This window comes from Lepus europaeus, chromosome 14, assembly GCF_033115175.1.
Source record: "Lepus europaeus isolate LE1 chromosome 14, mLepTim1.pri, whole genome shotgun sequence".
In the NCBI taxonomy this organism is placed as follows: Eukaryota; Metazoa; Chordata; class Mammalia; order Lagomorpha; family Leporidae; genus Lepus; species Lepus europaeus.
In genome coordinates this window covers 848,590-916,521 of record NC_084840.1, presented here as the reverse complement: position 1 = coordinate 916,521, position 67,932 = coordinate 848,590, and the positions used below count along the sequence as shown (strand labels likewise).

The following is a 67,932-nucleotide window of genomic DNA, read 5'->3' as shown; positions in this document are numbered from 1 at the left end:
CATGCACAGGTACACACATGCACGTGCAAGGCACACACATGCACAGTACACACATGCACGTGCACAGGCGCACACACGCGCACAGCACACACACATGCACAGGTACACACATGCACGTACACAGGCACACACATGCACAGGTACACACATGCACACACAGGAACACACACATGCACAGGCACACACATGTACGTGCACAGGCACACACACGTGCACATGCACAGGTACACACACATGCACAGGTACGCACATGCACGCGCACAGGTACACACACACAGGCACACACATGCACACGCACAGGCACACACATGCACGCGCACAGACGCACACACGTGCACATGCACACACACGCACAGGTACACACATGCACGCACACAGGAACACACACATGCACAGGCACACACATGTACGTGCACAGGCACACACACGTGCACAGGCACATACATGCACATGTACACACATGCATGCGTGCACGGGCATACACACGCACAGGTACACACATGCATGCACACAGGCACACACACGCACAGGTACACACATGCACGCACACAGGCACACACACATGCACAGGTACACACACTCTTACCTCCTTCCGGGGATTTGATGAAACTGATGAGCTCCTGGCAGAGAATGTAATGGAAGCACAAGTTCGTTTTACAGAAGAAAGGTAACCGGTATTTCTCCAACCAGGTCAAGAGTCCTTTGTACTTGGCAATCTGGAGTTCAGACAGAACAGCAACAGAATAGGTGCATGGAGCTGAACTGCCAGGACGTGGCGCTCGGCTGGGGCAGTTAGGGAATTCCCATCTGTGGGATCTGGCTGGAAGGAGCCGGGTGGGTGCTGATTAAAACAGCACCCAGGGGACAGCAGACGAAGCTGGAGGACGGGAAGGGAAAAGCCTGGTCGCTCCTCAGAGCTCCCTGCCTCCCAGGGGAAGCTGTCTGAGTGAAGCGCTAAGCCTTGCCTGGCACAGGCAGCAGAAAAAGTCTTGTTCCGGGGTGTGGGGTCACGGCACTCCCGCTCACCTCTTGGTGGGCGCACTTGTAATTTCTCACATATACCCAGCCTGTATCAATCACACAGCATGTGCACAAACACACCGAGGCTCATGCGTGACAGTGTTTGGGGTCCAGGACGGGTGCCCGTGGGTCCAAGCTACCAGAAAGGGCAGAGAAACGTGGGAAATGTGAGTGTCAGATTCTCTTAGGGAAGCCATGTGTGCAACCAGGGTTGGCGTCTCTTCTTGGCTCTGCACGACTCAGAGACACTGCGACCCTGGTGTGGGCAGGGCCTGGAGGGGAAGTGCAGGTGGCAGGTGTCACACCTACACAGTGGAAAAGCACGGCAGGAAGGGGAAAGCAGAGACGAGAAAGCAGACAGGGAAAGGAAAAACCATGTCATCCGGAAGGAAGGTTAGAGAAAGTCGTGTCCCTGGAGGAGAGTGAACAGGGGTCCGAGAACTGCGCTGGCGTCTCACCGTGATCCGCCTCGGAAACACCCCCACCCCAGTCCCGACCTCACGGCCCCGGGGACGCACTCCCCGTCTCACACCAGGTAAGCCCCGTCCATCAACCCCCACGCTTTCCCGCTTCCGAGTGGCCTCAAAGGTCACCTTGGCACAGAGCTCCACGCACTCCCGCCCAACAGTCGTACACTAGTACGTAGTGGACACGAGAGAAGGGAGCCTGGCCAGGCACTGCTTGCCTGAGGGGCAGTGGCGCTCAAAGCAGAGCCGCCTGCCTCGTCGGTGCCCGCGGCTCTGCCCCTGCCTCACGGTTCATTCCAGGGCCACCCTTGGGCCCCTCCACCTCCCCTCCCTCTCCCGATTCACCCTCCAATGCAGCTCCCCTTGCCCTGCCCCGACCGCCCAACGTTCATGGCTGACTCACCAGGTCGTAAGGTATGTCTGGCCACAGGCTCCACTGTGAATTCTCCACGGTATAGAATGGCGTCTGCCCAAAGACCTGCACAAGGAGACAGGAGACAGGCATGGGGCTGCTGTGCCTGCTCGGAGCACCGCCCCCGCGGTCACGGCCCCCAGGTCAGCGGACGCCACATCTGAAGTTCATTCCACTGAGTCGAGTTGCACAAAGTCTCCCGCCCGGCTGAGCTGCCCCGCGTTGTGGTCCTGGGAGCCACCCGCTGTGGGCAAGGACAAGACGCTGATGTTCCGGCTGCTCCCCTGTGCAGAGCGGGGATCCAGAATTAGACCAGGGTCCGAGGCCTCCCCAGGTGAGGAACGGCTTTGGAGTCACCCAGATCCCGGGCTGGAGACAGCAGAGGACTGAGCTGTGAAGATCAGGGCTGTGAACTCGGGGTGGGGGCATGCTCCCAGAGTGTCCCCCCGGGAGAGGCTGAGGCACGGAGCGGGGACTGCCACGGAGGCAGCCGGCTCTGAAACCGAGGGACGGCTTCTTCGTGTGTCCGACTGAGCGTAAGCCGAGCCACCGCGGTGTGTCCGATTGAGGGTAAGCCGAGCCACTGCGGTGTGTCCGATTGAGCGTAAGCCGAGCCACCGCGGTGTGTCCGATTGAGCGTAAGCCGAGCCACCGCGGTGTGTCCGACTGAGCGTAAGCCGAGCCACCGCGGTGTGTCCGATTGAGGGTAAGCCGAGCCACCGTGGCACCTGCTGTCTCGAAGTGCCCATGGGGGCTGGGCTTGAGCTGCAGTCACGGCAGCCTGACCGTCCTCCCAGACTGAGCTCAGAACTCTATTGGTCAGTGTCCGGCCCCTCCCTCGGCCCTTTAGGAAAGTGGCAGGGCTACCCACATTGTACAACAGGCCCCTGAGGCGTCCCAGTCCTGGGGTGCACACACAGGTCTGAGGACCGCTTGTTACTGGTAGGGGGTGTGTGGCAGGAGGTGAGGTCCAGAGGTGAGGTTATGGAGGATTGGAAGGGGTTTTGCTGACTGCTGTCGGCTGGCTTGAGCCAGAGGCCTTGGGCCCCTCTCAGAGCAGCCCAGAGTCACTGTGCTGTCAGGGGGCCAGCCGTGGGACAGGAATCCATGGGCAGGGTGTGAGCTGGCAGGGTGTGAGCAGGCAGGGTGTGAGCTGGTAGGGTGTGAGCTGGCAGGGTGTGAGCTGGTAGGGTGTGAACTGAAGGGTGTGAGCAGGCAGGGTGTGAACTGGCAGGGTGTGAACAGGCAGAGTGTGAGCTGGTAGGGTGTGAACTGAAGGGTGTGAGCTGGCAGAGGTGTGAACAGGCAGGGTGTGAGTTGGCAGGGTGTGAGCTGGTAGGGTGTGAACTGAAGGGTGTGAGCTGGCAGAGGTGTGAGCAGGCAGGGTGTGAACTGGCAGGGTGTGAGCTGGCAGGGTGTGAACAGGCAGGGTGTAAACAGGCAGAGTGTGAGCAGGCAGGATGTGAACTGGCAGGGTGTGAGCTGGCAGGGTGTGAGCAGGCAGGATGTGAGCTGGTAGGGTGTGAGCTGGTAGGGTGTGAACTGAAGGGTGTGAGCTGGCAGAGGTGTGAGCAGGCAGGGTGTGAGCAGGCAGGGTGTAAACAGGCAGGGTGTGAACTGGCAGGGTGTGAACAGGCAGAGTGTGAGCTGGTAGGGTGTGAACTGAAGGGTGTGAGCTGGCAGGGTGTGAGCTGGCAGAGGTGTGAGCAGGCAGGGTGTGAGCAGGCAGGGTGTGAACTGGCAGGGTGTGAACAGGCAGAGTGTGAGCTGGTAGGGTGTGAACTGAAGGGTGTGAGCTGGCAGGGTGTGAGCTGGCAGAGGTGTGAGCAGGCAGGGTGTGAGCAGGCAGGGTGTGAGCAGGCAGGGTGTGAACTGGCAGGGTGTAAACAGGCAGGGTGTGAACTGGCAGGGTGTGAACTGGCAGAGTGTGAGTTGGCAGGGTGTGAACTGGCAGGGTGTGAGCAGGCAGGGTGTGAACTGGCAGGGTGTGAGCAGGCAGGGTGTGAACTGGCAGGTGTAAGCAGGCAGGGTGTGAGTTGGCAGGGTGTGAACTGAAGGGTGTGAGCTGGTAGGAGATTCAGCACAGTGCAGCTGTGTCCCACTGACTGCAGTGGCCTTAGTGCCCAGGATGGCCTCGTGCCTTTCCCCGTCACTGTGCTTCTGGAAGGTTCTGTGAGCCTGAGCCGGTGCCTGTTTGCCCCAATGTCCCCGGGGGTCTCTGGTCACCCTAGGGATGCCATCGAGACTCCCAGGCAGGGCCTGTCTGACCCAGAGCCAGTGTGGCTGCCTGAGCGCCTGGCTGCTCTCTGGATCTCTCCCTGGGCACCTAGGGCTGAGCACTGCACAGCCGTCTGTCTGTCTGTCTGCGCTGTGCAAGGCCTTTGTTCCCTGCTGGGTGGTCCCTGCTCTGCCTCTGCGGCTTCCAGATCCTCGTCTCCACTCCTCCTCCTCTCCTCTCCTCTCCTCACCTCCTCCTCATCTCCTCACCTCCTCCTCTCCTCCTCACCTCCTCCTCTCCTCTCCTCTCCTCACCTCCTCCTCTCCTCTCCTCTCCATCTCACCTCCTCCTCTCCTCTCCTCTCCATCTCACCTCCTCCTCTCCTCCTCATCTCCTCACCTCCTCCTCATCTCCTCACCTCCTCACCTCACCTCCTCCTCTCCTCTCCTCACCTCCTCCTCTCCTCCTCACCTCCTCTTCTCCTCCTCTCCTCACCTCCTCTTCTCCTCACTTCCTCCTCTCCTCACCTCCTCCTCCCCTCCTCCTCCCTTCACCTCCTCCTCTCCTCACCTCCTCACCTCTTCCTCTCCTCCTCTCCTCACCTCCTCCTCTCCTCACCTCCTCTCCTCACCTCCTGCTCTCCTCTCCTCCTCCTCTCCTCTTCCCCACTACCTCCTCCTCCTCTCCTCTCCTCTCCTCACCTCCTCTCCTCACCTCCTCTTCTCCTCACTTCCTCCTCTCCTCACCTCCTCCTCTCCTCTTCTCCTCACCTCCTCTCCTCACATCCTCTCTCTCAGTGTGTGGGTGCATTTGGGAATGGGTGGGGTGTGGGTGCCAGGTGCACTCTTTGTAGGGGTTGGAATGCGGTGCCAGATGCACTCTGGGTAGGGTGTGGGGTGTGCGTGCCAGGGTGCACTCTGGGTAGGGTGTGGGTGCCAGGTGCACTCTGGGTAGGGGTGGACTGGGTGCCAGGTGCACTCTGGGTAGGGTGTGGGTGCCAGGTGCACTCTGGGTAGGGGTGTGGGGTGTGGGTGCCAGGTGCACTCTGGGTAGGGTGTGGGTGCCAGGTGCACTTCTGGGTAGGGGTGGACTGGGTGCCAGGTGCACTCTGGGTAGGGGTGGACTGGGTGCCAGGTGCACTCTGGGTAGGGTGTGGGTGCCAGGTGCACTCTGGGTAGGGGTGTGGGGTGTGGGTGCCAGGTGCACTCTGGGTAGGGTGTGGGTGCCAGGTGCACTCTGGGTAGGGGTGTGGGGTGTGGGTGCCAGGTGCACTCTGGGTAGGGTGTGGGTGCCAGGTGCACTCTGGGTAGGGGTGTGGAGTGTGGGTGCCAGGTGCACTCTGGGTAGGGGTGTGGAGTGTGGGTGCCAGGTGCACTCTGGGTAGGGGTGGACTGGGTGCCAGGTGCACTCTGGGTAGGGTGTGGGTGCCAGGTGCACTCTGGGTAGGGGTGTGGGGTGTGGGTGCCAGGTGCACTCTGGGTAGGGTGTGGGTGCCAGGTGCACTCTGGGTAGGGGTGGACTGGGTGCCAGGTGCACTCTGGGTAGGGTGTGGGCTGTGGGTGTCAGGTGCAGTCAGTGAGGGTGGAACTACTGCCTTCCAGGCCGTGCTCTCGGAGCCAGCATTGTGAGGGGAATGACTTCCGGGTAGGCAGTGGAGGAGGCTGGGGAGTTAGGATTCCACGTTGGACAGCGGGAGTCCTGGGCGTATCAGTGGCATTCTGGGTCACGTTTATTTGCTGAGATTGGAAGAGTTTTTCATATGGAATTTCATGAAAATAAAATAACTGCTAAGCCAGAAGTGAGTGCCAGGTCCGTGGGTTTGCGTGTTCGGCGGTTACACGAATGTCTGGATGAAGCCACGAGCTCACCGGCAGGGAAAGGAACGTGTTGAAAAAATCGGCAAACATCTCGTCCTCCAGCAGAATGATAAGGTTTGTAGACCCGATGAGCTCTGTGTGGGGAGAAGGCAAAGGGGGCTGGTGGCTCCGCCCTGCCCGGCTCACCACCCCCTCTCCTGTGCCCCGCCCTCAGCCCACCTGGCCCGCCCTTCAGGAGCAGGATGGTCCCCCGGGCCAGGGCCTCTGAAAGGGGCCGAGCTCCTGGCGTTTGCAGTCTGGCAGGTCCTCACACAGCCGCACTTCTGCAGTGGGGCCAGTGGGGCCACTCCCCCAGCCCAGGCTCGCAGGGTCAGCAGCCTGCAGGGGCGTGGCTCGGGGGCTCTCCTGGACACCCCGCTTGAACTACGCAGTCACTTTTCTGAAGCCGAGGACAGGCGTTGGCAGGATTCCCGCTGGACTTCAGTGTGGGCTGGGGTTGCTGCCTGGGCCGTGGAACAAGCTCACTCCAGTCTGACCAGCAGCGGATGGAAGGGCTGGGGTGCCGCGGGGCAGGGGCAGGGGGTCCACCATAGAAGGAAGCGAAGCAATGGCTCCATCACCCTTCCAGGCAACACCAGGTGTGCCGTCTGGACTGGCGGAAACGTCGGGCTGTGTGCCGTTGCCACGTGGGACATCCACAGGATGCTTCCGGAACTGTGTTTCAGGGCAGACAGCCCCCTGGCTCTGGGTGTAGAGGCCATTGGCTCTGGGTATGGGCACCATGGCCGGCCGTCTGTCTCCCTGACACAGCCCTCGGCCTTGCTGTACCCACGCGCTCACCACGCCAGGCCTCCCACATGCTCCTGCTCCTGCGTCCCCAGCTCTGTCACTGGAACCAGCGCTCGCTCATCACACCAACCAGAAAACCAAGCCTCTGCCTCTGTTTCTCTCCCTCCCCTCTCTCCTCCCCCTTCCCTCTCCCTGCCTCCGTGCCCTCCACGGAGCCCCCACTGCGCGCCGCCCGCTCTGTCGCCTCATCTCTGCAGCCCAGCTCTCCCCCAGCCGCTGCTCCTGTCCTTAAGCAGCGTCCCTGGCTGCACCCCCCGTCCTCGCAGTCCGTCAGGTCACTGTGGTTAAAGTCCTCAGGACCCGGTCTCCTAGCGTCCGAGGCTCCGTGTGCTCTGGCTCCCGCACTGCCTACTTCACAAATTCCTGGGCGTCCAGCAAGAACTGGTCGACCAATGCGCGTGGCGAGCTCAGGGTGCTCGAGTTGGCCCGCGCGGGGTGAGTGGTTAATGCACCTGTGACGCCGACTCCCCCGCTGGGCCCGGCTCTGAGTCCCCTCCAGGGACGGCCAGCGGCCCCGTGGGCACTCGCCGCTCAGTTGCTCATGAAGCCCGGCCGGGGCCAGCTCGTCTCTCACGAGACCACTGAGTGTGGGAAGGCTCCCCAGTGGCTGCGGGCCCTGCTTGGCCCCTTCCCCACCACCCCACGCCTCGCTCCTGCTCCGTCTTCACACAGCACTCACTCCACACCAGAACAGCACAGACTGGGCCCTCGACCCCACCAGCGTTGTCCTGCGGGTCGTTTGGCCCACGGGACCCGAGGCCCCCTCTGACCGGGCCGTCTCCTCAGTGAGGCCGTCCCATGCTGAGGGCAGGGGGCAGCGGTCGGGAGGAGGGAGTGTGAGGAGGGAGCGTGAGGGAAGACACTCACCCGCGTTGCTCATGGTGAGGCCCCCGGCACTGATTGGCCAGGGCCACGGAGCCCCGGCTCACAGAACCCGGCCCTTGTGACCACACAGCCACGCCTCGAGGGTCCAGATTCCGCCACATGGCCCGTCCACTTCTGGGGCGGCCCCTGCCAAGGGGAAGTGGCCCATGTGGCTCCCGGGCCCCTGAACTGCTGGCTCCTCTGCTCCTAGGTGGTGCCCATGGAAATCCGGCCCCAGTCTCCTTGCTCTCTGCCCAAGGCAGCTTCTGCACGGCTTCACGCAGCTCCCGCGGGGCCTGTGAACAAGCAGGTCCGCACTCGTGGGGCCACCAGAACCCTCAGCCCAAGAGCCCGGAACTGCGTGCTCTGAAGGGCACGTGGCTTCTCAGACCCCAGGGTCCTCTCTGCTCATCCTGGGGGAAGCTCCGAGGATGAAGGCCACGCCCTGTGCACCTGTCACTTAGCCAGCGAGGCTCCCGGCTGTGGAGAGGGGCAGCATGGCCTGTGGGGGATGGGGGGGTGGGCTTCCGGGCTGTGGGGAGGGGCAGCATGGCCTGTGGGAGGGGTGTGCTCCCGGGCTGAGGGGAGGGGCAGCATGGCCTGTGGGGGACAGGGAGGTGGGCTCCCGGGCTGTGGGGAGGGGCAGTGTGGCCTGTAGGGGCCAGGGGGTGGGATCCTGGGCTGTGAGCAGGGGGCAGTATGGCCTGTGGCGGGGGGAGTGGACATGAGCGGCCTGGCACGTGGGGAAGGTGTCGGGGAGGAGCAGCTGTGGCCGTGGAGCTCCCGTCACGCCGCGTGCGTGGTGAGGCCAGGGCTGTGTGAAAGCTGAGGCCAGCGCGGGAGGCTGTCCATGCCTGCAGGCTTAGTGCGCCCTGGGGAGCCGTGGCCATGGCGCCTCTCCCTCCAGCTCTTACAGTTACCATGCTCATCTGCCAACGTGGGCCACACACTTCCTGAGAGTTCCGGATGGTTCTAGAACGGCCCTGCCTCTTCGGGAAGGGCTGTCCACACCGAGCCAGGGAGACAGAGCCGCAACCCCTGCTGAAGAAGGCCACGCTGGGTGCTGGTCCGAGGGCTACCCGGCCGCCGAGGTCAGAGAGGAGGCGCCCACTTGGTGTGAGAGGGAAAACCACGGCCCGACAGCTGCCACCTGCAGGTGGACGCGGGCGGCGCTGGTTCTTGAGTTGGACCTGTGTGCCCACCTCGGCCCTGGTGTCTGCCGGCTGTGGGCTGTGGTTAGACCAGGCCGGGCACAGCGACCAGGCACTGGCTTCTCCGGAGGTGGGACCGTTCCCAGGAAGAACGTGCAAGAACGCGGCCTCTGCTCCCTGAGGAGGAGCCTCTAGTGTGCCTCGGGGCTGCCGGTGCCACCGGGGCCTGGCCCTTCCCCGGGAAACGCGAATCAGGCCCCTGCTCAGGAGCCCTGCACTGGGCCACGGGGTCCCACCCCGCAGACGCCGCCCCAGACGTCTGCGACACCCCCCCCACACACACACACAGACACACACACAGGCCTGTCCACACAGTCAAGCAGCTGAGGGCCCAGCCCTCCCGACGTCCACACTGGCAGAGCCGCCGTCTCCGTGACTACACCCACCGGCTGCAGCGCCTGTGGCTGCCCCACTGTGCCCTCCTCCCCTGCCAGGCAGGACCAGGGCCAGCGTCCGTCCTGCGCTGCCACGGTGGGACGCAGCCCACCCTGCCCCGTCCTGCCCCAGGCTCCCACGCGGCTTCTACCACAAATGGAAAGGGTGGCAGACAGAGGGGCCGAGAGGTTTCTGAGACATGTTATACTCCGGTTTCTCTTCAGATCGTATGAATCTTTCGCCTTTTACTGAGACACGCACGTCTCTGTCTCATCGACTGGAGCCTGCTCGCTCGAGACCACACGTCCAAGTTCCACGGAAACAGGCCCACCTGACACTGGACCACGCTCCATTTGCCGTTCCCCCACCCTCTCGGTGGTGCTTCCCTCTCTTGGGAACCGAGGACTCCACACCCAGCAGACACTGCCTTCTGCAGGGTAATGGGGAGATGTTGCCCCCTGGTGGACGAGATGAAGATAACAGCTTTCTCCCCCAAATTGGCTCTCAATTTTCCCCCGGAAATCTGTCTGTGGTTGATTTCGCTTCCCAGAGTGGCTAAGATTGCATTGCGTGGTTGCACCGGCTGTAAGCTGGGGCCTTGGCGCCCCCAGCAGGCCCCCCCCCCCAGCATTCAACAGGCCCCTTGGTCATGTTATGCTTTTGCCCAGCGAAGTCGCGTTGTAAGACACAGTACTTGCGACAAAAGGCGAGTTCGCCGTCCTCAGCAGACTTCAAAAGTGCTCCCGACGGCGCAGGCCTGAGGGCCCGTGCGGGGCTGGGAGCGCTGTCGGCGCTCGGATCTGCAGGGGAGGGTGTCTTGATGCACTGACGAGTTTTGTTCTCAACCCTCACACATGGCTTCCTTCTCTTGTCTGGCCAGAGATTTGCCTTGCGATGAGGTCTGATTGTAATAGCAAAAATAAAAATCAACTTTCAGGCCTACGAATTGCACATGACGCAGCTTAACATCCAGAGAGGAGAGCGGAGGGAACCACGCATGGCTGTGCTTTGTCCACGGACAGAGTGCAGCGGGGAGCAGGATGCTCGCGTCCACTGGGCCAGAGGAGGGGTGAGCTGCAGGGCTGTGTGGAGGAAACAGGTGACACCCGAGACTACAGCTGGGAATACCCCAGGGCTAGGCAGAAGCGTGGATGCTGGACTGTGCCCAAGGCTCAGCTCACCTCCATGCCAGGGGCCTCGGCCTCCTCCAGCGGACAGCATTGCTGCTGCAGGCCCCACGTCCCCACCGAGGCAGGGGCCACAGGAGCCGGAAACACGGCACAGGCACCCTGCACGCTGGCCCTGCCTGGGCCCCGTCTAAATGCCAGGCAAGCACCTGCCCTCTGCAGGACCCGAGACTGCCTGAGCCCCAGGTGCAGAGGCCACAGCCCTGGGCAGCGGCAACTCGCCTGCCACCCTGAACTTGCAACAGAACACAGGCCAGGACGGCCTCTCACACCCCACCCAGTAGAGGGTGAAAGGAAGCGAGAGGGTGATAATGGCCCAGGCCCCTCCCGGCTCTGTCCCGGCGTCTGAGCCAGGCCTGGGCGAGGGAAGCTGGACAGGGCTTGGTGCCTGCTCCAGTGCTCCCAGTTCCCCCCGTGGACCCTCGGCTATGGCTACGCGTCCAGCCACCCCCTGGTTTGCGATCACTCACCCATCGCCCTCCCTGCCTCCCTGGCCCAGTGTGGGGAAGAAGCAGGCCACACGGGGTCCAGATGAGCTGCTGCTCTGTGCGCTGGGTGGGGGTGGCTGTCAGGCGGACAGAGCAGGGTGCAGCTGTTTATTCCAACATTTGGGGCGGGGCGGGGGTGTGGAGGTGAAGGCGCAGGCCTGCGAGGCTGCGGGGGGAGGGCAAGGCCTGGGGCCGACGCCACTCTGATTCCTTCAGGGTCTTCCGCACGCTGCTCACAGATGGAACCGGGAAGAGCCACAGGGGCCCCCAGTGGGGCACTCGGGGAAGGCAGCTGACCCACCCGGAGCCGCAGGGGCCCTGGGGCGCCGGGCGCTGGCGGAGACGTGGCTGTACCACACCCAAGAGCAGCCGTGGATCCAGATCATGAGGATGGCCGCCAAGACCATGTGGCCGCAGAAGGAGGTGGTGACGAACGCGAGGTCACTCTGGTCGTCGTCCATCCACTTGTAGCCCGAGATGGGCCTGTACAGCATGAAGCCCATCTGTATCAGCCAGGAGCCCGTGACGGTGGACAGGAAGGCCTTCAGCACCCACAGCCGCGGCTCGTCGGGGGCCCACAGCTCTGCGGTCAGCACCAGGGTGAGCAGGAACATGGCCTGTGTGAGCAGCGCGTGGGACCGCAGCTCCACGCCCTCCGTGTCCTGCATGTGTGACAGCATCAGGGGCAGGAAGATGGACATGCCCAGGGCCTGGGCCGCCTGCTCCAGCCCGGCGCACCTGCGCGGCAGCAGGTGCTGGCTGGCCAGGTCCACGCAGCCGCTCAGGAGGAAGGAGGCGTAGAGGGTGACGTGCTGCCACTGCTTGCGGTACATGAAGCTCCGCTCGTGGTACATCTTGGTCAGCAGCACGAACTGCCGGGGGACGCTGTGCACCTCCTGGGCCACGAGGATGCAGGCGCTCAGAATCTTCAGTGAGCCCACGCTGCACGCGCGCTGCAGCCTTGCCCGTGCCCCGCGGTCCTGGGCGCCACGCTGCGGGCACTGGGCCGGGGAGTCCCACAGCAGCGCCCTGGAGACCAGCCGTGCCTGGTGGAGCCCGTACAGGAAGAAGGACAGCCCCGGGTACAGGTGACCTTCGAAGCCGCCCATGGGTCCCAGGCAGCTCTGACCCAGGGCAAGAGCGAGAGGCTCGGCAGCGGCCGGGTGCCCAGGGCTGAGCCAGACTCCAGAGTGCGCAGGGGCCTGCACTTATGTCCTCTGCACGGCCCACGGCAGCCTCGTCCCGAGGGAGACGGGCAGGTGGGAGGCTGGGTTCCTTCCTGCCCTTGCTCTGGTCCACTGATGCCCAGCTGACCGTTGACAATGAAGGAGGACATCCCGCCTGGCCGACCCCTCCGCACCGCCTGCCGCTGGAAACCCTTGTTTTCCACTTGTGGCAAGAGCTGGTGGCCTTGCTGTTCCATTCCAGGTACCGCAGGTTTATTCAAAATGAAAAGCAGCAGCAGCTGACCTAAGCCAAGGCTGTATTTCTGGTGCCAACAGAGCCCCAAGTCCCCTCGCCCCCTCCAGCTACACACCTGTCCAGCCTCCAAGACGAAAGAGGACACTGACTCGCAGTCTAGGGAACTCGGACCCCCCCGGGGCTTCCTGTTAGCCCGGCCACACGAGCCACACGGGGTTGACAGAGTGAAACAGCACTCGGCCACGGTCACGCGCAGGCCAGCGAGTGCCACCGACTGTCCCACTACCTCGACCTGGCCTGTCCCGGAGCCACGGCCAGAACTGGATGGCGTTCTGAAAAGCAGCCACCAGCAACAGACGTTCTTGTGTGACAAAGCCTGGGGTGGGGTCGTACAACAAACACGGCTCCTGTTTGAAGGAGGCCACGCTGGGAGATGGGGAGGCGGCTGGACTCAAGCACGGGTCCACTGGGGCCCCAGCTGGGTGCTGGCCCTGGGGAGTGGGCTTCACGGTCATGCCTGGCCAGCATCTGGGTCCCTTACGTGGCTTGGGCTACTCTGCCCCAAGCACCCGCAGCGGGGACTGGATGCTCCCAGCCTGCACCCAGGCTGAGTCTGTTTGGAGGGAATTCCGAGCGGGGCTCGGGGCAGGGTCGCTTTGATTTAAACGGTGACTACTAAGCGCATAGCAAGCCACACCGACAGGACCATTGTAAAGTGTCAAGTGGAGACTGGATCTAGCAAATAATTATTTGTTTCTTCTTGTCCTAACTTACGTGAATGTTTCAGGACATTCAAAACCTGCGTGAACACCACAGAATTCTCTTTGCTGGATGCTGCCTCCCCAGCGTGGAACCCAGTGTGCCTGGCCCTGTAGTGCCGTGACAGCAGCCCTCCCGGTCACGGTGAGACCCAGAGACACCATGAAGATCCCCACCCTGTGGCCGGCCTCGGGACACAGAGGGTTAAGCTGCCACCTGCAATACCGATATCCTGTCAAGTCCCAGCTGCTCTGCTTCTAGCCCAGCTTCCTGCCATTGTGTCAGGGAACGCAGTATAAGGCGGCCCAAGAACTGGGGCCCCTGCCACCCACGTGGGAGACCAGGGCTGATTTCCTGGCTCCTGGCTGTGGCCTGGCCCAGCCCCAGCTGTTGCAGCCATTTGGGGAGTGAGCCATTGGATGGAAGACCTCTAGTCTCTACTGTCTCTCTGTCACTCCACCTTTCTAATAAATACAATTTTTAAATAAATAACATACACTCTTCACCCCGGGAAACCATGCTGGGGGAGAGTCTGCAGGGCCCCTCTCATCCCCGTCTGGCCCGGGAGTGGACACCGCCCAGCTCCTCTCCTGGCTGTTTTCTAGGCAACCTGTTTAGCTACATCTCTGGGACACGGAGAAGGCGCACAGCTTCTGCGATGCAGGATGCTGGTCCCCTGAGCCTGGGGCTGCTGGTCCCCTGAGCCTGGGGATACTGGTCCCCTGAGCCTGGGGCTCCCCGCCACTGCAGGCATCGGGCCCCGGTCGTACCGCCCGGGCGGCCCCCTGTGCCTGGGGCAGGCTCAGCGGTGACTCGTGGGCAGAGTGCAGATCCCGCTCCTGCATCCACACTGATCCCGGCCCCGCCCTGTGCCAGCTGCCATTGCACCTGAGAGGAAGGCAGGTCACACCTGTGAGGCCCCACAGGCTCGCGGTCGGCGAGCTCAGCTCTCCAGCTCCCGGGAACCTCAGCGTGGCCTTTGCCCTCGCTCGGTCCTCCGCAGCGTGCAGGTCCCGAAGCCAGCTCCAGAACAGGACAGAGCCACACGACGGGAGCTCCCTCAGCAGCGGCCGCAGCTCCTGTCGGGGTCGCTGTCCCCTAACCGCCCCACTTCCTCCCGGACTCCCCGAAGCCCATTGTCAACCCCACACCCAGCTGGTCTCCTCCAGGCTCAGGTCTGACCACAGCACCGCCCAGTGGCCAGCAGCAGCTTCCCCTCACCTGGCGCAGAAGGCAAGGCAGAGCCTGCACTGCGCACCCGCCTGCCCGCCCTGGCCTGGCCTGGCCACTGCCGCCCTTGCTCACCCGCCTGTACACAGAACGCCAACGTGTGTGTCTAAGAGTGGACAATAGCTCCCCTTGGACAGCTCAGGGGCCACCCAGACACAACACTGACGCTGACTGTGGCCGTCCCCAGACCCCTGGACTGGCCATGCTGTCGTCCTGGACGCCATTCCCGGGTACCCGAGTGGCTCATGAGCTCTCCTCAGCTGCCCCCTCGTCACGCACATGGGCCTTCGTGAGGGCTCAGGTTACCGCGGGCCGCAGTCCCATGCTGTCCTCGGCTCCGTCCCTTCCTCCAGCCACGGCTGGTGCCTGGCACTGTGCGTCCTCACGCAGCACCCTCATTTTTCGTTGTTTCTTGCCTGGGTTGAATGACGGTGGCAGAAACGATAACCTTCAGACTATACCTAATTCCAAAAGGCAGACCGTGCACCGTCTGTGTCACTGAACTGCCCACGGCTGGAGGGACAGGACGGTGAGTGGGCCTGGAACCAGGACGCTGACTCGGCACTGCTGGGGGAGACAGTGACCTTGAACCACAGTCCCGACATCTGTTAAGCAAACGCTAAGAGCCGCTCCCTGCCCCTCGTGGCCGTGGTGATTGCCTCACGCGAGGGGATCAAAGGGGCTGCCGTGTGCAGAGCACCGTGAGAACGTAAGGTTCAAGCTTCACCTATTCCCTCGGTCATTCCCTCCGCCGCACGACGGCCTTGGGGTCCTGACCTCGGAGCTCGGGGACGAGTCCTGCCACAGGCAGCGCCGTGTCTCGGGGACCGCGCAGCCGAATTCGCAGCACAGAACGGGTAGGGGGAGAGGAGGGTCCCGCCCCGCTCTTTCCTTCCACCTGCTGCTCCCAGCAGCTTTGTCTGGCTCTTCCTGTGCCAGGGGTCCCGGGAGCTGAGGGGGTTTGTTCCCCCCAGGCCTGCGTCCCGGATGAGCGTGACGGTGGCTTTACCTAACGTGTACGTGCGGGTGGTCGCCCTTTGGACGTGCTGGCAGCAGTGACGTGATTACTGCAGTCAAGTGAGCCAACGCGGCAGTGCCCCCTGCAGTCACCTCCCAGTGTCTGAACTCCAAGCAGCAAACGCCCAGCGCAGGCGCAGTCGGCGCTGCCCCCCCCCCCCCCCCGGCCCAGCGTGCGCCGTCACCCCGTCCCCTGTGGCCCAGCGTGCGCCGTCACCCCGTCCCCTGTGGCCCAGCGTGCGCCGTCACCCTGTCCCCTGTGGCCCAGCGTGCGCCGTCACCCCCGTTTCCCCCGCTATGCTGCGTCCAGCGCCCAGGTCCCTCTCGGCCCGTGACAGAGACTCCAGCCCTCAGACCACCCCGCCCACCCCACCTGTGCGGCTGTGGTGTTCACACGGTCAAGGGCCAGGGAGGGGACAGAGCGGCTGGGCTCCTGCGTGGTGCCCACGCCGCCTCATCTCACCTCACCCCACCTCACCCCACCTCACACCTCACCTCACATCTCACCTCACCCCACCTCAGCTCACCGCACCTCACCTCACATCTCACCTCACCTCACCTCACCTCACACCTCACCTCACATCTCACCTCACCCCACCTCACCTCACACCTCACCTCACATCTCACCTCACCCCACCTCAGCTCACCCCACCTCACATCTCACCTCACCCCACCTCACCTCACCTCACCTCCCCTCACCTCACCCCACCTCACACCTCACCTCACATCTCACCTCACCCCACCTCAGCTCACCGCACCTCACCTCACCTCACCTCACCTCACCTCACCTCCCCTCACCTCACCCCACCTCACACCTCACCTCACATCTCACCTCACCCCACCTCAGCTCACCCCACCTCACCCCACCTCACCTCATCTCACCCCACCTCACCCCACCTCACACCTCACCTCACATCTCACCTCACCCCACCTCATCTCACCCCACCTCACCCCACCTCACACCTCACCTCACCTCACCTCCCCTCACCTCACCTCACCCCACCTCACACCTCACCTCACATCTCACCTCACATCTCACCTCACCCCACCTCAGCTCACCGCACCTCACCTCACATCTCACCTCACCCCACCTCAGCTCACCCCACCTCACCCCACCTCACACCTCACCTCACCTCACCTCCCCTCACCTCACCTCACCCCACCTCACACCTCACCTCACATCTCACCTCACATCTCACCTCACCCCACCTCAGCTCACCGCACCTCACCTCACATCTCACCTCACCCCACCTCAGCTCACCCCACCTCAGCTCACCCCACCCCACCTCAGCTCACCTCACCCCACCCCACCTCACCCCACCTCACACCTCACCTCACATCTCACCTCACCCTACCTCACCTCACCCCACCCCACCTAACCTCACCCCACCTCATCTCACCCCACCTCACCTCATCTCACGTCACCCCACCCCACCTCACCTCATACCTCACCTCACATCTCACCTCACCCCACCCCACCTCATGCCACCCCACCTCACCCCGCCTCACCTCACCCCACCTCACCCCACCTCACACCTCACCTCACATCTCACCTCACCTCACCCCACCTCACACCTCACCTCACATCTCACCTCACCCCACCTCAGCTCACCCCACCTCACCTCAGCTCACCTCACCCCACCTCACCCCACCTCACACCTCACCTCACATCTCACCTCACATCTCACCTCACCCCACCTCACCCCACCTCACCTCACCTCACCCCACCCCACCTCACCCCACCTCACCCCACCTCACACCTCACCTCACATCTCACCTCACCCCACCTCAGCTCACCCCACCTCACCCCACCTCACCTCACCTCACCCCACCTCACCTCACCCCACCCCACCTCACCCCACCTCACCCCACCTCACACCTCACCTCACATCTCACCTCACATCTCACCTCACCCCGCCTCAGCTCACCCCACCTCACCTCAGCTCACCTCACCCCACCCCACCTCACCCCACCTCACCCCACCTCACACCTCACCTCACATCTCACCTCACCCCACCTCAGCTCACCCCACCTCACATCTCACCTCACCCCACCTCACCTCACCTCACCTCCCCTCACCTCACCCCACCTCACACCTCACCTCACATCTCACCTCACCCCACCTCAGCTCACCGCACCTCACCTCACCTCACCTCACCTCACCTCACCTCCCCTCACCTCACCCCACCTCACACCTCACCTCACATCTCACCTCACCCCACCTCAGCTCACCCCACCTCACCCCACCTCACCTCATCTCACCCCACCTCACCCCACCTCACACCTCACCTCACATCTCACCTCACCCCACCTCATCTCACCCCACCTCACCCCACCTCACACCTCACCTCACCTCACCTCCCCTCACCTCACCTCACCCCACCTCACACCTCACCTCACATCTCACCTCACATCTCACCTCACCCCACCTCAGCTCACCGCACCTCACCTCACATCTCACCTCACCCCACCTCAGCTCACCCCACCTCACCCCACCTCACACCTCACCTCACCTCACCTCCCCTCACCTCACCTCACCCCACCTCACACCTCACCTCACATCTCACCTCACATCTCACCTCACCCCACCTCAGCTCACCGCACCTCACCTCACATCTCACCTCACCCCACCTCAGCTCACCCCACCTCAGCTCACCCCACCCCACCTCAGCTCACCTCACCCCACCCCACCTCACCCCACCTCACACCTCACCTCACATCTCACCTCACCCTACCTCACCTCACCCCACCCCACCTAACCTCACCCCACCTCACCTCACCCCACCTCATCTCACCCCACCTCACCTCATCTCACGTCACCCCACCCCACCTCACCTCATACCTCACCTCACATCTCACCTCACCCCACCCCACCTCATGCCACCCCACCTCACCCCGCCTCACCTCACCCCACCTCACCCCACCTCACACCTCACCTCACATCTCACCTCACCTCACCCCACCTCACACCTCACCTCACATCTCACCTCACCCCACCTCAGCTCACCCCACCTCACCTCAGCTCACCTCACCCCACCTCACCCCACCTCACACCTCACCTCACATCTCACCTCACCCCACCTCAGCTCACCCCACCTCACCCCACCTCACCTCACCTCACCCCACCTCACCTCACCCCACCCCACCTCACCCCACCTCACCCCACCTCACACCTCACCTCACATCTCACCTCACCCCACCTCAGCTCACCCCACCTCACCCCACCTCACCTCACCTCACCCCACCTCACCTCACCCCACCCCACCTCACCCCACCTCACCCCACCTCACACCTCACCTCACATCTCACCTCACATCTCACCTCACCCCACCTCAGCTCACCCCACCTCACCTCAGCTCACCTCACCCCACCCCACCTCACCCCACCTCACCCCACCTCACACCTCACCTCACATCTCACCTCACCCCACCTCAGCTCACCCCACCTCACCCCACCTCACCTCACCTCACCCCACCTCACCTCACCCCACCCCACCTCAGCTCACCCCACCTCACCCCACCTCACCTCACCTCACCCCACCTCACCTCACCCCACCTCACCCCACCTCACCTCACCTCACACCTCACTTCACATCTCACCTCACCCCACCTCAGCTCACTGCACCTCACCCCACCCCACCTCTCCTCACCTCACACCTCACCTCACACCTCACCTCACCCCACCTCAGCTCACCGCACCTCACCCCACCTCACCTCACCTCACCTCCCCTCACCCCACCCCACCTCACACCTCACCTCACATCTCACCTCACCCCACCTCAGCTCACCCCACCTCACCTCACCCTGCCTCACCTCACCTCACCTCCCCTCACCTCACCCCACCTCACCCCACCTCACACCTCACCTCACATCTCACCTCACCCCACCTCAGCTCACCCCACCTCACCTCACCCCACCTCACCTCACCCCACCTCAGCTCATCCCACCTCCCCTCCCCTCACCTCACCCCACCTCACCTCACCCCACCTCACCTCACCTCACCCACCTCACCTCACCTCACCCACCTCACCTCACCTCACATCTCACCTCACCCCACCCCACCTCATCTCATCCCACCTCACCTCACCCCACCTTACCTCACCTCACCCCACCTCACCCACCTCACCTCACCTCAGCCCTCACCTCACCGCCAGCCCTCAGGAGCTGTGCCGAGCCAGCACCCGCCCACCCTGCGACGGCGCCGACGCGGGTTCGGCTGTGCGCGGGCGCGGGCCTCCGGGTCCTTCTCTGCGGCCGCGGTCGGCCGGTGCCCGTCTCTCAGGGGCGGCGGTGTCATTTCTGCAGGTGGACACCGGAAGGCGGGATCCCGGGTCACCCCCCCCCCCCCCCGTGGTTCTATTTTAATTTCTTTTTAAAATTTTAAAAATGTATTTGTTTCCTTGAAAGGCAGAGAGACCGAGAGAGACAAAGATCTCCCTCCGCTGGGTCGCTCGCCGGGAGCTCCATCCAGGCCTCCCGCCCCAGGACGCCGGCAGCGTCCCCCGCCCCGCAGGCGCAGGCGGCCCTGTTCCCCACCAGGTCCGCCTCTTGGGAAGGGGCGGAGGACGAGCAGGTCCGCGGGGCAAGAGCTCCTGAGGAGACCCCGGGCGTCCCTGCGGCCGCCCCTGGCTGCTGTCCCTGCAAGGCCGTGAGGAGGCCCTGGCCCCTCAGGTTCCCAGCGCCCAGTGCTCTGTGCGCACCTTGCAGCGCTGGCCAGAGGCTGGGGGCGGGGCTGCCCTGACAGCTGTCTGCGCAGAGCCCCGCCCCCGACTGTGCGGCCCACCTCGCCGTCTTGTGTGGGCCACAGGCGGACCGTGGGGCCTCCTCGGTAGCCAGCGCCAGCCCAGGAGGCCTCAGGGACAAGTGCCGAGACGGGGTCTCCGAGGCGTGTGGCGCACAAAACCAAACACGGAAAAGAGAAGACATGGCCACAGGGGCCCTGTCCTCAGCTGGGTGCAGCAGAAGCCGGGGGACGTCTTTGAAAGCAGAGCTCTAGGGGCCGGCGCTGTGGAGTAGCAGGTAAAGCCGCCGCCTGCAGTGCCGGCATCCCATATGGGCGCTGGTTCGAGTCCCCGCTGCTCCACTTCTGCTATGGCCTGGGAAAGCAGTGGAAGACGGCCCAAGTCCTTGGACCCCTGCACCCGCGTGGGAGACCCAGAGGAAGCTCCTGGCTTCTGACTTCGGATCAGCGCAGCTCCGGCCGTTGCAGCCAATTGGGGAGTGAACCAGCGGATGGAAGACCTCTCTCTCTCTGCCTCTCCTTCTCTCTCTGTGTAACTCTGACTTTCAAATAAATAAATAATCTTTTAAAAAAGCAAGCAAGCAAGCAAGCAAGCAGGGCTCTAGATAACCGTGCCACCCCGAGGGCATCGCGGCAGGGGGCGGCGGGGTGGGCAGCCTGAAGCTGTCAGTCCAGAACATTCTCCCAGGTGCAGGACTCCTTTCACGCCAGGTGCCCTGTGGGGCCGCCCCATGACAACCCAGCCTTCCTCAGTGGGACAGCGCGTTGACCTCCGACAGCTCCCCTTTTATATCCTGGGGGAGAAACCTCGGAGCCCTGTTTCCCAGCAGCCTGGGGACTGGCACCGGTGAGAGGCCCTGAACACCGCATCTGAGCACGCACAATGCTGTACACAGCCTGCCGGTCACCACGCTGCCCAGTCCTACTTCACTGATGGGGAAGCACGGGGGCTTCCCGTGGGTACAACGGGCTGTCTCCAGGACATGGCACGACCTCTCTGCCAGTGCCCACGCCATGTGTGCCTCTGAGACACCTGCCCCCTGCCACCTGCTCAGCCCACACACGGCCGGCTCAGCTCCGCAAGGCGGAAGCACCCACGCCTGACTGTAAGCACGACACTTTGCTTCTCTTCTATGGTGCCGCACGGCCCCTCCTTCTGGGGCTGCTTGTGTGCCCCATGTGCCCCCCCCCGACCCCCGACAGTGCCTCCTGCACCCAGCCGTCGCCCCAGCACCGCTGGGAGCCTCGGGGCCAGCGAGTGCCTGGCTCTCCGCAGGCGCTGTGCTCGCTTGCTGAAGGAGGCACAAGGACAGGTTGCAAAAGCGACTGCACTCGAATTGTTTGCGGCTCCCACGAGCGAGGGCTGAGGGGTCGATGCCATCAAAGGCACAGGCCGGCCGATGGCCAGCGGCGTCAGCCCTGGCCTGGCGTCGGCTTCAAAGTCTCCCCTCAGTCCAGGCCGCAGCCTCTTGACCTTTCCCTGTTTGCTCATTCAAGTGCGTGTCATTAGGGCCAGGTCATCTTAATGCAGCAGAATAGTGCAGGGGTGGCAGTGTGAGGCCAGGGCCAGGGCGCGGCCCAGCTCCCGGCTCTCTGCTCGCCGTCGGACACCATTGGCCAGCGTGGGAGCGCTGAGATGGTGGAGGGGATGTCGTGGTCTGCAGGGGGTGCATAGGAAGCCATGGTCCATGTCCCTGGGCGTGGTCGGCCACACTCTGAAGTGGCCGTGTGAGCCGACACCTTCTCAGCTCTGCCTACAGGCCACGGCTGGGCCGGGGCTCCTCTCCTCTTACCCTCCGGGTTCCCTCTGAGGGGTGCTCCTGCCGACCCCGTCCACTACACACCAAGGACAACGGGGCTCAGACAAACGAAGCTGCAGAGGGAGCGGCACAGCGGGGGTCCCAGCGCAGGGGCCCCTCCTGGGCCGCACATTGCCCACTGCACCCTGTGCCTCTGTGGGCATCTCACAAGTGTCCAGTATTCTCAAGCAGGCACCAAAAACACTGCCCGGCGTTTGCCACCCCGATGGTGCTGCTCAGAATGAGGCCCCAGGGACCTGCTCCCCGCAGGCACGGCCGCGGCCTCCTGTGCTCCTGTGCACCTGTGCACCTGAGCTGAAGCCATAGGAGCCAGCTGCGGGGCAGGGCCTTCCCTGGGTCATGCGGCAACCCCACAGTAAGTGCTGCAGACGGTCTCCTCCCACTCAGCACCGCGTCCCCCAGCTACCCAGCCTGCAGCCGGGGAGGGGGAGGAATCGCAGCCCTGGCCCTTGCTGTGTGGGGTCGGGGTGGCAAGTGGAGCACCTCACCCCACCCCTGTTGGAACCACTAGGATGAGGCCATCTGGGAGCCCAGTCTCACCTTGTGCAGGGCCCAGTGGGTCAGGGACCGAGACCCGGCTGGCTTCCCACTACTACAGCCATTTCCCAAGCAGACAGAGTGACTGCACTGGGGACGATGACAACAGTGGTGACGCCAAGGCCACCAAAGTGAGACCCAGCAGGAGCAGCTTCTGCAGCAGAAGCTCCCAAGATCTGGCAGTGTCCGTGGCTCAGACCAACTCACACCTGTGTGCTGCCCACTCTCGTCACAGCCTCCCTGAAAATGTGTCCCACACAGTGTGCCACTGTGCAGCTCCAGATGCGTCTTCAGTGAATCTGTGTGTGTGTGTTATACTCTGAGTGTTCTCTGAGCTGTAGGACAGGGTGTGAGTGTGCAACACACTGTGTCATAGGACAAGGGCATGAGTGGGTGTGGTTCACGCTGTGCCATAGGACAAGGGTATGAGTGTGTCTGTGTGTGTCACACTCTGAATGTGCTCTGAGCTGTGGGACAAGGGTGTGAGTGTGTGTTACTCTAGCTGTGAGCTGTAGGACAAGGCTGTGAGTGTGTGTGACACTCTGGCGGTGAGCTGTAGGACAAGGGTGTGAGTGTGTGTGACACTCTGGCTGTGAGCTGTGGGACAAGGGTGTGAGTGTGTGTGACACTCTAGCTGTGAGCTGTAGGACAAGGGTGTGAGTGTGTGTGACACTATGACTGTGAGCTGTGGGACAAGGGTGTGAGTGTGTGTGACACTCTGGCTGTGAGCTGTGGGGCAAGGGTATGAGTGTGTGTGACACTTTGGCTGTGAGCTGTGGGGCAAGGGTGTGAGTGTGTGTGTTACTGTAGCTGTGAGCTGTGGGGCAAGGGTGTGAGTGTGTGTGACCCTCTGGCTGTGAGCTGTGGGACAAGGGTGTGAGTGTGTGTGGCACTCTGGCTGTGAGCTGTAGGACAAGAGTGTGAGTGTGTGTGACACTCTGACTGTGAGCTGTGGGACAAGGGTGTGAGTGTGTGTGACACTCTAGCTGTGAGCTGTGGGACAAGGGTGTGAGTGTGTGTGGCACTCTGGCTGTGAGCTGTAGGACAAGGGTGTGAGTGTGTGTGACACTCTGGCTGTGAGCTGTGGGACAAGGGTGTGAGTGTGTGTGACACTCTAGCTGTGAGCTGTGGGACAAGGGTGTAAGTGTGTGTGTTACTGTAGCTGTGAGCTGTGGGAAAGGGTGTGAGTGTGTGTGACACTTTGGCTGTGAGCTGTGGGACAAGGGTGTGAGTGTGTGTGTTACTGTAGCTGTGAGCTGTGGGAGAAGGGTGTGAGTGTGTGTGACACTTTGGCTGTGAGCTGTGGGACAAGGGTGTGAGTGTGTGTGTTACTGTAGCTGTGAGCTGTGGGACAAGGGTGTGAGTGTGTGTGACACTCTAGCTGTGAGCTGTGGGAAAGGGTGTGAGTGTGTGTGACACTCTGGCTGTGAGCTGTAGGACAGGGTGTGAGTGTGCAACACACTGTGTCATAGGACAAGGGCATGAGTGGGTGTGGTTCACGCTGTGCCCTAGGACAAGGGTATGAGTGTGTCTGTGTGTGTCACACTCTGAATGTGCTCTGAGCTGTGGGACAAGGGTGTGAGTGTGTGTGACACTCTAGCTGTGAGCTGTAGGACAAGAGTGTGAGTGTGTGTGACACTCTGACTGTGAGCTGTAGGACAAGGGTGTGAGTGTGTGTGACACTCTGGCTGTGAGCTGTGGAACAAGGGTGTGAGTGTGTGTGACACTCTGGCTGTGAGCTATAGGACAAGGGTGTGAGTGTGTGTGACACTCTGACTGTGAGCTGTGGGACAAGGGTGTGAGTGTGTGTGACACTCTGACTGTGAGCTGTGGAACAAGGGTGTGAGTGTGTGTGACACTCTGGCTGTGAGCTATAGGACAAGGGTGTGAGTGTGTGTGACACTCTGGCTGTGAGCTGTGGGACAAGGGTGTGAGTGTGTGTGACACTCTAGCTGTGAGCTGTAGGACAAGGGTGTGAGTGTGTGTGACACTCTGACTGTGAGCTGTGGAACAAGGGTGTGAGTGTGTGTGACACTCTGGCTGTGAGCTGTAGGACAAGGGTGTGAGTGTGTGTGACACTCTGGCTGTGAGCTGTGGGACAAGGGTGTGAGTGTGTGTTACTGTAGCTGTGAGCTGTGGGGCAAGGGTGTGAGTGTGTGTGGCACTCTGGCTGTGAGCTGTAGGACAAGGGTGTGAGTGTGTGTGACACTCTGGCTGTGAGCTGTGGGACAAGGGTGTGAGTGTGTGTGACACTCTAGCTGTGAGCTGTGGGACAAGGGTGTAAGTGTGTGTGTTACTGTAGCTGTGAGCTGTGGGAAAGGGTGTGAGTGTGTGTGACACTTTGGCTGTGAGCTGTGGGACAAGGGTGTGAGTGTGTGTGTTACTGTAGCTGTGAGCTGTGGGAGAAGGGTGTGAGTGTGTGTGACACTTTGGCTGTGAGCTGTGGGACAAGGGTGTGAGTGTGTGTGTTACTGTAGCTGTGAGCTGTGGGACAAGGGTGTGAGTGTGTGTGACACTTTGGCTGTGAGCTATAGGACAAGGGTGTGAGTGTGTGTGACACTCTGGCTGTGAGCTGTGGGACAAGGGTGTGAGTGTGTGTGTTACTGTAGCTGTGAGCTGTGGGGCAAGGGTGTGAGTGTGTGTGACACTTTGGCTGTGAGCTATAGGACAAGGGTGTGAGTGTGTGTGACCCTCTGGCTGTGAGCTGTGGGACAAGGGTGTGAGTGTGTGTGTTACTGTAGCTGTGAGCTGTGGGACAAGGGTGTGAGTGTGTGTGACACTTTGGCTGTGAGCTATAGGACAAGGGTGTGAGTGTCCTCTGTTGGCCAGTGCTGTGTCGCTGTAGTGAGGGACTTTTTGAGTCCTGATCCTTTCTTGTTGCTCTGGCACTGTCCGCTCGGGCTAATGGCCATGCGTGCATGGGGACCCTGGGGCTGGTCTGAGAGTCCGCGGCCCAGGTGGGTGCTGTCCCTGGGGGCTCCTGTGTTTGGCTGCTGCCCTGAGCAGCTGCCAGGTGTGCTGTGCGTGGACGCGGAGCGTCTGGCCGTTGTGCTAATCATTCACCACCTGGCTCCCTTGTGGTCACCGTGGGCAGTGCCTGGTCTGGGTGGACGGGCTGGTCCTGTCTTCTGAGTTCCGAGCCAGGATGCTGGGGTGTTAATGGGCACACACGGCCTCGGTGCCCAGCCACAGCAGGGCGTCTGACTCCTGGGGCCTCTTGGCCCCATTTGTCCACTTCCAACTCGGAGCTTGTGGTGCCCCAGGGCCTGCTAGGCCCCTGCTCCATTGCTGACACCCATGTCCCAGTGGCCAGGGGCAGTCGAGGCGGGGAGGTGAGCGTACTGGGCAGAAGTGGCTGCCCCCATGTCCACTGGTCCCTCGACCCTGAGGCCTGAGCCCTGGAAAGCCTGCTCCGTGGACAGGTGCGGCCCTGCCTGACACCTGCAGCCTTTCTGGGTAGAACACCCACAGGGCTGTGGTGACGGCAAAGACTGGGTGTGGTGTGCACCTGGGGCCAGTGGGCTCCGTCTGCAGGCAGCGCAGGACCCCCACAGCAGAGAATGGAGTCTCTCCCTGAGAATGGGGGTCCCCTTTCCTAAAGCGGAGTCTCCTCTCCCCCAGTGGGGTCTCCTCTCTCTTCCTTTTGCTTTCCTTCCATGTGTTTCCCCAGGCTGTCTGTGAGGGCCACGTGTCAGTTTGGCGTTAACAGTGACCGTGACAGAGGGGCCTATTTCTATCTCTTAGCAGAGAAATGAAGCCTGCATCTCCGGAGTGAGCACCCAGCCAGGGCCAAGGCCTCCGGCCAGTCTCTCCCCACGGGAGCCATAACCGCTGTGCAGAGGCTAGAAGCGGCGTGGATGGGAGAAGTGGCCAGAAAGGAACCCCATGTCCCACCCCCACTCCATCAGCCACGTCTGGGCACGGAGCACTGAGGACCTGGAGGGCAGCAGTGAGCCCTGGGGGCTGCTGCCGGCCCTGGCCACCCAGTACAGAGCCAGAAAGGTGAGGCCGTGAGGCAGACGGAAGCCCCGGGGACAGCCCTTTCTCCCCAGGCCCCTCTCCCCTGGGGATATCGCTGGGGAGACTGGCGCTCCCATGCCTGACGAGCTGCACTCCGAGACACGGGTGCTGGTGCGCCCTACATGTGTGCCAGGTGTGTCCTGGATGTCATCTGTCAGTCAGGCGCGAGTCGGAGGACGACTCAGAACAGAACAGAACAGAACAGAACAGAACGGTTGTGACACAGCAGCCCAGCTGTCTGGCACGCACCCTTCTTCTGATGGTGTGTTGCCGGGCGCTCCGCAGGAACCAGAGCCACGTGTGCCGGAGCCTTGGCCCAGCCCTTGAAGTGGAGGCCTGTGGTGTGCGGGTGTCCCCCACCGGGGCGTGGGTGGCCGCCATGCCCTCCTGTCCTGCGGGTGCCCCCCACCGGGGCGTGGGTGGCCGCCGTGCCCTCCTGTCCCGCGGGTGCCCCCCACCGGGGCGTGGGTGGCCGCCGTGCCCTCCTGTCCCGCGGGTGCCCCCCACCGGGGCGTGGGTGGCCGCCGTGCCCTCCTGTCCCGCGGGTGCCCCCCACCGGGGCGTGGGTGGCCGCCGTGCCCTCCTGTCCCGCGGGTGCCCCCCACCGGGGCGTGGGTGGCCGCCGTGCCCTCCTGTCCCGCGGGTGCCCCCCACCGGGGCGTGGGTGGCCGCCGTGCCCTCCTGTCCCGCGGGTGCCCCCCACCGGGGCGTGGGTGGCCGCCGTGCCCTCCTGTCCCGCGGGTGCCCCCCACCGGGGCGTGGGTGGCCGCCGTGCCCTCCTGTCCTGCGGGTGCCCCCCACCGGGGCGTGGGTGGCCGCCGTGCCCTCCTGTCCCGCGGGTGTCCCCCACCGGGGCGTGGGTGGCCGCCGTGCCCTCCTGTCCCGCGGGTGTCCCCCACCGGGGCGTGGGTGGCCGCCGTGCCCTCCTGTCCCGCGGGTGTCCCCCACCGGGGCGTGGGTGGCCGCCGTGCCCTCCTGTCCCGCGGGTGTCCCCCACCGGGGCGTGGGTGGCCGCCGTGCCCTCCTGTCCCGCGGGTGTCCCCCACCGGGGCGTGGGTGGCCGCCGTGCCCTCCTGTCCCGCGGGTGCCCCCCACCGGGGCGTGGGTGGCCGCCGTGCCCTCCTGTCCCGCGGGTGTCCCCAACCGGGGCGTGGGTGGCCGCCGTGCCCTCCTGTCCCGCGGGTGTCCCCCACCGGGGGCGTGGGTGGCCGCCGTGCCCTCCTGTCCCGCGGGTGTCCCCCACCGGGGCGTGGGTGGCCGCCGTGCCCTCCTGTCCCGCGGGTGTCCCCCACCGGGGCGTGGGTGGCCGCCGTGCCCTCCTGTCCCGCGGGTGCCCCCCACCGGGGCGTGGGTGGCCGCCGTGCCCTCCTGTCCCGCGGGTGTCCCCCACCGGGGCGTGGGTGGCCGCCGTGCCCTCCTGTCCCGCGGGTGCCCCCCACCGGGGCGTGGGTGGCCGCCGTGCCCTCCTGTCCCGCGGGTGTCCCCCACCGGGGCGTGGGTGGCCGCCGTGCCCTCCTGTCCCGCGGGTGTCCCCCACCGGGGCGTGGGTGGCCGCCGTGCCCTGCTGTCCCGCGGGTGTCCCCCACCGGGGCGTGGGTGGCCGCCGTGCCCTCCTGTCCTGCGGGTGCCCCCCACCGGGGCGTGGGTGGCCGCCGTGCCCTCCTGTCCCGCGGGTGTCCCCCACCGGGGCGTGGGTGGCCGCCGTGCCCTCCTGACCTGCGGGTGTCCCCCACCGGGGCGTGGGTGGCCGCCGTGCCCTCCTGTCCTGAGGGTGTCCCCCACCGGGGCGTGGGTGGCCGCCGTGCCCTCCTGTCCTGAGGGTGTCCCCCACCGGGGCGTGGGTGGCCGCCGTGCCCTCCTGTCCTGAGGGTGTCCCCCACCGGGGCGTGGGTGGCCGCCGTGCCCTCCTGTCCTGCGGGTGCCCCCCACCGGGGCGTGGGTGGCCGCCGTGCCCTCCTGTCCTGAGGGTGTCCCCCACCGGGGCGTGGGTGGCCGCCGTGCCCTCCTGACCTGCGGGTGTCCCCCACCGGGGCGTGGGTGGCCGCCGTGCCCTCCTGTCCCGCGGGTGCCCCCCACCGGGGCGTGGGTGGCCGCCGTGCCCTGCTGTCCTGCGGGTGCCTCTTCATTCTGGGGATTCTCCCCTTGGCTCGCTGATGGTCCTTGGCTTGATTTCGTGTCGTTATTTATTTTTAGTTTTGCTGTCGGTGCTTTTGATGTCATGTCCAACATCGTCCTTGCCAAGGGCAGCGTCGGGGCCGTGCCCGCGGTGCCGGCTCGTAGCAGCCTGGCAGCCTCAGACCTGGCTTCCAGGCGTTTGTGAGTGATGGCAGCTCGGGGCTTCGGCGTCCCCGAGGCCAGGTGCTGAGGCGAGAGCGCTCCCCTGCCGTGCAGCCTCAGCTGTCTGGCTGGAGGGCACTGAGCGGCTTCCCGCGGTCTCTCCTGGTCTTGCTGGTCGGCTGTATCGCTCTGGGCATCTGCGTGCACGCCGGCTCCACGCTGCGCATCACCATGTCCTCGCCGCACACACCGAGTCAGGAGCGTGGGCTGCCAGTGCGGCTCCTTCTCAGGGTTGCGTTGGCTGGCGAGGTCTTTGGGTTCCATGCACACTTTAGGATTTCTTCCTCGGTTCCTGTGAAAAGTGCCCGAGGGGTTTGTCAGGAATGTGTTGACTGTAGATTGCTGTGGTAGGAACCTGTTATCCACGCTCATGCCTCAGATTCATGAAATGGCTCTCCTCAATTTCTCTCTTCAGTTTCTGTCATTGGAGTTTCATAGTTGTCAGGACACAGAAAACTGCTCTTTGGTTTATATCAGCAGCTGAATTTAATCTTAACAGAAAAAAAAAAGGACCCCATTAGAAACTGGGTAAAGAAACTGCATAGGCATTTTTACAAAAAACAAACACACAAAACAGGCCAACAGGTGTATGGTAGGTGCTCAGCACCACCAAGTGCTGATCACAACCACCATGACCTGCCTGAAGAGTCAAGAAGAAGGCAAGGGTGGCTGCTGGCCCAGTGGTCATCCTCGGGCGTGTGCAGGCCCGGCTTTCCCAGCACCAGCTGCGGCCACCCGTCCCACATCAGAGCACCTGGGCTCCAGCTTCCTGCTAACACGCCCTGTGGAGCGGAGGTGACGGCTCGAGTCACTGCCGCCCCGTGAGAGGTCTGGATCGAGGGCCTGGCTCCTGGTTTCGGTCCTGGTCCCCCCCTGGACACTGTGGGTGTTTGGAGAGTGAACCAGCAGATGGGAACTCTTGTCTCTCTGTTTCTGTCCCCTTCCTTCCCTCCCTGTTCCTGTCTCTCTCTCTTTGCAAAGAGAACAAGTGGATGTAGAGGAAGGGGCGCCTGGTACATTGCAGGTGGAAATGTAGATGTGTGCACTATTGTGGACAAGAGCCCGGAGCTGCCTCAGAAAACAAAGTCAGCCCCACCACAGCATCCGGCAACGCTCGCTCTGGGGACAAACCCACGCACAGTGGGAGCAGGGCAGACATTTCGCCAGCACTCAAGCTGCTGCATCCCACGTGGCCCGGCCTGGCAGGAGACCCAGCTCTGCCAACCACAGCCCTGGAGGCGGCCGGCGATGGCTCGAGCACCTTGGGCCCCTGCCAACCCTGGGGAGACCTCAGTGGAGTTCCTGGCTCCTGGCTCCCATGTGGCCCAGCCTCGATGCAGGCTTCCGGGGAGTGACCCAGCAGATGGACCATCCCTCTTTGTGTCTTTCAAACAAAATGAAAATAAATTTTAAAATTCCAGACGAGAAAATGAAGTCAGTATCACAAAGCAGTAGCTGTACTCTCGTGTTCATTGCTGCTCGAATGACAACAACCAAGATACGGGAAGAGCCTGGGTGTCCGTCGGCAGGTGGCCCGGTGTTTCCGGGAAGCAGGGCCTGCTGCTCAGGACCGCACGGACGAGGCTGGAGGACGAGGCCGCGAGGCAGGCTCGGAAAATGTCGCATCTGAGGGGGCCGAACTCCCGGGGGCAGACCGCGGGACACACGGCTGCCACCGGCTGGAGGGCGGGGCCGAGGCGCACGTGAGTCCAGACCTGGAGTGGGGTCAGCAATGCCACGGCGCATGCGTGAGACTCAGCGAGAGTGGACCTTAGGTGTCCTCAGCACACACACATGCACACACATGTTCACACATGAACACACATGAACACACATGTGCACACATACACGCATGTGCACTCGTGCACGCGCACACATGTTCACACACAGCTCACCGTCAGGCGGTGGTATGCCCACGTCACTGGGTGTCTGTGCAGCCACACCTGGGCTGTGAGAGCTTCCCTTCATTGGATGCTGTCTCCCACCTGCCATGGCTGCTGTGTGCAGCGGGCCTACAGCAGATGGCGATGCCGGGGACGAGAGGGGAGGAGCCCGTTCACTCTGGCCCGTGGGCAGCTCACTGGGCCGGCCTGTCTCGCACACCTGTACCTGCTCTCAGGTGTGCCCACCATCCAGTGGAGAGAGACTGGGCAGATGAGTGCCCACCCTGGCAGCCCCCAGTCTGTCTGCCATAGAAGATGGAGGCGGGTGGGGGGCTCAGCGCCCCTCCAGGAGACACGGCCCAAGGAGGCCTCCCGGTGAGCCGGCATCTGAGGGTGACCGGGCCTTCCCTGGACAGCCCCTCTCTGAGCCCGGGGCAGGAGCGGAGGAAGCCGGGGACAGAGGGACAAGGATGGCCAGAGGTTGAGTGAGGGCCCGTGGGCACTAGAACAGAACTCGTAGACCCGGCTCAGCAGGAGCCCCGGCTCCCTGCCAAGACCCTGCGTCCGTGGGCATGGACGGTGGGCGGAGGTAGCCCATAAAGGGGCTGCGAGCTGGTTCTGTGCCGCAGTTAAGCCCTGGCCGTGAGGACCAGCAGGGCGGGCCCTGAGTTTTGCTCTCTGCTGGGTTGGGCGGATCTGTGATTTCATGGGGAAGTTCAACGGCCACTTCTACCCAGGGCTGTATCTTTTCTATTATGGACTGTACCAGGCCACGGTGGTGTCCAGGGCTCTAATATGCAACGACCCCCTCCTGTGGCCTCCACGGCCCCCCAGGAGTGAGGGGAGGTGGGGCTGGCTGTGGACGCTGTCCTACACGGGGCTGCTGAAGATGGCGGCCGGCTCCATGCTCACCCTTTACGTGGTCTTCTGTCTCGAGGACGGAATGGTGCTGATGGACAGGCACATGCTGTCCCGGTTCATGTACCCCCGGGAGTGGCAGCACCTCACCATGTTCGTCCTCCTGGCCCTCCTGGGCTGCGTGGAGCTGGCCAGCAGCAGCCTGCTGCCCCGCAGGTGCGTGGCCCTGGAGAAGGGCGCCCTGGCCCTGGCCTTCTACGAGCTCCTGCTGCTGTTTGTGTCACATGCTCAGGGCTCCGAGAGGGTGGAGCTGCAGGTGCACGCCCTGCTGCTCCCCGTGGTGCTGCTGCTGACCCTGGTGCTGACCGCGCAGCTCTGGGCTCCCGCCGCCTGCCAGCTCTGGCTGATGGAGAGCTTCCTCTTCCTCGTCATGGGCTCCTGGCTGGTGCAGGCCGGCTTCATCCTGTACAGACCCATCTCCGGCTTCCCCTGGCAGGACGACGACATCGGCGACATCATGTTTGTCACCACTTTCTTCTGCTGGCACGTGATGGCCGACGCGCTGTGCCTGCTGGCGGTCCACGGCTTCTCCTTCTTCTGGCTGCGTTGCTGCAGCCCCCGCTCGGAGCCGGCGGGGCCCACAGGGGCTCTGCGTCACGCAGGCCCCCCGGGGCCCCTCTACATGTTGCTGCAGGAGGCAGAGCAGTCTGAGAAGGAGGAGGGGGCTCTCCTCCTGCCACAGGCTCAGCCCGGGCCCTAGCGCACCCCACCTTCCTCCCGTGGCTCCCCGGCTCGTGTCGGCACCCCTCGGTCCCCAGTGCAGGCAGCGAGCACCCTGCAGGACAGCCGCTGCTCCCAACCGTGGTCTCTGTCACGGAGCTGCAGTTCCCAAGGAGATGGGGAGAAAGACACCTGTGGAGGGGACACACGTGGACATGGTGGGTGGGGGGAGGGGAGAGGAAGGGGCCTGGGCGTGGATCTGTGAGCAAGAAGCACTGCGGTGGGCAGCAGGCGAGGGGAGGGTCTTCGGGAGGAGGAGCGCAGAGTCCAGCAGTGACCCGGCCACTTCCCCGGCGTTTAACCGAGAAATAAAGACGTCTCACAGACCACGGCAGCCACGGGGGCTTCTGTGGACAGACAGCTCCAGCGCGTGCACATGGCGGGTGGCTCTCCTTTGGAGCTCTGTCGTCCGGGTGTCCCCTCGGTGGCCCCAGACCTCCCGCTGCTGACCCGACACAGACACCAGAGCTGCCTGCGTGCTGCCCTCCAGCCCCTGCCAAATCACAGTTCCCACACCGTCGTCAGCCTCATGTTAGCACCTGGTGCTGCTCCGTACCCAGAAGTGCACCCGCCATGCCACCACCTCTAAGAAGCCCTCCAGGCTGCGCTCAGTGCACGTAGTCTCTGCGACTGGTCCATGGGCGCTTTGTTTCTGCCTGGGCTGCTGATGGATCCTCTGCCCGTTCCCTCGCTGGTCCTCTGGGAGGTGCAGCCTCAGCCCCTGAAGTTGGCTCCCCCGGTTCCCCAGCCCTCTGGCTGGTCCAGGGGAGTGGGATGTGAGCCCCCCGTCCTGTCTCCTGCTGGGGGTCCAGCTGTCGTGAGCTGTCAGAGGCGCTGTGGTCCCAGGAGAAACCCTGTGCGTGGCAACACCAGGGCCCCTGGGCATGAGTGGCTGGTGGGGGACCCTCAGCTTGGCTGGGGCTGGCGCTGGCGCTTTGGCCTGGGTCCTGGTGGAGCCGGGGACAGGGCTGTGACCCTGGTTCTCCCACGGCACTCTGCCCAGGCCCCTGCCTCTCCTCTGCAGGGTACTGAGTGTGGTTTCGAGGAAGACACTCGTAAAACACCTCACCCTAGCCTGACCGGCCCAGCAGATCTCTGGTGCTTTACGGGCCTCCCTGACAATGTTTCCTGCAACGTCTCTCCCAGGTCACAGACCTGCATCCCAGGGCATACACCTGCACCCCAGGTCACACACCTGTACCCACAGGTCACACACCTGCACCCCAGGTCACACACCTGCACCCACAGGTCACAGACCTGCAGCCACAGGTCACACACCATCACCCACAGGTCACACACCTGCACCCCAGGTCACACACCTGCACCCACAGGTCACACACCTGCACCCCAGGTCACACACCATCACCCACAGGTCACACACCTGCACCCCAGGTCACACACCTGCACCCACTGGTGACACACCTGCACCCCAGGTCACACACCATCACCCACAGTCACACACCTCCATCCCAGGGCACACACCTGCACCCCAGGTCACACACCTGCACCCACAGGTGACACACCTGCACCCCAGGTCACACACCATCACCTACAGTCACACACCTCCATCCCAGGGCACACACCTGCATCCCAGGTCACAGACCTGCATCCCAGGGCACACACCTGCATCCCAGGGCACACATCTGCACCCCAGGTCACACACCTGCACCCACAGGTGACACACCTGCACCCCAGGTCACACACCATCACCCACAGGTCACACACCTGCATCCCAGTCCACACACCTGCACCCACAGGTCACAGACCTGCAGCCACAGGTCACACACCATCACCCACAGGTCACACACCTGTACCCACAGGTCACACACCTGCACCCACAGGTCACACACCTGCACCCACTGGTGACACACCTGCACCCCAGGTCACACACCTGCACCCCAGGTCACACGCCATCACCCACAGGTGACACACCTGCACCCCAGGTCACACACCATCACCCACAGTCACACACCTCCATCCCAGGGCACACACCTGCATCCCAGGTCACAGACCTGCATCCCAGGGCACACACCTGCATCCCAGGTCACAGACCTGCATCCCAGGGCACACACCTGCATCCCAGGTCACACATCATCACCCACAGGTCACACACCTGCACCCCAGGTCACACACCATCACCCACAGTCACACACCTCCATCCCAGGGCACACACCATCACCCACAGGTCACACACCTGCACCCCAGGTCACACACCTGCACCCCAGGTCACACACCATCACCCACAGGTCACACACCATCACCCACAGGTCACACACCTGCACCCCAGGTCACACACCATCACCCACAGGTCACACACCTGCACCCACAGGTCACACACCTGCACCCCAGGTCACACGCCATCACCCACAGGTCACACACCTGCACCCACAGGTCACACACCTGCACCCCAGGTCACACACCATCACCCACAGTCACACACCTCCATCCCAGGGCACACACCATCACCCACAGGTCACACACCTGCACCCACAGGTCACACACCTGCATCCCAGTCCACACACCTGCACCCACAGACATGTTTTTGTTAAATGCATTCTCAGTTCTTAAAAATTCCAATTATAAGTTTAATAAGATTCAACAAACCCATTTAAGAATATATCTGTGGAAGACACAGACAGAAGTCCACGGTGTTTCTTTTCTTTTCTTGTTTTTTTTTTTAAAGAAAAAAAATGAGGAAGAAATGGCTTTACCAGCTTTCAAAATGCATTGTGAGGGGCAGGTGTGCGGCACAGCAGGCTAACCCGGCACTCGGGACTCGGGACGCGAATCACAGGGCCCCTCCACTTCCCACCCACTTCTGCCACCCACATTGGGCACCCAGATGGAGCTCCTGGCTCCTGCTTCAGCCTGGCCCAGCCCTGGCCCTGGTGGGCATTTGGGGAGTGAACCAGCAGATGGAACGCCTCTCTCTCTCTCTCTCTCTCTCTGCATCACAAATGAATAAATTAACAAACCTTACACGAGTCTGGGTGTGAAGTGTGGTGTCCCACCTTGGAAAGGGGTGCTGGGGTTGGCGGGAGGCACAGCTGTCCCCTGCCGGGGTGTAGTGCAATGGTGAACAGGGCACTGACAAAGGCAGGAGGGGAGGGCCGCCTGCACCCCTGACCCTAGCTCCAAGTAGCATGGGATGGGGAAGGGGAGGAAATTTTGCCACAGCAAAGCCCAGTGCTGGGCACAGCCTCAGGGCCGCTGCCCACGGCCAGTGCCCTCAGACGTGGCCTCAGCACCGCGATGGTCAGGTGGTCGCAGGACGGTCCCCGTGCCCTGGGCAGCACAGCTCTGAGGAAGACCCCACCCACCCTGGAGAAGCAGGCACAGCCCTGGGAGTTCAGCCAGAAGGGACCGAGCAGCTGCTGGCACCGTACCCTACAGCCACACGTGACACACAGCATCCATCTTGTCCCATGTGGTCAGCCCCATGGGCTTCGCAGAGCTGATGGTGCCCCCGACTTGAGCCAGGTGCCCAGAGCTGCCAGCAAACCCTCACCCAGAGAGCTGCAGCCCTTCAGGCCGTGAGGCCCCTGCACCGCTGAGCCAGCCGCGGGCAGCATCGTGGTGACCACAGAAGATCCACAGACCCTGGGCCAGCCTCCTGGACCTGAAGACCAGCAGGTGAATCTGCCGGCACAGGTGAGCTCAGCAGCAGAAGGGGGCAGGTGGAAGAGAGAACTCTGGGGCTACAGACTGGTCTTTCGGAAGAATCCAGACAGGAGGACGAACTAGCCTGGGGGGCTGGGGGACACCAGGAGCGGGTACGCGTTTCAGGAGAGACGAGAACGGCCCGGGAGACGCACTCGGGCGTGGGCTGAAGGCTTGGCTCAGCTCTGCCTGCTGTGGCTGTCTGGGGAGAGCACCCGCGGATGGAAGTTCTCTCTCTGCCCCTGCCTCCCTGTCACTCTGTCACTCTGTCTTTCCAATCAATAAGTAAGGTAAGTCCTTAAAAAGTTGCCAAAGTGTTGGAAGATCTCTTCTGGTGCTGAGGACAAGGGGGAGGGGCACGACCGCGCACAGCAGGCGGAGCGTACACTCTGCTGGTGTTTGACAGCTGAGCAGTACAGTGCGGGCGTCCCCTGCCCCTCCGGCGGCCGGTTTCCATGGGCCAGGCTGCAAGGGGACAGGTGCGGGGACCACGGGACACATCCACCCAAGTCCTGCCCCAAAAGAAGCCAGCAGGGGACACTGGCTGCTTGTGGGGCCCCCACTCAGTGGCACGAGCAGTGGGCAGTGCTGACCTCTGTGGTCGCCCTGCCCAGCAAGGCCGCAGCCTCAGGCCTCTCCACACTGAGCCTGCAAGCTCCCCGCAGCCCAGGGACCACTCTCCCGTCCCCACACGGCCAGCCAGCGCGGCTGCTGCAGGGGCCTCGCGACCAGCGGGGTCCACCGCAGGAGAATTGCACAGGAGGCCGGAGGAAGCAAGGCCTGCCGTGCTGACGTGGGTGCCGGGGAAGCAGCGCGAGGAGGCACACGCGGCAGGTCGGGGCTGTGCTCCGTGCTCCGTGTTTCCAGGGGTCTCTTATGCCAAATGGTCACCCTCAGAGGCCATCAGGAGGGAGGTGTCGGTCGACTGAATCACGGTGCAGCCGGGTTGTGTGTCCATCTTCAGCCGGCACACTCGCTGGGAACGGGGGCAAAACCAGTCCCCTTTCAACCCGAGACTGGGACGACAGGCGAAACCAAAGGGCTTCCAACAAGACAGGTGCACGGGGACCCTCTCCATGCCGTCCACTGAGGCCACCTTGCCCTCCCCTGGGGTCACAGGTCACCCAGCACCCCTCCCCTGGGGCCACAGGTCACTCAGCACCCCTCCCCTGGGGTCCCAGGTCACCCAGCATCCCTCCTCTGGGGTCCCCAGGTCACACAACACCCCTCCCTCAGGGTCCCAGGTCATTCAGCACCCCTCCCCTGGGGCCATAGGTCACTCCATGCCACTCCCCTGGGGTCACACACCTGTACCCCTCCCTTGGGGTCCCAGGTCACTCAGCACCCCTCCCCTGGGGTCCCAGGTCACCCAGCATCCCTCCTCTGGGGTCCCCAGGTCACACAACACCCCTCCCTCAGGGTCCCAGGTCATTCAGCACCCCTCCCCTGGGGCCATAGGTCACTCCATGCCACTCCCCTGGGGTCACACACCTGTACCCCTCCCTTGGGGTCCCAAGTCACCCAAGGCCCCTCCCTCAGGGCCCCCAGGTCACTTAGCACCCCTCCCCTGGGGCCATAGGTCACTCCGTGCCGCTCCCCTGGGGTCACACACCTGTACCCCCTCCCCCGGGGTCCCAGGTCACCCAATGCCCCTCCCCCAGGGCCAGAGGTCACTCAGTGCCCCTCCTCCACCTTCTGCAGGGCGTGGCCCACAGGACCTGGGAATACGGGGAGGGGAGCTCAGGGCTTCATTCCCCCAGCTCCAGGACCGATGGACGGACAGATGGACAGCTGGCTTAGTGAGGTGGGGCTGGTAAGCCCGTGGCCGAGGCAGCCACTGGGTGTGCGGCACACACCTGCAAAGTCACCACGATTAGGCAGCCAGACCCTGGCTCCTGACGCCAGACAGATGAGCAAGCTCTGGCTTCCACCGACTCCAGCGTCCGGCTGCCCCTGACCAGGCTCTGCTTCATTGTAGAAGTGCGCACGCACCCCAGGACGGGACTGAAGGTGATACAGAAACACTCAACCAGGGCCAGCGCTGTGGCGTAGCCAGTGAAGCCACTGCCTGTGACATCGGCAGCCTATGGGGGCGCCAGTGTGAGTCCCGGCTGCTCCTCTTCCGATCCAGTCCCCTGCTATGGCCTGGGAAAGCAGCAGAAGATGGCCTGAGTGCTTAGGCCCCTGCACCCATGTGGGAAACCTGGAGGAAGCTCCTGGCTTCAGATCAGCCAGCTCTGGCTGTCGCTGCCATCTGGGGAGTGAACCAGCAGATGGAAGCGCGCTCTCTCTCTCTCTCTGTAACTTTGTCTTTCAGACAAATAAATACATATCTTTTAAAAAAACTAAAAAGAAGGGGCCGGTGCTGTGGCACAGCAGGTTAAAGTCCTGGCCTGTAGCCGGCATCCCATATGGGTGCCGGTTCTAGTACCGGCTGCTCCTCTTCCCATCCAGCTCTGTGCTATGGGAAAGCAGTGGAAGATGGCCCAAGTCCTTGGGCCCCTGCACCCATGTGAGAGATCCAGAAGAAGCTCCTGGCTCCTGGCTTTGGATCGGCGCAGCTCTGGCATTGTAGCCATCTGGGGAGTGAGCCAGTGGATGGAAGACCTCTCTCTCTGTCTCTACCTCTCTCTGTAACTCTGTCTTTCAAATAAATAAAATAAATCTTAGAAAAAAAAAAAAAACTAAAAAGAAGCACACAGGGCTGTGATTTCAACCGCACCTGTTCCAACAAAGACCCACCCTGGACATGGCCAAGGCCCCGCCCACACGCACAGGTGCCACTGGCAGAGACCGGCCCAGCCCTGGTGGTGCAGGCCCCCACCCTGCCCTGCCTGCCCCCTGCCCACTTCCTCTCCACGGCCATGGCTGTGTCCCGGGTCTGGGCCCTGCCCTGCCACCAAACACCAGTGTAGAGTCCCCTCGGTCCCCTGGTGAGGGACCACACGGAGAGGCTCAAAGGACGGATCCGCTCCCTGCGGCTGCGGGCGTCTGGGCTCCACAGACCCTGTCTGCTTTCTCTCTCGACTGCCCTGCCCCTGAGCCCAGGCGGCCTCACCTGGAGCCCCTCGAGATCACGTCTACGGAAGCTCTTCTCCCAGGAAGGTCCCTGAGGACCCCTGCATGGGAGGAGGGGCAGCGCGGGAGCCGCCTGCAGCCTGGGGTCTCCGTGCTCAACAGAGGTGGAGGACAGGCCAGGGGCAGCCAGAGGCCAGGGGAACTGGGGGCAGGTGCCGGGGCCCAACACGGGGTCCCCAAGCCTGGGCGAGGGCACAGGGCTCCCTCAGCGCCTCGGTCAGGGCTTGTTCAAAAGGGGGGCCCCCAGGGGGCACGGCCTGCTCTGGCCAGCACTCCGGGGGGGGGGGGTGGCCTCGCCTGGGGGCCCGGAAGCAGCTTCATGGGAGTCGGCTGGTCACTCAACACCCGGCTTCGTCCGGCCGTGGGCAGCGTCTGGCTTGCGGCCACGTCGCGATGCTATCTTCAAAGCCCCGGGAGCCAGTGAGCACTGGTTGTCCCCGGCCGGCTGGGCAGCTGGGTGTGGGCAGGAGCACGCCCTGGGCCCCAGGAGCCGTGTGGGAGTGACCACAGGCCCCCAGCCAGCCGTGGTGCGGGCCCTCGCCCTCCTGGGGAACATAGACAGAGGTGAGATGAGGGGACAGGGCACCTCCTATGCCAGTGTCAGCCAGGGGAGGGGTCGTCACCGGCCAGTTGGGGGCTGCCTCACGAGGCCCTCCACAGGGTACCACGTGCCCAGTGCAGGACAAGGAGCGGCAGTGCTGAGTCCCCGGCCGGCGCCAGGGCCAGGGTGGGCACATCTCCTCCACGGACCCCTGCCCCACCCACACCGCAGAGGCTGGCAGACCCTGGCCCTGACAGTGCCCCCCACGCCCAGGGCTGTCCTCCCACTGCAAACCCAGCAGCCAGTAGGGTCCCCGGGTGCCCTCGCGGTGGGTGTGGCCCACGGACTCTGCCCTGGACTCCCTTCCCAGAGCGGTGGGCTCCACTGTGCTTCCATGGAACTTGGTCACTCACCAAAGGGAGAGGACAGAGAAGGGGGAGCGGTTCTGTGCGCCCACACCTGCACCTCGGGGCCCTCGCCCAGGGAGGCCGGGCCCCGTGACTCCCCAGATGACTCCCACATTGCTCCTGCCTCTCCAGGCTAGCTGGGCTTTCTACCCTGGCTCACGTAACTGAATAAAACGCCAGACACTTCAAACTCAGTAAGACTCCTTCCGAAAGTGGGATGGGCCCGCGTGGAGGCCTAGCGGGCAAAGCTACTACCTGTGACGCCAGCACCCCATATGTGTTCAGGTCCCAGCTGCTCCACGTCCAATCCAGCTCCCTGCTCATGGCCTGAGAAAGCAGTGGAAGATGGCCCAAGTGCTTGGGTCCCTGCACCCATGTGGGAGACCTGGAAGAAGCTCCTGGCTCCTGGCTTCAGGCTGGCCCAGCCCTGGCCATGGTGGGTATCTGGGGAGTGAACCAGCAGATGGAAGACCTCTCTCTCTCTCTCTCTCTCTTAGACATTAATATTTATTTATTTTTTGAAAGGCAGAGTTACACAGAGAGAGCAGGGGAGGCAGAGAGAGAGAGGTCTCTGCTGGTTCACTCCCCAATTGGCCACAACAGCCAGAGATGCGCCGACCCAAAGCCAGGAGCCAGGAGCTCCATCCGGGTCTCCCACGCAGATGCAGGGGCCCAAGCACTTGGGCCATCTTCTACTGCTTTCCCAGGCCATAGCAGAGAGCTGGATTGGAAGTGGAGCAGCATGGTCTCGAACTGCCGCCCACAGGGGATGCCAGCACTGAGGGCAGTGGCTTAACCCGCTATGCCACAGCACCAGCCCCCCAACTTTCAAATAAATAAATGAATCTCTTTTCAAAAAGAAAGTGGGATCGAGCCCATCTTCCCCACCTGCTCACCCCTCGCCGGCCCGGCAAACCCCTCCACGGCAACAGCGCCTGGCAGGCTGAGGGCGTGGTGCGCGGAGGCTGGGGTTTGCGGGCAGCGACGTAGTGAGCTTGAGGAGGTGCAGCAGGGCCTGCCTGCAATGGCCCCATGCAGGACTTTCCAGCGACCGTGCAAAGGTGAAGGGCACTCAGCAGAGCAGGGAGGAGTGACAGCTGCCGGTCAGCCCGTGGGTGCGAGGGCAGAGCTGGGCTCTGCAGGGCATGGGGTGAGCTGTGACGCCCAGGATGCCGAGGTGTTGGCTGCATTTTCCACCTGGGGTACTTTCAACCTATAGTGGGTCAGCGGGGACACAACCGCACCCCGAGGCCACATGCTTGGTGGGAACCAGGGCTCAGAGCGGCTGTGTCCTGGGTGCGCAGGGGCCTCCTCCCCACCAGGGGCGCTGCCCAGCTGCAGGGCTGGCACCACGGGCTCAGCAGGCACCTGTTCCAGGCCGGGTTCCTCCCCCATCACCTGACGCTCCACGTGCCCTCCACGAGAACCAGTGCCACGTGTGCCCAGGGAGCCTCGGCCCAGACCTGTCCTGCCAGCCACTCTGCCCTGAGCTGGCCAGGACTCTGCCTTCCCAAGTGTGCTACACACAGGTCAGGAGTCACAGGGCAAGGACATCCACGGCCACTTCACGTGGACGCACAGGTGGCCACAGCAGCTCCCTGGAGCTGCCCCTCTCAGCCCTGGCAGAGCTGTAGCCTAACCTAGGCAGAGACGCAGAACTGATGCGTTTGTGGGAGGCAGTGACTTGGCCGGCGGGTGGCCGTGGCTACTGCTGGGTCACTGCAGGTCCGTATGAGCAGGAGACGGAGAGGGCCAGGGCAGGCGGGGGCCACCGCCGGCCCCAGGGTAGGCACCTGCACAGAACCACCGAGGGGCTGCCGGCCTGGGGGCTTCAGGGCACACCCGGGCTCCTGCTTCACCTCCACCCTTGGTCTCACAAAGTCTCATGGCGGCCAACCCCGATTCAAGCCGCTCTGGGACCCATGAGCCAAACTCAGCTCCACTGACACTGCGGCCCCAAATCAGCCCAAACGCTGGCCAGGAGGGCTCTGCCGTGGTAGTGGCAGTGGCTGGGGGGAGGCCGGAGAGGAGGGGGTGAAGGGCGCCTCGTGGTGACCTGCAGGATGGGTCTCTCGGGGGAGAAAGAGGTCTTGCGTCCAGGAGCAGATGCTTTGCTTTGCAATGGACCCAAGCCGCATCAGGGAGAGCCCAAGGGTCGCGTGCCCAGCCCTCCAGAGACCACCGCACCCCCAGCCCGCTCCCGACTTCCCTGAGCTCTGGGCAGGACAGACAGGCAGTGCCCTGGGAAGACGGACAGGCGCGCGGGAAGCCCATGAGCCCAGAGGGGCCTCCGGGGGCCGTCCAGGGGCTTCCTCCTTCGGTGGACGCCGATGCTTCCGGCGTTCCAGGGCACGGAGGAACAAAGAGGGCCTCTGGCAGCGGCGCGTGGGGCAGCCGTGGGCGGAGGGAGGCGATAAAAGCCAGGAGACAAAGCCACAGCGGGCCTGAGTGCCGGGGAAAGGCCTGCAGGCCAATGGGGACCTTTATCGGCCACGTGTACCCAGGGCTGTTTCTGGTCCTGTACGGGCTACACCAGGCGGTAGCTGTGTCCAGAGCCATGATAAACGGCACCCCGCTCCCGTGTCCTCCACGCGCCCCCCGGAACAAGGGCAGGTGGGCCTGGCTGTGGACGCTGTCCTACGCGGGGCTGCTGAAGACGGCGGCCGGCTCCCTCCTGGTGGCCTACGAGATAAGCTGTGTGGAAGGAGGGCTGGTGCTGATGGACAGGCAGCTGCCGCCCCGGTTCATGTACCCCCACGAGTGGCAGCACCTCACCATGTTCGCCCTCCTGGCCCTCCTGGGCTGCGTGGAGCTGGCCAGCAGCAGCCTGCTGCCCCGCAGGTGCGTGGCCCTGGAGAAGGGCGCCCTGGCCCTGGCCTTCTACGAGCTCCTGCTGCTGCTGGGGTCCCACGTGAAGGACTCGTCGGGCGTGGAGCTGCAGGTGCACGCCCTGCTCCTGCTGGTGGTGCTGCTGCTGACCCTGGTGCTGACCGCGCAGCTCTGGGCTCCCGCCGCCTGCCAGCTCTGGCTGATGGAGAGCTTCCTCTTCCTCGTCATGGGCTCCTGGCTGGTGCAGGCCGGCTTCATCCTGTACAGACCCATCTCCGGCTTCCCCTGGCAGGACGACGACATCGGCGACATCATGTTTGTCACCACTTTCTTCTGCTGGCACGTGCTGGCCGACGCGCTGTGCCTGCTGGCGGTCCACGGCTTCTCCTTCTTCTGGCTGCGTTGCTGCAGCCCCCGCTCGGAGCCGGCGGGGCCCACAGGGGCTCTGCGTCACGCAGGCCCCCCGGGGCCCCTCTACGTGTTGCTGCAGGAGGCAGAGCAGTCTGAGAAGGAGGAGGGGGCTCTCCTCCTGCCACAGGCTCAGCCCGGGCCCTAGCGCACCCCACCTCCTCCCGTGGCTCCCCGGCTCGTGTCGGCACCCCTCGGTCCCCAGTGCAGGCAGCCGCTGGTGCCCTCCTGGCAGGGACATTTCCTGCCCGGGGCTCCAGCTGCTGAAGACATGAGAGAGGGAAGGGAAGACGCCCAGAGGAGACGGGTGTGCCCGGAAACGGCGAGAACCCAACGGAAGAGGGGCCTCGGAGGGGTCGGGGGGTGGGCAGGCCTGCTGCCACCCCCTCCCCCTCACAGGTCTCCCCAGGTGCTGCTCCTCTACCGTCAGCACTGGGGCTGTGGGGGAGGGGCGCCGTGTGGGTGCAGGAGCTCCAATCTGCTCCGTGCACATAGGAGGGGGCTTCCTGCTCCCCCACCTCCCGAAAATTCCTCGGATTATCCCATTTCGAGTTGTACACATGGCGTGCGTCTTTAACTTCAGTGTTCAGTAAACTTCAAACCCGCAGTGTCAACAGTCGTGGAGTTCAGAGCCTCCGTGCCTCGCCCTGTGTCTCCTGTGTCCGGCTGCCTTCTTCACCATCACCATCCTCGCCCCAGGGACCCCGACGGGCTGTGCGGGGGCCTGTGGTGTCCCCCAACCCACAGAAAGCGTTTAGCCTGGGGTCAGCACAGCTGCCTCCCTCCTCGGAGGGCCTGGGTGCAGCTCCTGGCTCTGGCTGGGGCACCCCCACCCCGCCGCCCCGGGCAGCAGCGATGGCTCCAGGAGTCGGGTTCCTGCCACCTGCGTGGGACACCTGGATTGTGCCGCTGGCTCCCGGGCTCTGGGGAGCGCCCACGCAGCAGAGTGGCCATGTCCGGGGCTCTGGACGCTCGGGCCCTGCATCGACCCCACGCGTGGCTGTGCCCAGGGCCCCGCCTGGCACTGTCTCAGACGATTGTTGTACAGGGGCGCAGGCCCCTGAGGGCAGGGACCAGCCTGGATGGTTCGAAGGTGCCCGGCGGCGGGAGGCCTGCGGGACTCAGTCCTCATTCTCGCAACAGAAACCCCGCACCTCCAGACCGCGGTCCCCTCACCAGCGCCCCCCTGCGACCAGTGCACCGAACCGGCTCACACCCGCCTCCTACTGGCCAGTGCCTCCGCAGGATGCAGCCGGGATGGCAAAGGCGAGGGACAAAGGTCGCCCAGACCCGGGGTGCCTCGGCCCGGCCTGGTCCTGCAGGTGGTGTTGGCGGAATCCAACTCCGGGCTCAGCGGAGCTGCAGGCACCGCGCCCCTGCCCTGCCCGCCGCACACCCACAGCCTCACTGCCGGGCCTCTGCTGTGCGGTCCCTGCACCATCCTCAGACGCGTGCCGCTAACATCGCAGGCTTCAGCCGTCCCCAGGGCCCGGCCCCACCAGAGGCCCCACCAGGGGGCGCAACAGCCACACCACGCGGTCGCAGGTGGACGCCCTGGGCTGCAGCAGGAGTGCTGGCGCAACAGGCCCAGGGCCACTGGCGGCAGGGAGGAGGGGCCGCCCAAGTGGAGGCTCGGACGCAGTGTTGGGTGACCACCGCGTTCCCACGCTCTTCCTCAGCCTCGGTGGTGGCCCAGGCCGGGGAGAGTGCGGGCAACAAACTGATATCACGGGCTCCTCAGACGGTGACCCAGGCCGGGACCCACCAGCACCAGTACACGACCCCACCCCGCGGACTCCGGTCCTCCCCACCGCTGTCCTCACTTGCAGCTGGGGGAGCCCAGGGGCCCCCGAATTGGATTTTTCCGGGTGCTGCTCAGCACTCGAATCAGGCCCAGCATCCTGTGAGCTGCAGAGCACGGAGCCCCGCCTGGCAGCGCCCGCACCCCTGCAGCTCAGGTGCGAGCAGGGGTGGACCGGTCTGCGCCCCAGCTGCACAGAGGCAGGTGCGAGGCGCCAGCTCCAGCCACAGCCAGGGGCTCCCCGCAGGAACCCGTGTCGGGCTGGGTTCCCTGGGCGTCCCTGGCCTGACCGAAGTCCTCAGTGAGGGCCCGGTGACCTCCTTCCCGCAGGAATGAGGAATGCGGTGAGGTAGAAGGGCTGAGTCCCTGAGCCTAACCTGTGCCTGCAGGCAGCACACAGGCCCTGGGAGCGCTCTCAGGTCAGGCCCAGGGTGGCCCACGTGCAGAGAGGGTCCGTTCAGAGAAAAAGAGGGGTGGACACTGGGGCAGTGGGGTGGGCCTCTGCCTGCGACGCCACCGCCCATGTGAGTCCTGGATGCTCCACTCTGATCCAGCTCCCTACAGGAGATGGCCCAGGGGCTTGGGCCCCTGCACCCTCGTGGGAGGCCGGGAAGAAGCTCCTGGCTCCTGGCTCGGGCAGCCGCGCCTGTTGTGATCATTTGGGGAATGAACCAGCATGTGGAAACTATCCCCCTCTCCCTCACTTGGCCTTTTAAATAACCAAAAAACGAACAAAATTAAAGCGTGAGCAGAACTCACTGGTTAAAGCCACCCTAAATGAGGCCTTTATCTCAGCAGCCGAACAAGACGAAGGACACATAGGTGGCCCCGGGCTCCTGGCGCTGCCTGGGGACAAAGCCCTGGTCTGCACCAGCGGCCCCCGCCCCACCCACCCGGGCCTCGCAGCTCTGGCAGAGCAAAGCAGGACTTCAGAGCCCCCGCCAGCCTCCACGCCGCAGAAGCGAGAGGCAGCCGGGCTCGTGGGGTCAAGCCTGAGCACCCGCGCTGGGAGAGCTGGGCGGGCAGCGGGCGGCCACCGAGGATGGGAGAACACAGGCGGCCGACGGTGAGGAGGATGGCACCGCCCTACTGCTGCCCCCCACCGGCACGGGGCCTCCTGCCCTCCCCTGCTCTGGCCTGGGCACCTCCCGGGTCCCTCAGGACTTGCAGGGCCCCAGCGTGGTGGGGTAGGTGAGCGAGGGGCTGGCCGAGGACAGGAATTCGGGGTCACAGGGACGGAGCACCGCGGGTCTGGTTCTCTTCTGGGAAAAGCAGCTCAGAGCACAGTCTCCCTTGATGCTGCCGCCTCCGTGTGTGTGTTCAGCAAACACCATCGATCCAAGGGCGCCCTGGGCACCACAGCTTGCAGCGGCGACGTGGGCACCGGCCAGGCACAGTGCCCAGGAGCTGCCGCCTGGCGCCCGGTCCTCACAGCCAGCTTCCCAGTGCAGGCAGCAGCAGCCAGGGCCGGAGCACCGGGGCAGCCTCCAAGACCAGAGCACCCTACCCCCTGCTCGGCTGGAGCTGCTGACACCCAGACCTCCCAGGAGGAGGGCACAGCTCCCCCAGGCCCCAGTCTTCGTGCAGGAAGCAGAAGCAGAGGGCAATGAAACAAGCCCACCCCCGCAGGGTCCCGGCCAGCACCGCCACAGCCACTGCCCTGCCAAGCGCCCAGTTAGCCCCCGTGGGCCCCAGGAAACAGGGCTCCCTGGGCACTTCCCACACAGGGCCCCAGTGAAGGCCGCACCTGTCACTCCAGGGCGATGCGCGGCTGGGCCGAGGGCCGAGCCAGCCTGTGTGCGCGGAGGTCGGGGCCGCACTGCCCCTGGGGTCCTGTGGGGAGGACGGGGCCGCACTGCCTCTGGGGTCCTGTGGGGAGGACGGGGCCGCACTGCCCCTGGGGTCCTGTGGATGGTCAGATCTGGACCAGGGGCTGTGTGCGAGGTCGGCCTGCGCTGAGGTCGGGGCCCCCCCAGAACAAACTCCCCCCTCTCTGCCAATCGCCCTGGAGCGCAGGCTGACATCCAGATATCCGAGCGGGAAAGGCTGGGCCGCCTCCCTGTGCGGCAGCGCGTGCACCTGCGCGGGCGGCTGCATTCCCGCAGCAGGCGGCCATCAGGGCGCCCGGCTGCGGGTGAGAAGCAAAGTCAGGGCCATCTGCTCCGGGAACCCCGCATGGCGCCGCGCGCCCACCTCGGCAGGGCACGTGGTTCCCGGGTGCGGGGCGGCGCCGAAGGACGGCCTCGGGCCCTGGCCCCCAGGACCCTGTCGGGACCCTGGCCTCGTCTCCGCGCCCCGATCCCGCCGCGCCCCCCGCGAGGACCGGCACTGCCCCGGGGCCCCGGCGAAGCGCCCAGGTCGGCGTCCGCGGCGCCGTCGCCGGCAGGGGGCGCCCCTCGGAGCCCTGCTCGCCGGAGCCCCGCGCCGCCCGCACACCCGGCCCGGCCCCGCCCCGCGCCCGAGTCGCCATCTTCGCTCCCCTCCCCCCGGCGCCGGGGTCGTCCTCGGCCGCGGAGCCAATCAGGGCGCGGGGCGGGCCGGGCGGGCCGGGCGGTCGGGCCGCCGATAAAGCGCGGGCCGCGGGCCCGGGAGCCAGCACCGGAGCAGAGCGGCGGCCTGCGCCGTCCGACCCCGCCGCTCCCGCCGTCCAGGTGAGTGCGCGGGTGGGCGCCGCCGGCCCGCAGGGCCCCGTGCCGCCGGGTGACCCAACAATGCGGCCGCGCCCCCGGCCCGCGCCGCGGCCGCCGGGCCGGGGCCGAGACGGGGCGCGCAGGGCGCGGGGTGCGCAAGGTGGAGTCGCGCTGCTCCCCCGGGGGCGGGAAGCGGGGGGGCCCCAGCCGCAAGGCGGCCCCGAAAGCCGCGGACGAAGATGAGGACGACGGCGCCTCGCGCTCCTCCGATTCCCCCGCCAACTGCTTCGGCTTCGTGGCCTACTCGGTGAACTCTGGGGAGAGGGCGCGCGCCAAGGTCAAGACCTCGGGCCCTTGGAGCGAGCGCCCTGCGTCCCCCGCGCCGTCGCCGCGGAAGCTCCGGTGCCTGGACCAGCGCGACGCGGAGCCGGCGGGGCGCGAGCGGGGGGTCCGGGCGGGCGGGCTCCGCGCCGCGCCGCACCTGCCGTGGCCGGACCTGCCGCGGCTCGGGTGAGCGCCTAGGGCGCGGCGAGCCCGGGGCCCGGGCCCGGGGCCGGGGGGCTGGAGCCCGGCTCGGCCCCGCCCAGCGCAGCCGCCGGCCCCGCCCGGGAAGCCGCGTCTATTTTCCCTGCGGTGGGGATGGGGGGGGGGTCACGGCCTGTAGTTGCTAGAACTGTGGTCTGGGGGAGGCCTCCCGCCCGAGAGCGGGGGTCTCCTCCAAGGGGCAGCCTCGGCTTCTGAGCTCGCGCGCTGGAGTGTGAAAAGGGGGAAGCAGGCCCCGAGGGAGCAGATCCTAGCTCCGTCCTGGGGGCCCAGGCCGCCACCCCCTGAGCTAGCAGCGGGAGCGGGGCTGGGACTCCAGGCCTGGGCTCCGGTGTGAGGCTGGGGCCTGTTGATCTCTCTGGGGCGGGTGCATCGCCGGCTTCCTCCTGCGGGCTGGGCGTGTTGCTTGGGAGGGAGGGGCGGCCTCTGCCGTGCAGGCTCGCCCACGGTGTCGGTGTTGCTTCGCTCTCCCCAGAACGCCGTCCACCATGGCCACCTCGGCAAGCTCCCACCTGAACAAGGGCATCAAGCAGGTGTACATGGGCCTGCCGCAGGGCGAGAAGGTGCAGGCCATGTACATCTGGATCGACGGCACGGGGGAGGGGCTGCGCTGCAAGACGCGGACGCTGGACTGCGAGCCCAAGTGCGTGGAAGGTGAGTCGGCCAGGAGGCCGCCCCGTGGAAGGTGAGTCGGCCAGGAGGCCGCCCCGGCCACGGCGGCCCCTGCAGGGCTCGGCAACAATGGGACCCTGTGTTTGAAAGGAGGCTTGAGCAAGAGCCAGGGTATTTAAAAAGAAAAAAAAAAAGATTTAAAAGCTTTGCAGGGGTAGAGGGCGCGGCTGTGCTGAGAGTCCCCATCAGTTAGTGCCCGTGCACCTGTTCCCGGGGGGCTCCTGCGTGGTCGTGGCCCTGTGGGAAGGGCCCCCAGGGGGTAGTGCACTACCTGCAGGGCGCCGAGGAGCCCTGGGGCGCCAGGAACAGGTCTGCATGACCTGGGAATATGCTGTGGGCGGGTCCCGAGCCGCCTGGCCCGGGTGGTGACTTCAGAGGCCTAGCATGTGCGCCCCGGTGCACAGGGGACTTCTGGGGGGGGGGGTGACAGGTCCCTGGGCGGTTTCTGTGACTTGTCTTCCTGAGACAATGCCTCGGTGGTCTTGCTGGGACACAGCCACCAGGGTGCGCAGGGGAAGCAGCCTCGTGCCCCTCCAGGACGGGACCCCCCTGTGGGGCCGGGAGGGGGACTGGCTGCCTGCCTACAAGAGACCTCACGGGATCTTCCGTCTGTCCCGCCAGAGCTGCCCGAGTGGAACTTTGACGGCTCGAGCACCTTCCAGTCGGAAGGCTCCAACAGCGACATGTATCTCGTCCCCGCCGCCATGTTCCGCGACCCCTTCCGCAAGGACCCCAACAAGCTGGTGTTCTGTGAGGTCTTCAAGTACAACCGGAAGCCGGCAGGTGTGTGGGGCAGCTGGGAGCCCCGGGCCTGACCTGTGACGAGGTGGCCCTGGAGCCGCCTTGGATTCTGGGCTTGAGCGGCCGAGGCTGCGCACCGGCTTGCTCTGGAGAGGAGGTGCCGTGGCTGAGCCTGCCCAGGGCGTTGCAGCCCTCTGCCTGTGCACTGGCGGGGGGGGGGGGGGGAGTCCCGGGCCTGCCCCTGATGGACAGTGAGCTCCGGCAAGCTTTCCCTCATGAGGTAGGGACGGTGAGGACAGCGCCTGTCAGGCCTGCGGGGGGCTGTGCTGTGTCGGCTCTGGGCCCCGGCCGCTGCTCGCGTGCAGCTCCGCCCCCCTTTCCCACGCAGCCTCTTGCTCCTGCCAGTGAGGCTGCGGAGGGTGCCACGGAGAGGCAGAGCTGCAGTGCCAAGACGGCCACTGGCCAGGGTTGTGGTGAGGGCTTGGCCGAGCGCTTTGGGCGACACAAAGGTCGCACGGGTTCCTGGGCACAGTTAAGTCTGTGAAAGCCTTGCTAACGGGGCCGCTGTTTCCAGCTGAGGTCACCTGACCTGGGTCTTCCTGCACCAGCAGCGCCCTGCTGCCCAGGGTGTGCGCCTCGGTCAGCAGTGCAGACTGGGCTCCAGGAGCCCAGGGAAGGGGGCGGGGAGGGGAGGGCGGCCCGGTGCCTGGCTCCCTTGCCTGTCCGGATGGAGCTTGCTCCCCGGGGCCTGGTGTCCTGAGTTCGCTGTGGCCCAGGTCCTTCAGGGTCGCCCCGCAGAGCTGCTGTGGGGCTGCTCCCATTCTCCTGACTTGCGGGGCGAGGGCGGGAGGTTGTGGGAGGGTGGCCCCAGTGCACACCTGCCCGGCGGCCCCTGACCCTGCCGCTCCTGCAGAGAGCAACCTGCGGCACAGCTGCAAGAGGATCATGGACATGGTGAGCAGCCAGCACCCGTGGTTCGGCATGGAGCAGGAGTACACGCTCATGGGCACAGACGGACACCCCTTCGGGTGGCCTTCCAACGGCTTCCCTGGGCCCCAAGGTGAGCCCCCTCGTGCCCGCCCCACCCCAGAGCTCCCCTGTCCCGAGAGGGAGGCCTGGCTGCTGAGTCCCCCCCTCTGGCCTCTGCAGGCCCCTACTACTGCGGCGTGGGGGCCGACCGGGCCTACGGCAGGGACATCGTGGAGGCGCACTACCGGGCCTGCCTCTACGCCGGCATCAAGATCGCGGGGACCAACGCCGAGGTCATGCCTGCCCAGGTGACTGCCCGGAGCAGCAGTGGGCACACGGAGGCGCAGGGACCCCAAACCCAGGGGCGGGGCGGGGTCCAGGGCTGCGGGGCGCCTGCCCCTCTGACAGCGGCCTCCTCGCTCCCAGTGGGAGTTCCAGATCGGGCCTTGCGAGGGCATCCACATGGGAGACCACCTCTGGGTGGCCCGGTTCATCCTGCACCGGGTCTGTGAGGACTTCGGCGTGATCGCGACCTTTGACCCCAAGCCCATCCCTGGGAACTGGAACGGCGCAGGCTGCCACACCAACTTCAGCACCAAGGCCATGCGAGAGGAGGACGGGCTCAAGTGCGTGTGGGCGTGGCGGGACGGGCCTGGGGGTCAGGGTGGGCTTTGCAGAGCCGCCTGCTGGGAGCCCTGTGGTTGCTGGCAGCTAGGAGCTGGGAGGCAGGCAGCTCCGCCCTGTGGACTGCTCAGACCCAGCCGGTGCAGGGTGTGGGGGCCCCCTGCTGGGCCCAGGGCCCGGCTGCCGCCCTCCGGGGTCCTGGGGTCCGTGGGGGCTGCGGCTGGCTGGACCTGGGTCTCTCTGTCCCCAGGCACATCGAGGAGGCTATTGAGAAGCTGAGCCGACGGCACCAGTACCACATCCGGGCCTACGACCCCAAGGGCGGCCTGGACAACGCGCGCCGCCTCACCGGCTTCCACGAGACGTCCAACATCAACGACTTCTCGGCCGGCGTGGCCAACCGCAGCGCCAGCATCCGCATCCCCCGGACTGTGGGCCAGGAGAGGCGGGGCTACTTCGAGGACCGCCGCCCCTCGGCCAACTGCGACCCCTTCGCCGTCACGGAGGCCCTCATCCGCACGTGCCTGCTCAACGAGACCGGCGACGAGCCCTTCCAGTACAAGAACTGAGCGCCCGCCGCCGCCCGCCCGCGCCTCCCCTGCCCGCTGTAGCCCCGAGCGGGGAATAGCAAGGTCGTTCTGCCCCTCCGCCGGTCCAGCTCGCTGTCTTCTGCCGGGACTTGGGGGTCGGGCCCTGCCGTACCCCACACCCACCCCGCTGCGCTCCCTGGGCCACCTGTGCTGTCGTGGGGCGGGCTTGGGGTGTGGCCTCTGCGCCCTTCTTGGGGGCCTGGCAGGGCCAGGGTTGGGCACGGCTCCCCCCTTGGTGGGCTGGGGTCCCCCTTGGGGCAGCCGCGGGGGGCACACAGCTGTGCGTGAATGGGTGGGTTTCCCTGCCTGCCGGGAGTCCTTGCTGTGTGGGCCCCGTGGAGAACCTTTTTGTATTTAAGAGTAGAAACAGGTAGCGGGACTGGAGGCTGGGCCTAGGGGCAGCAGGGACGGGGTCTCCCTGCGCGTGGGGAGGGGTGCGGTGGGCGGTGCCCCGCCTGCTGGCCGGTCAGCCTGAGCGAGTCCCGACGGGCACCGGGTGCTTTCCGGTGGGAGCAGCTCTACTAAAGCAGGCCTTTTCATACATTAAATTTTTTAAAAGCGAAACAAGTTTAGATTTTAATCACGTTTGTAGGGTTCCTCGGTCTAATTTCGCAGACTTGCTGGTGGGCTGCCGGGTGGGCGGGATCGCGAGCGCCCCTCCCCCGCCATGCGGGCCTCCTGTCCTGGCCGCGGCGCTGGCCGATTGCCACGCACACCGTGTTCAGCCTCAGATAACTCGTTGTCAACAACTAACTGTGCAGAGCAGCGCTTATAAATCAGCCTAACGTCTACAAGCTCTGTCTGCCTCCTCCTTGTGGTCCTTGGAGTCTCCGTGTGCCGATCGGTTCCCTTCCTCCCAGAAAAGGGGCTGGGGGCTTCAGGGCCAGCGCTCAGGGCTGATCCTGGAAGTTCAGAAAGCGAGAGCTGGTGCTGGCCGGGGTCTTGGAGTGTCTCCACCCTGGCCGCGGGTCACACCCTCTGGTTCCCCACCCCCGCTGGCTGTGACCTGTGCTGTCACACGGTGTGGAGCGGCTGCCGGGTGCTCCTCGGCTAGCCGCCAGGGCTCCATCTAAAGAGGCCGAAGCCACCCCAGGCCAGCCGAGCCCTGGCCGGACCTGGTGCTCGGCTGCGTTTGCAGTCCCCTCTTGCTAGCAAGGAGCCCGACTCCGCGCAGTGGTTTCCAGAATGTGTGTGCATTGCTCCCCAGACCCACGGGGTTCCCTGCTCCCTGGCACACAGAGGTAGTGGGGCTGTTGGCTCAGTTCCCTGGGCAGCAGGTGCACGGTTTACGGGAGCCCAGACACCCCGGCTGTCTCCGAGGAAGGCGTCCCCTCCATCTGCGGGGGCTGCTCCCGGCTCACACCCGGACTCCCCTGGTTTTTCTGCTCCCGGGGGCCGGCTCCACAGTTCTGCCAGCCTCAGGCCCTGGCTGGGCTCTGCAGCAGGAGCAGGATCAGAGCTTGGTGGAAACTTTCTCCCTCACGAGGCCCTGCGTTGGCTTTGAAGTCAGGCCTTGGAGCAGTTCCCCCGTGGCTGGGTCAGCAGTGAGTGGTAGCTTCGCTAGGGTGGAGTAAGTGGGCGCGGGCAGGGCCCCAGCCTTAAAGAGACAGGCCAGCATTCCCCAGAGTGCCCCTGGTCTGCACCCAGCAGGCCGCGTGGGCGGTGCTGGCTGAGGGCCGAGAAGCCGGTCTGCGTACGGAAGCGTCGACCCGGCCGCGGTAGGCTGTCCGCCACCGCTTGCCTGGCCCTTAGCCGCAGAGCTGCAGAGTCTAGGAGGTCCTGCTGTCAGAGGAGAGCCGCTGCTGCCTGGGGTGCCCACACCCAGGTGGGAGCCTGGCCGCGTCCCAGTCCAGCTCCCGCTTGTGCGCCTGGGAAGGCAGCAGGTGAGGGCCGAGGACTGAGCCCCTGCCGGCCACGGGGGTTCCTGGTTCTTGCCTTTGGCTTGGCTGTTGTGGCCCTGCGTGGAGGGAAGTAGCAGATGGCAGTCTGTCTGTCTGTCTGTCACCTCTGCCTCTCAAATCTGAAAAACCTCACACACACGGGGCATCAGCAGACGGGGCGCCCGCGTGGTAAACCCAGAAGCAGGAGCCGCCTACCAGCACACCGATGGCCTCTGGTGCCCGTGGCGCCCACAGCGCTCCCCTGGGGCGTGGCTTTTGCAGGTGTTGGGTTTGTGAGCATTAAGCCAGCAGCTCCCTGGGCTGTTTGCTGTATTTGGCCATGGCCCTGACACTAAGGCAGAGTCCTGGTTCTAACTGACCGCTTGCCCGGTTAGTTCTGGCTGCACTCAGTCTGCTGAAGCTCATGGCCATGGGAGCTACAGAGTGGGAGAGCAGCTGACCCCCTGGGCTGCAGGTGGAGACGGGGCCCAGTCACCCACACTGAAGCCGACAGGGCGCACGCCTTCAGTGCCTAGTGCTCCAGCCGGCTGCACGACCCCGGGGAAACGAAACATCTCGGGGGACGGGAGCTTGTGCTGGGCGTGGGCAGGGCTGCCTGGGTGGCCAGGAGCCATCCTCAACCCTGGGCTTTTGGACAGAGGCACTCAGAGCCCCTGGGAGGTGTGCTGCTCCTGGGCGTAGCGGCCCTCTCGGCCACGTGGCACGGCTCTGGCTTTGCTCTGCACGGCAGCCGTGGGCTCAGGGTGCTTCTTGTCTCATCCCTGCTCCACTGACACGGGCCTGCAAAACGTCAGCCATGGTGCAGGGGCCGAGCGGGCCCAGTGGAGGGAGCCCCTTCCTGAACCAGGGTCCAGGCCGCCACTGTGTGTCCTGTGTGACCTTGGTGGCATTTCTGGTGTGCCTAGGATGGAGTGTGAGGGAGGGCCCTGAACTGAGGTGCAGCCCCCTCCCCAAACAGCTCAGCCCAGCCCCTTGGCAGTGGGCGTGGGATCCAGGAACTGACCACCCACTAGTGTTTTTACAGAAACCCAGGCCTGCACCGTGGGCTGGGCGCCCTGGGTGAAGGGGCAGGGTGTGAGGTGGGGGCTGGGCTCCCTCACAAGTGTTCTTGGGCTCAATGGTTTGCAGAGCTGCCCTAACGCCTTGTTACCTGGTCCAGACACAGGGCCTCCTGGGGTGACGACCCTCGCTGCCCAGCAGTGAGTCACTGACAGCACCGCGCCCAGCCCCCCGCGGGCAAAGGGGCTCTGTCCCCGGAGGCTGCAGAAGCCAGGCACCTGGGGAAGGCGGAGACCGTGTCAGTAGTGGTAGTGGGAACAGGTAGCTGTGAGGTGAGTTAATCCGCTTCTTTTAGACCAGGGAGCTCCGGTTCCCTTGCGGATTTTGGGGTCCCCAGCAGCTCAGCCAGCACGTCCATCCCGGGGTTCAGAAAGGCCCTGAGCGTCCACTGCTCCGCTGTGCACCACCCTGCCCCCAGGGGCGGCAGCCCCCCCCGAGCAGGTGTTTCGTCATTCAGCTTCCTAGGACCTGGGAGCACGGAGCAGCCCTGTTGGGTCAAGGTGAGTGGCGCCATCAAACTTAGTTCCCGCCCCCTGGGGTTCCCCGCAGTGCTGCTGGGGGCGGGGGCAGAGCTGGCAAGATGGAAGCCACTGTGTTTCCCTGGCCTCGTCCTGGACCCCAGCACGCTGGACGCCAGCCACGCCAGCCATGCCGTAATCCAAGGCTCAGGACAGGAGGGAGCCCCCCTCCGCTGAGGATTCGAGCCCTGGCTGCGGTCCCCCACAGCAGTCAAGGTCAAAGTCCTCTGTTTATCTGAGGCGTCCTCTGGTCCCCAGCCCCACACCCCGCCATTAGCTGGGCCTCTTAGCTGCCGGACATCGGGCTCGAGGTCTCCTGTCCATCCCAGTGTGACCAGTCACTTAATATTGATTTGAAAGGCGGAGTTACAGAAAGAGGAGCGAGGAGAGATTTCCCACCCTCTGGTTCACTCCTCAGTTGGCTGCAACGGCCAGGCAGAAGCCAGGAGCCGCCTCTGGGTCTCCCAGGCGGGTGCAGGACCCAAGCACTCGGGCCGACCTCTGCTGCTTTCCCAGGCCACAGCAGGAGCTGGGTTGGAAGCAGAGCAGCGGGACATGGGCCGGTGCCCACATGCAATGCAGCTTAACTCCCGGTGCCACCAAGCAGGCCGAGGAGTGACTTATTTCCCCTTCTGACCCCAGACGCCAAGAGGGACCCCAGGAGCTGCTCAGGGAGCCTGGAGCCGCGAGGAAGGAAGAGGCAAAGGCTGAGAGGTGGGGAACCCTCCAAGGTGTTCGTGCGTTAAGGGGTCCCGGGGCCGGAGTGCGCCAGGCCCTGCCCAGCCAGCTCCCTCGCCCTCAGCTCCGCCTGGGTCAGCCTCCTGGGGGCCGCCCACTCGGCCCAGCTGACCCACCTGGAGGGGACCAGCGCCCAGCGAGCGCTGAGAGGTGGGGGTGGGGAGGGAGGGGACCCGACAGCCCGGGAGTGGCTCCTGCTGCGTACCCCTGGGCAGCCCCAGGACACAGGGTTACCCCAAGGCGCTTCTGGGAACTGGAAACATCCTGGTGGCCCTGCCCTTGTGTCTAAATAACCAAGAAACTTCCGGGACCGTGCAGCGCCTTCGGGGTGCTGCCTGCCGGGCCGGAGGGCTCTGCTGGCCTCGCCCCGGCCCGCGGAGCCCGTGGAAAGCCGCCAGGGAGCCCAGGGCGGGCGCTGTCCTCACTCTGCTGCCACCGCGCCCGGCACGCGGCAGGCTGCTTTGTTTTCAGAAGCTGTGTTATAGAAGTTATATAACCGTCATCTTGCACGCTCACCGGCTCAGAGGGCACAGCGGGGGCGGGGGGAGGGAGGAAGGAGCTCAGGCCGGGCCGCGGGCGGCAGAGCGAGACTGCTTCTGCCCGCCCTGTGGCCCTGAGGGCCGAGAAGTCCCACTTCCCCCTCGTCCCGGGGCCTGCCCTCCAAGTGCCAGCAGGGAGTGCGTGCCCCGGGGCCACCGCGTCCCTCTGTGGCCAGGGCTGTGAGCACCAGCATCGGGCAGCCGCATCCGTGCTCCCCGGCCCCACTGTCGTCCGCGGCTGACTCCACGCCTCCGAGGGCGGCCAGGGGAGACCAGGGCCCCTCCCCTGTGTCAGGAGATGGCGGCTCTGCCGTGGCCTGGGCCCTGCTCAGGCTGCGGTGGGCTCTGCCTCAGTGGCCTTGCCGTCTCCTCTGAACTCAGAGCGGTGCTGGTCTCTCACGGCCACCGGGGAGGGCTGAAGACGGCTCCGTCTGCACCATTTCCTTCCACTTCCGCCACCTCGCTGCCTCTGTGCCCGCACCCCTCCGCTCTGAAGGAGGAGCCCGGGGCCGGACTTCAGAGCCAGCTGTGCGTCTGGGCGGCTGCAGCCCCCTCACACAGGCCCGGGGCGCTCACTGAACTCGCCCGTCTCACCTACGAGGGCTTCAAAGCACTGGGAAAAGGCGCGCCAGGAATCAGGCGTGCGTGGACTCCAATATTTGTCTGCACTCAAATGAACTTAGCTTTTTTTGAAGGTGCATACATGCTAATTGTATTATTATTATTATTATTTTCCCAAAGAAACCTTTTATTTTATTTAAGGAATACAAACTTCATGCTGAGCAGGCAGCACCCCGAGAGCAGGCCTTAAAGGACCACGTGGCCAGTCACGTGGCAGCCACCCCACGGCCTCGTGTCTCAGGACGTGGCCAAGTGGCGGGTGTTCCTGGTCTCTCAACCACGTCCCGCTGCGGCTCTAACGCCCGGAGACCCTAGGGCCGCGCAGGAGAGGGCTCTGAGAGCAGAGAGCAGCCAGCTGGGGGCCCAGGACTGCACCACTCTGCAGCCAGGCCGCTCCCCCACCCTGCCCGGCCATGACTGCTGTTTGCCCTGCCACCTGCCGCCACACCTGCCCTCACCGGAGGGCTCAGCCCTGTTCCCAGAAGCCTCCAGCTCCAGGCTGGCTGACCCTGGGCCAAGCCCAGGCCACAGGGTGGTCAGGGGAGATGGGCCGGGCAGGGTGGGGCCAAGCCGCCTTGGGCTCTGAGCCCACAGCACCACTTCTCCTTTGCAGGCTCCCTGCCCTTCCTCTTGCTCCCACACCACCCCCACCGGCCTCGCCCCTCCCCCAGCCTGTTTTTAAACATGTGTGGAGGGAGCTGCCTAGGCAGGCCCAGCCCTGCAGCTGCTGCGGGAGCCTGCGGCCGCCGCCCTCCCCCCGCCCAGCTGCTGCCCAGCCAGCCAAGTCGCAGCCTGGGCCTGCCTGGCGACTCCAGGGGCGCTGGGCGCAGGCGTGGCGGCCGACTGGTTTGCAAGTCCCGCTGGGCAGCTTGCTCTTCCCCACGAAAAGGGCTCGGCTGACCCCAGCGTGCTCGGCGAGGAGGGCCCAGCAGAAACAGCTGTGTCCTCCTGTGAGGCCAAGGCCGGGACATCCTCAGGAAGTGACCGGCCCCCGGGGGGGTGGGGCCCTGCTGTCATCCCTGGAGGAGGCCCCTGTGGCCCCGCTGCTTCCCCAGCTCCCTGGGTGGGGGTGGGGGGCGCCTCTGCCCGGCCCCTGCACAGAGGCCCCTGGGGCATCCGCACCCAGCACAGAGCCCAGCAGGAATACAGGTCTCCTGTAGGGGTCAGCTTCTGACAGCCCCATGGGTGCTCCCAGCAGGCACTGGGCCGACCCCACCAGGGCAGCGCAGCTCAGGAGTGAGCAGCGGCGGCTCCAGAGCCAGGAGCCCCACGTTCTGCTCCCTCTCCTGCCACCCATTAGTTCATGGGCCAGGCCTCAGTTTTCACACCTGTGAAATGGGTGCTGACATGGGTTCCTCCTCCCCAGGGCTGTGGGTGGGACAAGACGATTGCAGCTGTCTGCCAGTTTGGAGGCCTGGTTCAGGAGACCCGTGTCCTCGCCCGCCCCTCGGCTAGCTGGGAAGGCAGGCAGCTGGAGAACCCCGCCTCCCCAGCCCTGCGTCAGCACGTCCTCGGGCATCCCTTTTCCTCCAGGCGTGTCCCTGGCGGGCATTGCCTGTCCTCTGTCCTCTGCACTTCAAACATGCCTGCCCCAGTAAACTGATCTATCAGCCAACGTGTCCTGCGGTTCATTTAGTTCTGCTTTTACTGCAAGATAGGCTAGGGAGGGAGGGAGGGAGAGAGAGAGAGGGAGGGAGAGAGAGGTAGAGAGAGAGGGAGAGAGAGGGGGAGGGAGAGAGGGAGGGAGAGAGGGAGAGAGGGGGGAGGGAGAGAGGGAGGGAGAGAGGGAGAGAGAGGGGTAGGGAGAGAGGGAGAGAAAGGGGGAGGGAGAGGGAGAGAGAGGGGGAGGGAGAGGGAGAGAGGGAGGGAGAGAGAGGGAGAGAGAGAGAGGGAGAGAGAGAGAGAGAGAGAGGGAGAGAGGGAGGGAGAGGGAGGAAGGGACAGAGAGAGAGGGAGGGAGGGAGGGAGGGAGAGAGAGAGAGTGAAGGGAGGGAGAAGGAGAGAGAGGGAGGGAGGGAGAGGAAGGAAGGGAGAGAGAGAGGGAGGGAGAGAGAGGGAAGGAGGGAGAGAGGGAGAGATCTGCTGTCTGCTGATGTTGGCAGGAAGCTGGACGGCAAGTGGAGCCAGGACTTGAACCCAGGCCCTCTGATAAGGGTGAGGGCGCCTCAGGCAGCCGCTGAGCTGCTGAGCCAACCCACTCGCGCCCAACTTCCTTTTCAGATCACTCAGCCCACTTCCTTGGCAATCAGCTCTTCTGTTAGCTGCGCCGTCCCGGGTTTTCCCGACTTTCCCCAGGCTGCCTCCTGGTGTTTCCTGGTGTGGAACTGGCACCCAGGGCGTCTCCAAGCTGGGCCATGGCAGAGTGCCGGTGCCAAGGCCTCTGTGTGTGCTTCTCAGTAGCATACATGGACGCCACAAATGAGGATTCTGGGTTTCAGGATGTGAGAGTTTCCCATCTTCAAAGATGCCAGACGCCAGTCTCTCTGTCCCAGGGACAGCCGCACGGCCACGGTAGTTTCTTCTCCACTGGGCCTGCTCTGGGCCCAGCAGGTCTGAGCCCAACACCTGCCCATCACGTTGCACACCTGGGGCCATGCAAGGAGTTCCCACCCCGGCCCTGCTCGCCCCAGCAGGCCCCCACTGCTGCCCCTCTCTGCGCACAGCAGGGCTCCCCCGGCACAGCACAGCGTGTGCCTCTGCCTCCTTGCCTTCACTGTCAGGGTTTCCTGGAAGATAAACAAGATGATGTTTGCGAAAGCAGCAAGAGTTCTTTTCAAGGCCGGGAGGTGAGCACAGCAACATTGTGTCCCCAGTTTCTTAGGAGAGGTTAGCTCCTATGTGATAAGTTCTTGAGTAGGAAATAGTTTCACATAGTTAGAATTTTAAAAATACAGAAAAGTAATAATAGACCCATGCAGGTATGAAAACACACTCTAGGGGCCGGCACTGTGGTGTAGTGGGTAAAGCCGCCGCCTGCAGGGCTGGCATCCCGTATGGGCGCCGGTTCGAGTCCCGGTTGCTCTACTTCCCATCCGGCTCTCTGCTGTGGCCTGGGAAAGCCGTGGAGGATGGCCCAAGTCCTTGGGCCCCTGCACCCACGTGGGAGGCCTGGAGGAGGCTCCTGGCTTCGGATGGGCTGAGCTTCTGCTGTTGCAGCCATTTGGGGAATTAGCTAGCGGATGGAGGACCTTTCTCCCTGTCTCCACCTCTCTAACTCTGCCTTTCAAATAAATAAAATGAATCTATATGTAAAAAAGAAAACACTAATCAATGGGGCGATGCAAATGAGATCACAGTAAAACGTCCATTGTGACGAACAGATAAGAAAGAAGGCGGCCAGAGAGGATGTGGAGACAGGAGCTCTCGGGGCAGCCGCTGTCACAGACAGGATGGAGTGTTCTAGAACGAGCTAGAAACTGAGCAGCCACTGTGACAGACAGGATGGAGCTAGAACGAGATTGGTGTCTGTTCCCCCCGTCCCACTGCCGGGCACTGTCCCTGACACCCAGGACATGGAACCAGGAGGAAGTGCGGTGCACCCGGGCGCACGGGGACTGTCCCACGGCCATCACAGCATTGTGGGCAGCACAGGAGGGCCCCAGTGGAAGGAGGAAGACAGACGGACACCGCACGCGTCCCCAGCCGTGGGAGCTGAGCCGTCACAGGGCGGGGATGGGCCCGGCGTGGCAGAGCTGGGATGGGCCCGGTGTGGCAGCCAGAGAGGCGTGGTGACTGATAAGACTTATCTGTGTACACAGTCTGGGATTCCTGCATGCTGGCCACCTGTGTCTCAGGTAACTTTCGAAGGAGAAACTTGTTCCTTGAGTGACAAAGCTGTGTCCCAGCCTCGACTCGGTCTCACCCATGTTCCGGCTCTGGAACAGGCCTTGGATTGCACGGCTGGGCGCTGGTGTCCGAAAGGGAGCAGGGGAGCCAGAGACAGTGGGAGGAGGGGGGAGGGAGGGGGAGGGAGGGGGAGGGGAAACAGGAGAGGAGGGAAGGGGGGAAGGGGAGAGGGGGAGGGGAGAGAGGGGAAGGGAGGGGAGGGAAGGGGGAAGGGGAGGGGAGAGAGGGGGAAGGGAGAGAGGGGGAGAGGAGGGGAGGAGGGGGGAGGGGAGACAGGAGAGGAGGGAAGGAGGGGAAGGGGAGGGGAGGGGAGGGAGGGGGAAGGAGAGGAGGTGGGGGAGGCCTCAAACTCCTGCTTCAGCCTCTTGCCTTTTGCTTAGAGAAGGCCAAGTCAGGACAAGCAGCGTGATAGGTTGATTCAGAAGTGCAGATGCGCAGGAACCGAGGGCTCCGGGCTCCGGCAGGGCTTGTGGGCCTGGGCGGTGACAGCAACCTCCATGCCAGTGTCCCCGGGTCCTGGAGGGCGAGCCCCTCCCTCCCCTGGGCTCTCACTAGCCTGGAAAAGGGGCGTGGCTGCGTGGTCCTGCCCCCAGAGCCCAGGTGGGGCGGTCACCTGGTGGGTGGTAGGGTTAGAGGCTGGGGCAGGTATGGCCTCTGAACTTCCTCTGTCTCCTGACTTAGAGGCACTGGAGGCGGGGCCCGGAGGCCTGCAGGTCCCAACGAGGCGGCCGTGGGCAAGCGTCTGCCCAAGGGGGGATTTGCAGTGAGAAGGGCCGAGAGCGCAGCAAGGAGGGCCTTGCCCAGAGCCCACTGCGCGGGGCTCCCGGCCCCAGGATGCCGAGGACCGCGGCCCCGAGTCCTCGCTCGGCGCTGTCGAGGCCCTGGCAGGAGGGACGCGGTCAGGAGGGCGCGTGCCCAGGCCGGGCTGCTGGGGCAGGATCTGGGCTGGAAGCAGGCACGGCTGGTCTCCTCGGCTCCCCCTGCTCCCTCCCGGGAAAATTCCCCTGTGGGCGTCACTGCTTTCTCCTTTCCAGGACAGAGTGGGCACTGCCTCCTGCGGGCAGCTGAGACCCCAGCGTGGAGCACTGGCTGGCCCCGGGGCTCTCCCTCCCCTGTGACTCAGGGCTGCCCCCAGCAGGGCCCCTGGTGGCAGGCATGGGGCAGGGCGGGTGCACAGAGGCGCTGGGCGATGGGGCCACGGTGCTCCCCTGGCTGGGCCAAGGCAGGAAGCAGGACGGCCACTGCGGCGCAGGGCACAGGCTAACCGTGGTGCTGCGCGGCTCAGGCATGCCCGCGGCGCTGTGGGACATTAGAGGACAGCTCATGGGTGGGGGATGGGAACGGCCTCAGGCCGCTCGTTTCTTCCTGCCTCTGTCCCTGTCCTGTCCTCCGGCCTCTGAGGCTGCAGGCTGCTACTCACCTCAAGGCTTTGGCGTTGCTGGCCCTGCTGCCTGAGCATTCTCAGGGCTCAATTCCAGGTCACCTCCTCAGAGAAGCCCTCCATGACGTCACCTAATGTGCCCCCTCACTTGCTTGGTGCCACCCTAGCCTTGGTCACCTTGTCTGTGTATTTGCTGTGGGCTGGGAGTTCCTGCAGGCTGACGACCCTGTCTGCCTTGATCACTGCTCCAGCCACGGTGTAGAACGAATGAATGAGGGCGTAGGCTGAATGAGTGAACGGCCCGTTAGGGAGGATCCCTGAGACCGGGGGTCCAGGCTTTCACAGGCAGCACGGTTACCCTGCAGCCTTTTCCCCCCCTTTCTTTTAAAGATTTATTTATTTGAGAGGTAGAGTTACAGACAGTGAGAGGGAGAGACAGAGAGAGGTCTTCCTTCCGCTGGTTCACTCTCCAATTGGCTGCAACTGCTGGAGCTGCACCGATCCAAAGCCAGGAGCCAGGTGCTTCTCCTGGTCTCCCATGGGGTGCAGGGCCCAAGGACCTGGGCCATCCTCCACTGCACTCCCAGGCCACAGCAGAGAGCTGGACTGGAAGAGGAGCAGCCAGGACACGAGCCGGCGCCGGTACGGGCCGCGGAGAGTTACTCTACTGCGCCCCAGCGCCGCCCCCGCGGGCTTTTAAAAACAAGCTCACTCCATCTTCATCTCCGGAGCTGCTGGTTCCCTGATTTGGGAGGGCGCTACTAACAGTTCCCTGGTGCCACCCAGGCTGCCAGTCCAGGGACTGCCCTCAAGAGCTGCTGAGTGAGCGAGAGCCCCTCTGGGCCCCGAGGGACGTGCAGTCACGCCCACCACGGTGACATCAGTGCCCGAGAGGCTGCGTTCCCCACAATGGTCCTGTTGGGCCACAACGGAGACAAGGAGTCCTGTCACCCAGGGCAGGTGCAGCCAGCGACCATCCCAGAGCAAGGGGCTGCCCCCGGTGTGGCACGGCTGTCACTCGGCACGGCGCACGTGGGCACAGTGCAGGATACTCGATGGTGGTAAGAATGACGGTGCCGTGGTTACGAATCTCAGAGCCATCGCCTGCACCGCCTTCTCGCCCTGCTGCAGGGTGAGCTGGGCTGGGCGGCCACATGGCACAGCGCCACGCTGCTGGCGCCATCCTGAAGGCTTCCCAAGCCCCGCGCTGCCCCGTCACCACCTCTCGGCCAGGCGCCGGGCCACATGCCCTCCTGGAGACGCCTGGAAAGTCCTGTGGGGGGAAGCATCGGGAGACTCGAAGCTCAGTCTTCAGAAGTGGAACCAAAGCACCTCTGCTCCTGATGTGGGGAGGCCTGGGTGCCTCTCTTCACGGGGAGGGGTTTTGTTTCGTTTTGCAGGGAAACCTCATGTCAGCCCATGGGAACACTGGGTTATACACACATGGGCAAAGAGAGACACACACACAGGAATACACAGCCACAGACACACATAGACCCGGGGACGCAGACACACACACACTCACACGTGCACACACACATACAGGGGGCACACATAGACACAGGGGTGCACACACCCACACACACACACAGACACGGGGTGCACACTCAGACACACAGGGACACACACAGACACAGGGGTGCACACACTCGGACACAGACACAGGGGTGCACACTCGGACACACAGGGGTGCACACCCAGACCACACAGGGACACACACAGACATGGAGTACACACTCGGACACACAGGCATACACACAGACACAGGGACACACACATGCACACACAGAGACAGACACAGACACACACACACAGGCACAGGCACACAGAGACACACACTCACACGTGCACACACATACAGGGGCACACATAGACACAGGGGTGCACACACCCGGACACACACACAGACACGGGGTGCACACTCGGACACACAGGCACACACAGAGACACAGGGACACACGCACATGTGCACACAGGGACACACAGAGACACACAGGGACACACACAGAGACACAGGGACATGCACACGTGCACACACAGACACAGGGACACACACACATGCACACACACACGTGCACACACAGCCACAACAGCAGCAGGAAGGGGCGGTGTAGGCCACGACCTTACAGATGTGCCCTGCCCAGGGCTGTGCCGGCCTCTGCCCGGTGGGAGCTGGGCCTGCTCTTCTAGGGCATCGGGGGAGGAGGAAGCCGGGGGCCTGGGGAGCACAGCGTGGAATTTTCCTCTGGAAGCCCCTGTGAAAGGAAGCGGATGTGGAGGCTGCACCCAGCACGGCCTGGATCCCGGGCAGGGAGGTCCCTGCCTCCCTTCCAGCAGGGATCCACATGGAGGAGTTTGCCTGCCTGTGGGGGTGGAGGGGGCCCAGGGCCCTGGACAAAAGCTGCTTCCTCCCCAGCGTGGGTGGCGGCCATCCCTGTGCGGGAAGCCTGGGGCCCTCTTGGGGTCTCCCCTCAGGGCAGCACCGCCCTGGCACGCTCTGGGCCCGTGCTCAGGCTGGGAGGCCGGGGGCAGGCGGTGGTGCCACCCGCCCGCTCCATGGGAGAGCCGGCGGCCGGCAGGCCTGCCTGCAGCCTGAACACTGTGGTCCGACACCAGGCCGGGTCAGAGCCTCGGCCCTGCGGGCACAGCAGCTTCTTCCCCAGCGGCCACCACGCTCGAAAAAGAGCTCAGGCACTTCTGTGTGTTCAGTGCCAGAAACCTGCCTCCCCTCCCTCCCGAGGAGAGGGAAGAGATGTCCTGGCCTCCCTCCAGTACAGGGCCGAGGTTAGCCCCAGCCTACCCCGAGTGCTGGGCCGAGGTTAGCCCCGGCCTCCCCTGAGTGCTAGGTCGAGGTTAGCCCCGGCCTCCCCTGAGTGCTAGGTCGAGGTTAGCCCCGGCCTCCCCTGAGTGCTAGGTCGAGGTTAGCCCCGGCCTCCCCTGAGTGCTGGGCCAAGGTTAGCCCCTGGCCTCCCCTGAGTGCTAGGTCGAGGTTAGCCCCGGCCTCCCCTGAGTGCTAGGTCGAGGTTAGCCCCGGCCTCCCCTGAGTGCTGGGCCGAGGTTAGCCCCTGGCCTCCCCTGAGTGCTAGGTCGAGGTTAGCCCCGGCCTCCCCTGAGTGCTAGGTCGAGGTTAGCCCCGGCCTACCCCGAGTGCTGGGCCGAGGTTAGCCCCGGCCTCCCCTGAGTGCTGGGCCGAGGTTAGCCCCGGCCTCCCCTGAGTGCTGGGCCGAGGTTAGCCCCGGCCTCCCCTGAGTGCTGGGCCGAGGTTAGCCCCGGCCTCCCCTGAGTGCTGGGCCGAGGTTAGCCCCGGCCTCCCCTGAGTGCTGGGCCGAGGTTAGCCCCTGGCCTCCCCTGAGTGCTGGGCCGAGGTTAGCCCCTGGCCTCCCCTGAGTGCTGGGCCGAGGTTAGCCCCTGGCCTACCCTGAGTACTAGGTTGAGGTTAGTCCCGGCCTCCCCTGAGTGCTGGGCCGAGGTTAGCCCCTGGCCTCCCTCCAGTAGAGGGTCGAGGTTAGCCCCGGCCTCCCCTGAGTGCTGGGCCGAGGTTAGCCCCTGGCCTCCCCTGAGTGCTGGGCCGAGGTTAGCCCCTGGCCTACCCTGAGTACTAGGTCGAGGTTAGTCCTGGCCTCCCCTGAGTGCTGGGCTGAGTTAGTGTGTCAGCGGGTCCCTGTCACTACGGTGCTACTCAAGCCTCAGAATTCATTCGGTTATTACTTCTTCCTGCAGTGTCACCAGGCCGGCCCCAGGCACAAGCGTTAGGAAGAAGCCACGGCGCAGACCATGGACAGTGTCTCAGGGCGTGGTCTCGTCCTGCTGCACACGTGTGCCTGGGCGATACCCTGGCTTCCAAGGAGGCCATGGCTCTCAGTGAGGACATTTTTTTTTTTCTTTTTTAAGATTTTAATTATTTATTTGAGAGGTAGAGTTACAAACAGTGAGAGGGAGAGACAGAAAGAGAGGTCTTCCATCCACGGGTTCACTCCCCAAATGGCTGCAACAGCCAGGGCTGGACCAGGCCGAAGCCAGGAACCAAGAGCTTCTTCTGGGTCTCCCAAGGACCTGGGCCATCTTCTACTGCTTTCCCAGGCCAAAGCAGAGGGCTGGACAGGAAGAGGAGTAGCCGGGACTCAAACCGGCGCCCACATGGGATGCCGGTGCCACAGGCGAAGGATTAACCTACTGCACCACAGCGCTGAACCCTGGGGACATTTCTGCCGGGGGCCTGTAGCCCTCAGAGCTGAGGCCCAAGCCAAGCTTGCCGGGAGGGTCCAGGGGCCTGTGTGTGGTTCAGGAGCTGTGGGAGGCAGACCCACCCTGCCTCATTCAGCGAAAGGGTTTTCTCTGTCGGGCAAACACCAGGGCGAGACTTCCACGAGCCGCGGGCACAGCCGACCGCACGCTGGGCACAGCGTGCACAAAAGCAAATGCGCGTGTGACAGGGATGTGTAAGGGGACGAGAGCCCCACACTCACCCGGTTTTCACAGAGCAGTTCGGTTGTGTGATGGACCCCGTGCCCGGCTCAGAGACCACCGCAGCAAGGGCTGGCCAGGCCCCTGCCCACACTTGCCTGGCAGAGGGACATGCCAGACAAGCGGCTCGGGGCTCAGCAGCACAGAGGCTGTGTCGCTGGCGCTGGACCTGGCTCCGTATTTGGGACCTGAGCTTTTCCTCCTTGGAGCTTCGGGCGGCAGTCCACGCTGCAGCGGCCACATGAGGCCCTGGGTCAGGCTCCCAGCCTGGGACCCCTGTCCACGTGCCCAGTGACCAGAGAGATCCTTTCTTTCTTGGCATCCTCCAGGCTGGCCGGGTCCCTGCGTCTGCTTGGCCCCCTGGGGCTCACGAGTCTGCAAAGCCTCAGAAAGCTGCCCACTGGGACGTCGCTAGAACGTTCTCTCAGAGCAGCTCCCTCCCTCGGTCGCGCAGGGGATTTCCTATGAGCTTTGGGGTCGGCATTGTGATGCAGCAGGAGAAGCCACCGCCAGTGACACCGGCATCCCACGGGGGCACCCGTTCGAATCCAGGCTGTTCCACTTCCCATCCAGCTCCCTGCTAGTGGCCTGGGAAAGCAGCAGAAGACGGCCAAGGTGTTTGGGCCCTGCGCCCACATGGGAGACCTGGATGCAGCTCCTGGCTCCTGGCTGCAGCCTGGCCCATGCCTGGCCATTGCAGCCATCTGGAGAGTGACCCAGCAGAGGATGGGCACGCTCGCTCGCGCTCTCTGTAACTCTGACTTCCAAATAAACAAACAAACAAACAAATAAATCTTCTAAAACAACACAAGACAAACAAGTGCTCTTCACACCCCCTCACTAGCCCTGAGAAGCCACAGAACAAGGCCCCATTGTGCAGCCAGCGGCACTCCTGCCTCTGGGGTGGCATTGTTCCAAGTGCACCTGTGGGAGAGGCGGCGAAAGGCACAGGGGCCCTGTTTGGAGTCTCGCCACCCAAGGGCAAACCCGAAACTCAAACGCAGGGCACCTGGTCTCGGGTCTGGGCTGCGCAAGGCACGAGATTAGACCCACAGCCCCGC

At 64.4% G+C, this 67,932-nt stretch overlaps 5 protein-coding genes across 5 annotated transcripts in view; 3 read left to right on the top strand and 2 right to left on the bottom strand.

Annotated features, from left to right (window-relative positions):
• RGSL1 (regulator of G protein signaling like 1) overlaps positions 1–7,663 on the bottom strand; it is a 43,957-nt gene extending 36,294 nt beyond the window's left edge. The window contains exons 1-4 of the mRNA XM_062211406.1: positions 7,651–7,663; positions 5,986–6,068; positions 1,891–1,965; positions 587–716 (exon numbers count right to left, since the gene is read on the bottom strand). Coding sequence (XP_062067390.1) covers positions 587–716; positions 1,891–1,965; positions 5,986–6,068; positions 7,651–7,663 — 301 coding nt within the window. The remainder of the gene's footprint in view (positions 1–586; positions 717–1,890; positions 1,966–5,985; positions 6,069–7,650) is intronic.
• Positions 7,664–10,988: 3,325 nt separating this feature from the next.
• On the bottom strand, positions 10,989–12,017 carry LOC133773852 (transmembrane epididymal protein 1A-like). The gene is made up of 2 exons (XM_062211405.1): positions 11,210–12,017; positions 10,989–11,074 (listed from the first exon to the last, which is right to left on the bottom strand). Exons 1-2 carry the CDS (start codon positions 12,015–12,017, stop codon positions 10,989–10,991), a joined length of 894 nt encoding a protein of 297 aa, XP_062067389.1.
• A 19,362-nt stretch (positions 12,018–31,379) lies between these two features.
• Positions 31,380–32,291, top strand: LOC133773851 (transmembrane epididymal protein 1-like). The gene has a single exon (XM_062211404.1). The coding sequence runs from the start codon at positions 31,380–31,382 to the stop codon at positions 32,289–32,291; it is 912 nt and encodes a 303-aa protein (XP_062067388.1).
• Positions 32,292–42,470: 10,179 nt separating this feature from the next.
• On the top strand, positions 42,471–43,382 carry LOC133773849 (transmembrane epididymal protein 1-like). The gene has a single exon (XM_062211403.1). The coding sequence runs from the start codon at positions 42,471–42,473 to the stop codon at positions 43,380–43,382; it is 912 nt and encodes a 303-aa protein (XP_062067387.1).
• Positions 43,383–47,588: 4,206 nt separating this feature from the next.
• On the top strand, positions 47,589–52,598 carry GLUL (glutamate-ammonia ligase). The gene is made up of 7 exons (XM_062211458.1): positions 47,589–47,686; positions 48,684–48,862; positions 49,502–49,663; positions 50,535–50,681; positions 50,771–50,898; positions 51,017–51,216; positions 51,465–52,598. The coding sequence occupies exons 2-7, from the start codon at positions 48,697–48,699 to the stop codon at positions 51,781–51,783; spliced, it is 1,122 nt and encodes a 373-aa protein (XP_062067442.1). The 5' UTR covers positions 47,589–47,686; positions 48,684–48,696; the 3' UTR covers positions 51,784–52,598.
• Positions 52,599–67,932: the final 15,334 nt, after the last annotated feature.

Coding starts and splice junctions, on each gene's coding strand:
- GLUL (XM_062211458.1), top strand. CDS start 48,697: ATGGCCACCTCGGCAAGCTCCCACCTGAACAAGGGCATCAAGCAGGTG. Junction 48,863..49,501: donor CGAGCCCAAGTGCGTGGAAG/GTGAGTCGGCCA, acceptor CTGTCCCGCCAG/AGCTGCCCGAGTGGAACTTT. Junction 51,217..51,464: donor CGAGAGGAGGACGGGCTCAA/GTGCGTGTGGGC, acceptor CTCTGTCCCCAG/GCACATCGAGGAGGCTATTG.
- LOC133773851 (XM_062211404.1), top strand. CDS start 31,380: ATGGGGAAGTTCAACGGCCACTTCTACCCAGGGCTGTATCTTTTCTAT.
- LOC133773852 (XM_062211405.1), bottom strand. CDS start 12,017: ATGGGCGGCTTCGAAGGTCACCTGTACCCGGGGCTGTCCTTCTTCCTG. Junction 11,075..11,209: donor CAGGGCCCCTGCGGCTCCGG/GTGGGTCAGCTG, acceptor CTCCCCCCGCAG/CCTCGCAGGCCTGCGCCTTC.
- LOC133773849 (XM_062211403.1), top strand. CDS start 42,471: ATGGGGACCTTTATCGGCCACGTGTACCCAGGGCTGTTTCTGGTCCTG.